Source organism: Budorcas taxicolor, chromosome 6 (genome assembly GCF_023091745.1).
Source record: "Budorcas taxicolor isolate Tak-1 chromosome 6, Takin1.1, whole genome shotgun sequence".
NCBI classification, from domain to species: domain Eukaryota; kingdom Metazoa; phylum Chordata; class Mammalia; order Artiodactyla; family Bovidae; genus Budorcas; species Budorcas taxicolor.
In genome coordinates, this window is record NC_068915.1 from 85,971,085 (window position 1) to 86,043,173 (window position 72,089).

Here is a 72,089-nt window from a genome sequence, read left to right on the forward strand (position 1 = left end):
TCATTTTGGGAAGGTCGTATACACACTGCTAGATTCAAAATGAATAACCAACAAGGACCTACTGTATAGCACATGGAACTCTATTCAATGTTATGTGCCAGCCTGGATGAGAGGAGGATTTGGAGGAGAATGAATACATGTATATGTATGGCTGAGTCTTAATGCAGTTCTTTCATAGCTTCTTTTTGCCTCCAAATTTTAAATTTTGTTTTGATGTATAGCAACAAATATTCCATTTCTTTTTAGGCATGAATTTCTGACATGGCTTCCTTACCCATAGGATCATTATTCTGATCATTGTTCTTTTTATCTCTATTAAAATTATTTTGAGTAGGTCCTGCCATAATTGTTTTTTATAACTAACTTTGGGGCAGGATAGACTCTCTTGTTCTATAAAGAAGAATGTAAAAAATTATTCATTTCCCATTGGTTCTAGGATTTCCCTGTCTAGTGTTATCATGAAATGTTAACAAATTATGGTCTTAAAATTTTTGAACTCTACTTTCTTTGCTCTCCTCCCCTCTTTTCATCAGAACATTCACTGCTTGTCTCCTTTCTGCTTAATTTTGGTACTACTCCCAACAATTTCTCTTAAGTGTAGGACTTCTTTGTTCTAGAAGAGAGCTTTGGTTGGTTAATTTACAGAATTCACAAGCCTAGACTTCTCTATTTAAAACAGTTGGAACTTTTCCTGATCCTCTTGGCCTCATCCAAAGATTGGAGACTTTTTATGTCATCAAGATGAAGAGGTCAATTATTTTGTTTTAGTTCCCTCCTTAAACTCTAAAAATGTTATTTTTTTATGAAACTGGATAACATTTATTAATATGTTAGTATAATATACTAGTGACAGCTTAACTAAAACACTAAAACATTAGCCCCTTGCAGATATGGAAAGCTGACTTCTCAGGTGGTTGTTTGGTAGAAAAAGAAAGCTTTCCAAAATCAAATGATACAAGATAACTTTATGAATTTATGACAACACCCACCACAAGGACTAGATGTTGAGATGCAAAGGACATGATGTCACTAACCCATTCAGTATTATAAATGGTGGAAACTTTTTTTAGATTCCATACAAATCAACACAAATTGTTCATGAATCTTTACAGAGAGGACTTTTCAGACTTGAAAACCAGAAAAAAAGCTTATATTCAAATTATTGAATCAAATACTTAAGCAAAGAGGGGCAAAGAAAATAAAAACTCCAGCCAAATTATTTTATTTCAAAGAAGATTCAGACTGTAGGTTAGCAGTTCTTTGCTAGAGGCACTTGGGCATAATATAAACATTTGAGAGAACTATGAACAACCTGACATTTTTGTCACACTGTATCATATAGAACTGGATGCAGTTTGATTCCAGTAAGACAGGAGACATGGCATAGTGTCAGACTGGGATCAAAGTAAGTTTTCTTGAACATTAATATCCTTGCTTATTGTAGAAAGAGAGTGGTCAGGTATATAGAAATTTTACCCAAACAACAACACTGAAGAGTGACAAATGAATGGTCCAATGTGTGGATATAATTCAATTTTGTTAAGTGTGCTACCAAAAATTCTAGCATTTGGAAAACTAAGAGAATATAAACAAGGTTCAGAATTATCACCATGGATTTGCAAAGATGGTCTGAATAAAATTAAATGGATGAAGATTTCAATTGATGGGACTTATCAAGAAGCTGGCAGTCAGCACCCAAAGCCCCAAAATCAGGGATAGTGTTTTCATCCTTTTCTGCTATACCCTGAAAATGGTCAGATGGTCCCCCTCTTAGCCACATTTATGGGTACATTGACTAGACTCAAGTTATTTAATTGAATTAATGTGTAGTTTACATTTTTATGTGTAATATTCAAGACACAAGGCCTTCTGAATAGTGATGATGAGGAAATGTTCAGGACTATTATATAGAGAAATGGAATATTTTTTTAAAAAGAAAGTAACAAAGCCACTGTACAAATAGTTACTGGCATCATTTCTTTGAAAAATATAAGAAGTTTAGTAAATTTGTGATTAGAAATTTTTATTTCTTAGATAATGCACTTAAATCACAGTCTTTCCTAGGAACTTATACATGAATAGAAGAAAATCATTACCCCCTTTTTAGGGTAATATAAGAACTTTTTAAAAAATTTGTTTAGGCTTTCTCAAAAATATTTTTCTTAGTCCAGAAGAACCTTACTAATTAAGAATGTTTAAAGCATTTTTATATTCTCCATACCTCCCATAACTCAGAGGAGAATATCCATGAAATCCCCTTATCGGCAAATCAAACTCCTCACACACTAATCTATTCCATTGCTTCTATATATTTTTTGTAAAATAATTAGATTGTTTTTTGAGGTTGATATAGGGAAAGAGAAAACTTGAAAAAGACACAGCTCATTAAAAATCATTTTTGAATTGTGATTTTCAAGTTTTTAAGCATATATTAAATCCATATGGGGTCTCTGCTAAGTACGATCACAGATGACTCTGTTTATATGATATAAACAAGAGAAAATGTATCATCATAAAAAATACAAAGTGGATAATTCTATGTTCACTTTGGTCACCATAAGTTTCTTTTATATGTCTGTGAATCTATTTCTGTCTTGTAAATAAATTCATTTGTATCATTTTTTTTAGATTCCACATGTAAGTGATATCATATGATATTTATCTCTCTCTGACTTACTTCACTTAATATGATAATCACTAGATTCATCCATGTTGCTGAAAATGGCATTATTTCATTCTTCTCATGGCTCAGTAACACTCAGTTGTGTACATATACCACATTTTCTTTATCTGTTCATCTGTTGATGAGCTTTAGGTTGCTTTCATGTCTTGGCTATTGTAGATAGTGCTACTAAGAACATTGGAATGCATGTATCTTTTCAAAATATAATTTTCTATGAAAACTCTATTTTTAGTTTTTTAAAGAACCACCATACTGTTTTCCATTGTGTCTGTACCAATTCACATTTCCACCAAGGTGTAGGAGGGCTCCTTTTTCTTCACACCCTTTCTAGCATTTACTATTTGTGGACTTTCTAATGCTGGTATTCTGATTGATGTGAAATGATACCTCATTGCAGATTTAATTGTCATTTCTCTAATAATTAACAATATTGATCATCTTTTCATGTGCCTCAGCCTACACAGTATTTTAAATTGGATTTTCAATTGGTAGTCAACATCTAAACAGTATAAATATCATTATATTTCATTCATAGTGAATATTTCATTCATAATAATATATAAACATTCAGATTTCTGGCCTCATGATAAGATCTGACATAATAATATATAAACATTCAGACCTCTGGCTTCGTGATAAGATCTGACAACACTGGAGCAACATTCCTACAGGACAGCCTTTACTTGGCTATCGATAGTATCTCATCTCCTTAAACAAACTGTACCCTCTCTCACCTGCCACAGTCACCACCTAGCTCACCATACTTACATACAATCCATATTCACCTATATCCATGCTCTTAACAATATCACCAACAGTAGAGAGGACCACAGACCCTCTCCTATATCTTTTGCTGATCCAATTACACTAACTCTCTTAGAACTGAACAGAGCTAATATTCACAGGTGAAAATTTCTTTACTATCTATTAATACAACGATTAAATCCAGTGATTTTGTTAAAACAAATTTTGGGGGGATCATTCAGCAAATTTCCTGATTCTCAGACAAAATTGGTAACTTTAAGGTTGCTTTCAGTAAAACACATACACATACACACAATTTTTGAAAGTACTTCTTAAAAAGATTAGGTGAAATGGAATGAGATAGAGGAAGTGAGGTATAATGAAAGGGAACCATAGGTCAAAACTATTGATACACTGAAGAGACTTGCCAACAGAGGAAGCCAAAATAAACAAAGGAGAGGGAACGGCTCTGGAAGTGACAGGTGCAACAGATTAAAACCCTGTAGTTATCATTGACTAATCATTGGAAGGGGCCTACAGAACTTGAGAAGAAGTATAAGCTGGAACAAGGAACCATCGGAAACTGAACTGACCCCATACTGCCCTCAATAGCTCCAGAGAAAATCCTAGATATATTTTTACCATTATCATTTTTTAATTTTTTTATTTTTAAGTTCTTTATTACTCCTTTAATTTTCATTTTTATAACCTACTATTACCCTGCAATAGTGAAATTAAAAGACACTTACTCCTTGGAAGAAAAGTTATGACCAACCTAGATAGCATATTCAAAAGCAGAGACATTACTTTGCCAACAAAGGTCCATCTAGCCAAGGCTATGGTTTTTCCAGTGGTCATGTCAGAGTTGGACTGTGAAGAAAGCTGAGCGCTGAAGAATTGATGCTTTTGACCTGTGGTGTTGGAGAAGACTCTTGAGAGTCCCTTGGACTGCAAGGAGATCCAACCAGTCCATTCTGAAGGAGATCAGCCCCGGGATTTCTTTGGAAGGAATGATGATGAAGCTGAAACTCCAGTACTTTGGCTTCCTCATGCAAAGAGTTGACTCATTGGAAAAGACTCTGATGCTGGGAGGTATTGGGGGCAGGAGGAGAAGGGGACGACAGAGGATGAGATGGCTGGATGGCATCACTGACTCGATGGACGTGAGTCTGAATGAACTCTGGGAGTTGGTGATGGACAGGGAGGCCTGGCGTGCTGCGATTCATGGGATTGCAAAGAGTCGGACACAACTGAGTGACTGAACTGAACTGAACTGAGGTGAAGAAAATAGAGCTTGGGATTAATAATTGTGCCTTCTGAGTACATTCTATACTTAGGATGCAAAGAGATTAAAATAGTAACCAAACAAGATCAAAAGTGAAGCAAAAGTCAGGAGAATCAAAGCACAAAACAAAGTTGAGAACAAGAGAAATATCAGAGGAAATGAGCAAATCTGAAGTCAAAATTAAAGATGGAGAGGAGGGAAAAAAGAAACCTACAACTTTGAGTTAACCAAATACATGGTAGTTCCCTGACTGATACAAGTGCTTACACATAGGAGAGTTTACAAAAATACTTTTAGTATTGACAGTATATCCAAAAGAAAATGTTCACAGGAAGTTGGAGAACTGAATTTGGGAAAAGAGTTAAGATTTTAGAAATGAAAATGGAGATTTGATGTGTGTAAAGTTCACCAAATCATGAGGATAAGTTAACTTCTTGAATATTATTTACAGAACAAAAAAGAAATTATTTCTTTTTTCAAGTACTATCTCATAGTACTTGTTATTTCTCTACCAGTATTTGTCATTATTATAAACTTTCTTAATAGAATACAAATGTAGTTTTAAATTTTCTTGTTATCTTTATTTGTTCATGTCTGTCTCCTCCACCTGTCTATGATTTCCAAGAGGACAGGAAACATGATTATTTTGCTCTTTAGAAATACCCACCCCCTCACCCCCCGCCAGTGACTATATGAAGAGCCTGAATCCGATCAGAATTTCAACAAATTTCTGTGGATGGATGGAAGGGTTGGTGGATGACTTGATACACTGATAGGTAAATGAGCAAAATGAATTCTGTGGGCAACCATTTCCAAAAAAAAAAAAAAAAACACAAATAAGGTTTAAATGTTGCAACGAAAAATCAGCTATCAAGCAAATAATACCTAATCCTACCATCCCTTCCTCTCATGAGAAAACACTGAAATAGGATGCCCTGGGCACCAACTAGGAAAAAATGATGTGCACAGTGACTCCTTTATTCCCCTACTCTCGGAGTCACCGTCCTCGTTGATTATTTCCCCAAATACTACATTTCCCTGCCGAAAGCCCAATCTCTCTCCTTCTTCAGCTGCTCTATCCTCTCCACAGTCCTATCCTCAACCCAGACACCTGGAACCCTCTCCGGTTTGGATACAGTTCCAAAGTAACAGGCCCACCAGAAATAAGTAAGACAAAAAGCCCAAAGCCTCATGTTAACAAACTTCCTATGTGACCTTAGATCAACGGATTTCATAGCATCACAGCATTCCAGGATAATAGAACATTAGCATACATATTTAAGATGACCCCGATTTGTTGTTGACTCTAATAACCTATGCGATATTCGAATCCACTTTACAATTAAGACACTGTTGTAAAAGCAAGAAGGAAATGATGCACTTAAAGGTTTAAATCAAGAGCACTTTGTCTTTGACCTTCACCACCTTATCCCAAAGAAATCTGCCATGGGCAAATAAAACTTCTGTCTCCTTCCTGACACTAAAGCAGACTAGTGTCAGTTGAAAGGTTAACAGACTGAAAAGATTGAAAATCATAAATGAGCCATTTAATATAAAGTATGGGGTGCTTGTCTAACCTTTTATTAACAATCTCACAAACTAAAAATGCTAGCATTGTTTAGTCACTCCACTAGCCCTGCTTTATTGAAGATAAGGATTGGTCTTGCTTTACACATCATGGAAACTAGTATCTGTATATATCGTTTTAGCTTTCAATTTCCATTACAATTTGGAAGGTTCTCTCTATTATATAGTTCAGATACACTAGTGAGTGAAGTCACTCAGTCATGTCTGACTCCTGCGATCCCACGGGCTATAGCCTACCAGGTTCCTCTGTCCATGGAATTGTACAGGCACTGGAGTGGGTTGCTATTTCCTTCTCCAGCAGATCTTCCCAACCCAGGGATCGAACCTGGGTCTCCTGCATAGTAGTCTGATGCTTTACCATCTGAGCCACAGGGAAGTCCAAGATACACTAAGGGGACATCAAATTACTTTGTCATCCTATCAGATTAGTCACCATAAATCTTTCTTGCGTAGGGATTGCCAGCACACCGTCTTAAACTTCTTAATTAAGCTATTTAAAATATGTCTTCAAGTAGAAAAGTTCAAAAATTCTTAAAGGAGCTGTTAAATTTAAAAACTCCTATATCTAGTGAGGAAGCTTTCCTTCAATTCCGAGCACTTTAGCTGGGTGGAAGAAGTGTGTTAGACATGAAATCCATTTAATGAACATGTATGGTGGACCCTGGCCTCAGCTGTGTACCTCTCCCCACTGATAGTCCACTTAAACCCTGGGGAGCAACATGATAGGGTTTCACAAAATAATAGACTCTCTAACAGAACTTTAAACAGCTTTGAGTAGATCATGACTATCATTAAGTGACTGTTAAAACAAACCACAATTAAAATAAGTTGCTTGCACTTTTGATGGTTACTTCTTTCTAGTACTTGTCTTTACATTTTAACCAGCCCAACATATTTCAAACCACTTTGAAATATGTAACAGTAAATTAAGGTCGTTTTGATCCTATAGGTTGAAATTGCCACTCGTTGTTTAATTGCTCTGGACAGATTACTTAATTTCTCTGATCTGGAATTTTTATGGTAGGAAAAGCAGATAAAATGAATACTTCTGTCCTTGAACTGGGGCTTCTCACATGGCTCCAGTGGTAAAGAACCCACCTGCCAGTTCAGGAGACCTAAGAGAGGTGGGTTCAATCTCTGGGTTGGAGAGATCCACTGGAGGAGGGCAAAGCAATGCACTCTAGTATTCTTGTCTGGAGAATCCCAACAACAGAGGAGCCTGGCAGGCTACAGCCAATAGGGTTGCAAATAGTCAGACACGACTGAAGCAACTTAGTGCGCACACACACACACACATCCTTGAACCACAATTCTAGAAGATCTAGGTTCTCTTATACTTTTTGTCTATCCTGTGCATGAAGCAATTTCTATGTGCTATGAATTGTCAGTATGTATATGGATGGTAATAAGGAAAATGGTGAGGAAAATGATGATGATTAAAATCAGGAAATAGCTATAAATATTACCATTTTTACCATTTCACTCTTTTGCTGGGTAAGCTCCTTATTCAATGGACTTTTTGTCTACAACTTCTGGGTACATCTGGAGATTAACCCTTGTTTTGGTTCAATAGCAAGCAACTTGAAATATATACTTGGACCAGGTTGTAGAGATCTGAGAAGGATGATGAATGAATGGATGAAAAGTTCCCTTATTACTGGGGATCTATGTATCATGTTTTAGCAGCCATATTGAGTACTATATAATGCAGAGTAAGATGGTCTGTACTTGGTCTGGGTAAGATGGACCCCAACACTTATCTATGCTGGCTACATGAAGGATGAGTTTAATATTATGAATATGGACATAAATCCAGATCTAGAGAGATAGGATTAAGCTTCCAAAGGTTGATATGATTCTCACTCACCAATATACAATCTTCTGCACATTTTGCTCCAGTTATGAGGCTCCAGATGGTATAAATACATGTAAAAGAGTTATGAGCTTAAAATTTTTTAAATGTGATTCATTAAAAATACGAGACTTTCAAGCTTTCAAAGCAAAGAGTAAGCAATAGTTGAAAATCTCTAAAACCAAGAATCCTAAGATGTGTCTGAGTAAGTGTTAGTTGCTCAGTCCTTTCCAACTCTTTGCAACCCCATGGATAGCAGCCCATCAGGCTTCTCTGTCCATGGAATTCCCCAAGCAAGAATACTGGAGTGGGTTGCCATTCGTTTTCCAGAGGATCTTCCTGACCCAGGGATCAAACCTAGGTCTCCTGCATTGCAGGCAGATTCTTCATAGTCGGGACCACCTGAGTAACCCATTCTCATAATTTTTAAATAAGTTGTCTAGTTTAGGCTTTTAGGGCTATGGTTGTCCACTACTGGGACTGAAAATAGTAGAATAATGCATTTAAAATAATAAAGTAAATTTCTAATCAAGAGATTCTAGGAATTTTAATTTGGAGGCAGAAATATTACAGAATATTGGTTTTTAAATGACCAAAGTATATCTTTAAAAGCTATTGCTCTTCAGCATCATTACTATTTATAAGTATGTTGTCCTTTCACTTTTTTAAATGAATTTTAATTCTGACTATTGACAAGAAGGGAACAGGTGTTTGTGTCTTTAGAAAAACTGTTCTCATAAATCTCACATCCTGGCCTTAACAGCTGCACTCTCTGGTAGCAGCTTTCCTCAAGTACAGGTTCTGGTGTCAGTGTTGGGTTTTGTTTGCTTGCTTGTTTGCTCACTGACTTTGTTTACTTGTTTCTGTAAGGGATGACTAGGCTTCTTTAAAAGGTACAGTCTAAAAATCTGGAAGTTAAAAAGTGACAGTAAACGGCATACTGCATCATGTTTTAAGTAACTGTAATGCAGGATGTTAGTCATGTATGGATCTGAGAGTTGGACTGTGAAGAAAGTTGAGCGCTGAAGAATTGATGCTTTTGAACTGTGGTGTTGGAGAAGACTCTTGAGAGTCCTTTGGACTGCAAGGAGATCCAGCCAGTCCATCCTAAAGGAAATCAGTCCTGGATGTTCATTAGAAGGACTGATGTTGAAGCTAAAATTCCAATACTTTGGCCACCTGATGCAAAGAACTGACTCATTTGAAAAGATCCCAATGCTGGGAAAGATTGAGGGCAGGAGGAGAAGGGGACAACAGAGGATGAGTTGGCTGGATGGCATCACCGACTCAATGGACATGAGTTTGGGTGAACTCCGGGAGTTGGTGATGGACAGGGAGGCCTGGCGTGCTGCGATTCACGGGGTCGCAAAGAGTCGGACAGGACTGAGCAACTGAACTGAACTGAACTGAATGCAGGATGTAATTCAATCTCAGTCTTTAATTTGTTAACTATATTACTTATACTCAGCAGCATATACAAAGAATATAAGCATGTGGATATACTTTTAAAAAGTGTGGAAATCGTCAGCAAGAGGTTTCAGCAAAGACACATTATCTGGACTTGGTATCTGAAGACCAACTACCTTAGAGGCAAGGTTCTCTTCTCTAAAGTGAAACCAGCGGGTTGCAGAACACTGACTTCCAAAACGAGCAGATCTGCCTAGAAGCCACCTAGAGGTATATGGTCCTTTACCTCACTGCTCTGAGCAAGGACAGCAAGAAGCATTCTCACGCAGTCAGAATAATTTGGAGCTCTGTCAGATAATTTCTAAAATAGTCCTCAAAGAACACTTGGATATTTTACTGGGTTCCTTCTTGTTTTCTCCACTCTATGTCAGTGTTGGGCATATTTTAGGAACAGTATTCATTAATGATCTATTAACTTTATTTCTCCACTGAGTTGCAAATGTAGAAGGGGAAAGATATGTTACTTTTAGAACCGGCTGCAGTTTGAGTCTTAGAGGAAGTAGCATTCCTTTTAGAGATAAAACTGTTCCTCCTTTTAACTGTCTTTTGAATTTGCAAAGATAGAATTAAGGGCTACAAGAGTGGAATGTGGGCTTTCCAGGTGGCTCAGTGGTAGAGAATCCGCCTGCAGAAGCCGCAGGACATGGGTTCGATCCCTGGGTCAGACAGATCCCCTGAAGGAGTAAATGGCAACCGATTCCAGTATTCTTGCTGGGATAATCCCATGGACAGAGGTGTCTAGTGGGCTATAGTTCATGAGGTCACAGAGTCAGACATGACTGAACACACACACAGATGGATGTAAGCAAAGAGAGGACAAAATAGCTCTGAATATTAATATGTCAGAAGCATGAGAATATTCTGCTAGTAGTCTGAAAGTGACAGAGGGTAAGATCTTAGAATCAGGTTATCTAAACTGCTCCCTGTAACTCTTCTAATCAGTGAATGTTCTCTAATGAACATCTGTGTGTGTGTTTGTTGCTGTGTTGTGTCTCACTCGTTGCGACCCCCATGAATTATAGCCACCAGACTCCTCTGTCCATGGGATTCTCCAGACAAGAATATGGGAGTGGGTTGCCATTTCCTTCTTCATAGGATCTTCCCAACCCAAGGATCAAACCCTGTCTTCTAGGTCTCCTGCACTGGCAAAGTTCTTTACTGCTAGTACCACCTAGGAAGTGAATATCTGAGCCTCAGGCAACAAAGAGCATCCTCAGAAAAATTGATCCCCAGTGATACTGACAGTCCATATCCCACATGTGCTTAGAAAACACACACGTCTTATCAAGAAGGGAACCAGCCGTGATGGTGGAGAGAGAGAAGCCCTTCACCTTTTATGAAGAGGTCATCTGTTATTGCTTAAAGCCAGAAGCAAAAGGACTCAACAACACATCCTTCCCACCATCACCAATCTGCTGTCAATTTAAATCTTGGCTCTCAGATTCCAAATGAAAATAAATATAAGTATCTACTACCCAGCATACTGCTAGATGTTCATAGCCACACAAACCTTCAATTCTATAAGGGGAGGACTAAAACTCCTATTTTATAAATGAAGGTTTAAAGATTAGCAGTATTATTTAATTTGCCTAAGGATACCTAGAGATCAAATTGCCAACATCCGCTGGATCATCGAAAAAGCAAGAGAGTTCCAGAAAAACATCTATTTCTGCTTTATTGACTATACCAAAGCCTCTGACTGTGTGGATCACAATAAACTGTGGAAAATTCTGAAAGAGATGGGAACATCAGACCACCTGATCTGCCTCTTGAGAAACCTATATGCAGGTCAGGAAACAACAGTTAGAACTGGACATGGAACAACAGACTGGTTCCAAATAAGAAAAGGAAGGGAGTACATCAAGGCTGTATATTGTCACCCTGCTTATTTAATTTATATGCAGAGTACATCATGAGAAACACTGGGCTGGAAGAAGCACAAGCTGGAATCAAGATTGCCGGGAGAAATATCAATAACCTCAGATATGCAGATGACACCACCCTTATGGCAGAAAGTGAAGAGGAGCTAAAAAGCCTCTTGATGAAAGTGAAAGAGGAGAGTGAAAAAGTTGGCTTAAAGCTCAACTTTCAGAAAACGAAGATCATGGCATCTGTTCCCATCATTTCATGGGAAATAGATGGGGAAACAGTGGAAACAGTGTCAGACTTTACTGTTTTGGGCTCCAAAATCACTGCGGATGGTGACTATAGCCATGAAATTAAAAGACACTTACTCCTTGGAAGAAAAGTTATGACCAATCTAGATAACATATTGTAAAGCAGAGATATTACTTTGCCAACAGAGGTCTGTCTAGGCAAGGCTATGGTTTTTCCAGTGGTCATGTATGGATGTGAGAGTTGGACGGTGAAGAAAGCTGAATGCCAAAGAATTGATGCTTTTGAACTGTGGTGTTGGAGAAGACTCTTGAGAGTCCCTTGGACTGCAAGGAGATCCAACCAGTCCATCCTGAAGGAGATCAGCCCTGGGATTTCTTTGGAAGGAATGATGCTGAAGCTGAAACTCCAGTACTTTGGCCACCTCCTGCAAAGAGTTGACTCATTGGAAAAGACTGTGATGCTGGGAGGGATTGGGGGCAGGAGGAGAAGGGGATGACCGAGGATGAGATGGCTGGATGGCATCACTGATGTGATGGATGTGAGTCTGAGTGAACTCCAGGAGTTGGTGATGGATAGGGAGGCCTGACGTGCTGCGATTCATGGGGTCGCAAAAAGCTGGACACAACTGAGCAACTGAACTGACTGACTGATGCACCCAACATAGGAGCACCTCAATACATAAGACAAACACTAACAGACATAAAGGAGAAATTACCAGTAACACAATAGTAGTGGGAGACTTTAACACCCCACTCACACCAATGGACAGATCATCAAAACAGAAAATGAATAAGGAAACACAAGTCTTAAATGATACATTAGATGAGATGGATCTCATTGATATCTTCAGGACATTCCAACCAGATGCAGAAGAATACACCTTCTTCCCAAGTGTACACGGAACATTCTCCAGGATAGACCACATCTTGGGTCACAAATCAAATCTCAGTAAATTTAAGAAAATTGAAAATTGTATCAAGCATCTTCTCCAAACACAACACTATGATACTAGATATCAATTACAAGAAAAAAACTGTAAGAAACACAAACACTTGGAGATTAAACAATACATTTCTAAGTAACCAACAGGTTACTGAAGAAATCAAAAGGAAAATCAAAAAATTTCTAGAAAAAAATGACAATGAAAACACAACAATGCAAAACCTATGGGATGCAGCAAAAGTAGTTCTAAGAGGGAAGTTTATAGCAATACAGCCCTACCTCAAGAAACAAAGACACTATTCAGACGCAAACAAGTCTGATTTTAACATGCCACTGCTCTTTCCACTATTACAAATTGGGTCATTCATTTGTTTAATAAATATTTATCAAGTGTTTATTATGTACCTGCTGCAAGATCTCTATAGAAAAGACAATGTCCTCACTTCCATGAAACATTTTCTAGACAGGAGAACATACAACGTGCAAGTAAATAGCACATAAACAAGGTCACTAATAGCACATAAATAAGGTGGCAGTTAGAACTGCAAGGAAAGTATGCCATGTGATGTGATGAAGTGATGGAAAGCACTTCCTTGGCACTAGAGTATTCCAGAAAAGTTCTCTCTGAAAATAAAACATTTAAGTCAAGTCTTAAAGATGAAAAAGAAACCACTGAGGCAAACATCTAGGGACCAAGGATTTCAGATGAATGGAAAAGCAAAAACAAAGCCTCTGACATGTTTGAGGAGAATAGGAAGGAATCCAAAGTGCAGGAACTGGTACCAGATGAGGTGAACAGAAACCAAATTATTTTAAGGTTTTTTCAAATTTAAAATGTAACAAGTTTTTAAAAAGATTTTGTAAACCATGGTAATAAGTTTGTATTTTACTCAAGATTCAGTGAAAAGCCAGTAAAGATGCTAAATAGAGGAGGACATCATCTGAATAACATAGAAAATGATCTAGAAAACGAGCTGAACGAGAATCAGCATGGAAGCAGGGGATTAATGAAAAAGCCATCACAGCCATCGATGTCATGGTACCCAGGACCAGGAACCAGAGGGTAAGAGGCAAGAGATTAGTTTGGAGTTTACTGCAGCAATTCATGCTAGAGATCATCCTGTCTTAGACTAGGTCAGTGGTTCTTCACTGGGTACAAAATTGGGTCTATCAGGAGACGTAGCAACATCTGGAGACTTTTTTTTTTTTTTTTTTTTTTTTTTTTCAAAACTGGAGAGACAATACTGACATCTAGTGGGCAGAGACCAAGGATGCTGCTAGACAGGCTACAATACAGAAGATTGTCTCACTGAAAAAAACAGACATCTGGTCCATAATGTCAATGGTACCAAGGCCAAAAGACCCACAAAATTGGGGGAAAATACCAAAACTGGAGAAAGAGAAGTTTGAGATATATTTTAGTAAGTACAGACAGGATGCACCAAAAAGTGTTAAATAAAGTATAAAGTCTCAATGTTTGATCTGTATAACTGGGAGGGCAAAGGTGCCAGTTACCAAGATAATGAAGACCAGAGGAAAAATGAGATTGAGAGGAGTTTAATCAAGTATTCAGTCTGAAGTACACTGTGTTCAAGATGACTATTATTCAGACTGAGACCCCAAGCAGTTTAATAAATATAGAGGTTGAACTCTATAGGAAAACTCTGGGCAAAAAATATAAATATGAGAGTTATAAGCATTTGAAATTTTACTTAAAGACATGGAATTGAATGAGATCATATAGGGAGATAGGTGGGAAAGGAGCTGAAAAGGGAAGGGAAGAGAATGAACGAGAAGGCAAGGGAAGAAAGCTAAGGTTTACACCTGAGGCACTCTCACTTTTCTAGACAGTTCAGAAAACTATAAGGAACAATCAGGGAGGTAACAGCAAAACCAGGAGAGTGGTATCATGGAATCTAGGAGGGGAAAGAAAAGTATTTCAAGAAGGAGGCAGTGGTTTATGGTACAAATGCCACCAAAAGGCTGAATAGAATGGAAACCAAATAGTATCCCTTAGCTCTGGCATCTTGGAGATCATTGCTGCTCAAGTTGCTAAGTCATGTCTGACTCTTTTGCAACCCCAAGGACTGTAGCCCTCTATCCATGGGATTTCCCAGACAAGAATACTGAAATGAGCTGCCATTTCCTCCTCCAGGGGATCTTCCTGACCCAGGGATCGAACTCAGGTCTCTTGCATTGGCAAGTGGATTCTTTACCACTGAGCCACCAGAGTGTTTTTAATGGAGTCGTGGGAAAGGAAGCTTCTGTGAAATGAGGGAGGTGAAAAAACAGAGAGAGAAAATGCAAACAATTCCTATTTTGGGATTTGGAGTCAAAAATAAGGCAGACTGTAGGGTTAAGAGAGTTTGGTTTTGTATTTCTTAATGTGGAGATTGCTGATAGAAATGATCCAAGGAAAATGAGATGGGAAGGGAACTGAAAAGGTGAAGTTCTTAAGAAAGTAGAAAAGAATGGGATCCAGAACAAAAGTAGAAAGTAAATGAAAGGGTTAGTCGCTGAGTTGTCTGACTCTTTGCAACCCCATGGACTGTAGCTCGTCAGGCTCCTCTGTCCATGGGATTCTCCAGGCAATTTCCTTATGGAAAAGTTGCCATTTCCTTCTCCAGGGGGTTCTTCCTGACCCAGGAATCAAACCCAGGTCTCCTGCATTGCAGGTGGATTCTTTGCCACCTGAGCAGAGGAGTTGTCCATCAGTAGGAGTAAGGATACTTCTGCCACTGTAGTAAGAAAGATAAGCCCACATGCAGGTAGGTTGAGAAGATAAGAGAGTTTCCCTATAAAGGCTTTTATTTTTTCCATGTTGTTTCAGTTAAAGAAGGAGAAGTGAACGGCTGGAAAGAGTAGGGAGGAGGAAGAGATTTGAAGAGGGATAATCCCAAGTGAGGATCCTTGGTTAGATCCATCCTTGACCTGAAGTTTTGACTATCCTCAGCACCATGGCTAAGTGTCCATAATAATAAAGACTTCTCACTGAAAACACAGCTATCTGAACCCACACCACTTAACCAAGTCGTTGAGGATTATTGGAAATGATCTCACAGCAGAACAACTGGAATTACTAGACAAGCTTGCCCCAGACCACCAGTCTCTAGTCAGGCATGCTCACTCACACTGCAAAGTGTTGTCAAACCCAAGTCATGTGCTGGATGGACAGTGAATCCAAACAAGCAAAAACATCAAAGTCTGGAGCAAAGAAAGGTGTAGTAGTCAAGGAGACACCAACCCAGAAGATGGGAGATGTCGACTGTCTCAAAAACACCCTGTTTCCTGGCCAGGTTGCAAGGTTTATAAAGCCAAAAATGATAGAGGTGGGTGGGCAGGATTCTTCATGATTTTAGCTTCCTGATAAGATACAGACGCAGACTTCCTGGAACTGCTTTTTTTTGCTTGATGTGTCACTGTGGTGATTGTGATTGAACTATGTATTTCTGTAAAGCAGACTATTAAATCATGGTCTTGTGATCCCTTAACCTCTTTCCAGGAGAGAGAAAAAGGTGATGGTTGTGGCATTTTACATTTACTTAGAGCCTTGGTGATGGTTCGGGAGTTTCAGTTCTTAATTGGCCCTCCCCGTGTCATCAATTTTAAGTCGGTTTGGGGCCAGCTGGTTGAAGCCACAGGACATTATCTCAACAGTGTCGGGTCATAAATCAAGGCATTGGTTTAAGCTAACAGTCATGGAAGAGATTATGTTGGGCTTGCTTTTCCCTTGTTTTGCATTCTCTCACTTTCCCAGGTAGTAACTTTGAATCTGCTCTTTGGAACTCAGGGAAGGTCTAGATTAAAGCCTATTTCTATAAACAAGAAATGGGAGACACAGAAAGACTTCTGACCCTGGGGGAACTCCACAGGGCCCAGTTGGGTTTTAAAAGGATTGTGTTATATATTCTTCAGCCTAAAATCTCAGTCTCTTTCCCTTCTCCCTCAGCTCTTAGTAAATGAACTTACCTAACATTTAATAATTCCCTCAATGTATTGCCACCACATCTACAAATCTGCTGCAATTGTTTCCATCTTACTTGTCTTTATTCCTGTTACAGTGGCTCAGCCCAAGATCAAACCCTCTATTTGTGCCCTAGATACAAAACACCCTGCCTTCCCAGCACCTTTATTCCTTTATTTCTTCACCAAGTTACAGCTAAAGTCTTCAAAAGGCCAAGTTGTCTACAGATATCCTATCATCCTGTGTTCACATCTTTACCTTTCACTCACCTCTCAATGTCCTCTGATTCAGCTTCCATTCCAGGATTTCAATTCCTCAGTTCACCAATGACTTCGTTGCTGTTGTTCAGTAGCTCAGTCGTGTCCGACTCTTTGTGAACCCCTGGGCTGTCGCCCACCAGGCTCCTCTGTTCATGGGATTTCCCAGGCAAGAATACTGGAGTGGGTTGCCACTGCCTCCTCTAGGGGGTCTTCCGCACCCAGGGACTGAACCCACATCTCCTGAATTGGCAGGTGGATTCTTTACCACTGAGCCACCAAAGAAGCCCTCACCAACGATTTCCTTGCTGCTAATTTAAATGGACTTATTTCAGTAGCTATTACACTTGATCTCTTATCAACTCCCCACACTTTGTCATTCTTCAAAAATTCTCAGACTTTGCCCTGTCTAAAACTGTCCCCTCCAAGTTTTACTCCTGTGGAGCTGCTCCTTTGCAATCTCTTGTACAGACTTCTCCACCTCCATCCAAACTTCAAGATGTTGGCCTTGGGCATGACTGTGTATTTGGTGTTGTCTATTCTTATTTTACATCAGAGATAACAAATTGGCAACCTTCCAGCTCATCACCACTGTATGAAAAATAGTAAATATCCAACAGCTATGTGTTTGAATTAGTTATAAGACCAGAACTCAGTTGGGTTTAGGGTAAGGGGAAGAGGACACAGTGTGAAACTAGACACTAAAGTGAGCCCCAAGACAAGAAATTCCTCCCCACCCCACATCAACAGTCTCTCGTAATAGTTAACATAAATTACCTAGACTAATTGATAACAATTGTCCAACAATAGACACTTAAGGATATCCTTGACATCTGGTGATTTTAAAATATGATCAGGAGGTTGTCTGGAGTATTTAGCCTGGGGTCTACAACCGAGAAAATCGTACAGCTTAACTATACAGCCAAATAAAAGCTATATTAGAACACCCAGTAAAATGAGTGTCAAATTAAGACACTACCACCAATTTACTCGCTTATTTCTCTTCTAAGATACAGTGATAGTTTTTTTGTTTACCTGTCTGATGCAAAGAGCTGACTCATTTGAAAAGACCCTGATGCTGGGAAAGATTGAGGGCAGGAGGAGAAGGGGACGACAGAGGATGAGATGGTTGGATGACATCACCAACTCAATGGACATGAGTTTGGATAAACTCTGGGAGTTGGTGATGGGCAGGGAGGCCTGGCGTGCTGCAGTTCATGGGGTCGCAGAGTTGGACATGACTGAGCGACTGAACTGAACTGAACTGATCAATCTGGTAAGTCAGCAAAGGAAAAGTAGAACCAAGAAAAGAGCACAGTCTCATTCTCCTGCTTTCAGGCCAGCTTCATCTCAATAAAACTCTGATCAAATTCAACTTATTCTAAAACCAGCTGATGAGTTTAAAAAAAAAAATAGTCCCAGTCTAAACTCATCCAGAAATAACCAGTCAGCCAAGAGTTGGCTCTAAACAAATTCACCAGAGATCAGCTAATCAACAAAGTTTACCGTTCACAAACTCATCCCCAAATGTTTATTCAAGTTTATATGAAATCAACTTATCAGAAAAGCACTTCCTCATCCAAAGCTCATCAAAAGGCAGCTGTTTAGCCAGGACCTGGTTGTACACAAATTTACCCAAGACAAGCTGATCTGCAGAGAATTCTTTTGTCCAAAGAAGCTGTTCAGCAAGAAGCTACCCCAAACAGACTCACCCAAAACAAATCAATACTCATCCAAAACAGCTGCCTCTAAACAAACTCTCCAAAAACTATAAAAAACATCAAAAAAGCATTTCCCTTTCCACAGCTGGTTGGAAAACAGTGATCAGCTAAGACCTGTATGTACAAAAAAACACTATTCAAGAATAACTAATAAGCAAAGAACCAACCCATCTAAAATGCACCCCAAAATGGCTGTTTAATTAGGTGTTGTCTTACCATAGAGTCATCCAAGAGTGGTTTATTAGGCAAAGAACTGTCCTGACCAAAGCGCTTCCTGAAAAAGCTGTTCAGTCAGGCACTGGCTCTCCAAAAATTCATATAAAACTCTATAGTCAGTCAAACTCTGACCTATCAAGGTATTTTCTAAAATCTGGTATTCATGAAACACTTTAAAACCTTAACCTTGCTGAAAGCCACCTCTAGACTGATTATACCAAAAAAAAAAAAAAAGCTGATCACACCAAATTTTATCCAAAATCAACAAAAAGACCTGGACAAACTCAATCTCATCAAAATGAAATATCTCTTCACCTGCTCCTCTACCAAAACCCACATCCAGATCTAACACTTTCATTTTCAAGCTCTCACCCTCAAACACAAACCTGTACTACCCACAGAAAATTAGGATATATGCTCAAATACCTTCTGTAGAGCCACTTTTCTATGGAGTGGTTTGATGAATGAATGCCGGAAGGACAGCCAATGAATTAAGTGTGTCTAAAATTCTACTTCCCAGGTAGCACTAGTGGTAAAGAACATCTCCTGCCATTGCAGGAGATGCAAGAGAAGTGAGTTTGATTCCTGGGTTGGGAAGATCCCCTGGAGTAAGAAAAGGCAACCCACTCCAGTATTCTTGCCTGGAAAATTCCATGGGCAGAGGAGCCTGATGGGCTACAATCCATGAGTGAGTGACTAAACACAAAAAATTCTATTAGATAGGAAAAAAAACCTATATAGGTTTATTACTAATCTCGTGAAGTTTTTTCAGATTGGGTATTGGGAAAATATGTCCAGAATTCTTGGCAGAATGATTTGGCCATTGGTCACAGGTGATAAAGTTGGCAAGAAAATCTTAACTTCTTTTTGGAAGTAAACTAGTTACCCACTTTGAACAGACATAATCTAAGGCATCTCTTTTTCTCTTAATTTCTGCCCTGTTGTTCTGCCAAAAATAATCGAAATTCTACCACGATAGAGTGGATGCTTCCCAGGTGGCTCAGTGGTGAAGAACCACCCCCCCTCCCCAACCCTGGTCAATATAGGAGATGCAGGTTTGATTCCTGGATCGGAAAGATCCCCTGGAGAAGGAAATGGCAACCCACTCCAGTTTTCTTGCCTAGGAAATCCCATGGACAGATGGGAGCTGGGTGGGCTACAGTCCATGAGGTTACAAAGAGCCGGACACAACTGAGCGACTAAACACAACAAAAGGGTGGTTGTGCACAGTGGGGCTCTCAGGAGATCCATGAAACCCCTGAAGTTGGTGGGTACACATTGTGTTCATGGGCATATGTGCATTTTTCCTGAGGAGACAGTGTCCATAAATCAAAGAAACTTAAACTAAAGCCAATAAGAAATACTAAGAAACGTCTAGACCTACAGGGCTAGCTGTTGCCTGTAGTTCACAAAATACTATAATGAATCCTGATAGCCTAAGTCATTTAAGAAAAATAAATTACCTCTCTGTTTTTGCTGATGTCTCTCGGTTTTCAAAAGATTTAGGGATTTTTCCCCTTTTATATTACCTATTTCTTGACTCCTACCTCCATAATTATATTATTGCAAGTTATCAGCTTTCTTTTTTTTTGAAATTTTTAAGATCAATTTATTAAGTTCAATGATGAAAGCCATCAGAAGAATATTCTCCTGAAAAAAAATTTTTTTTCTTAGAAAAAAGAAAGGAAAATCAACACCCTCTCAGCATAGCCACAGATGCTGTGGCAGTCAAGCCTCTCTGCAGACGGGAATAGTCCATCAGTCGGTCAAGTCCCTCTCCCGGTCAGCAGGATTGTAGTCTGGATCATCGTCATTGTCCTCCAGCTCCAAGTCATCCATTTCCTGAAACAAAGACTCATCTACCTCCACGTTGTTTCCAGCATCTTCCAAGAACTGGATATCAGATGTGTCGAGATTACGATCTGTTTCAAATAGTTATCTCCCACTTAATTTACTTTTTCCTGCTTGCTCTTCTTCCTTCATCCATTTCTTTTTAATTTCCAAGAGTTCTGCATCAAACTTGGCCTTCCAATTTAAGAAATTCTCAATTATAACAGGAGTACCATGGAATAATTGCTTTTCGGCTTCTTCTGCTTCTTTTTCTTTTTGTTTCTTTTCTTCTTCTCATCTAGTTTTTATTTGATCTACTATTTCATTTAATTTTTCTTGCACAGCTGTCACTAAGGTGAAGATCATCACCATACCAAGGTTTTCTTCTGCCTGTAATGCTAATAATTTTAAAATGTCTGCTACACTATTATCTTCTAGATTTAACTGGGTGAATATTTCATAAAGGGGAGCTTCATCTGGGTATTTTTCACTTGTATGTAAACTTGAGGGTTGTCTGGACAGTTTCATCATTTTCTCCAGCTCAGATGTCACAGTAATGGTGAAGTTGGGTGGATTTTCTGATAATACTGTGAAGGAGTCAGGGTAGATGGCCTCCAGGAGCCTCCAGCTCGTTGCGCTGCTCCTCACCGTAATCTGTCATCGCGGCCCTCGCTGCAGCCCATGGATCGCCCAGGTACCCAGGCAGGGTGGTGCAGCCTGGACTGCGGCCGCGCCGGGGAAGCAGACAGTGGACTGGCGAGCGCAGGCGCAGAGTCCCAGGCAGAGAGGCCTGGGGCCCACAGCCAGGCGGGCCTGCTGATCAAAAGCCCCGCGCCGGCCTCCGCCTCTGCAAGTTATCAGCTTTCAAAGTTAAAATTCCTTGTCTAAGAAAGTACTTTGCTTTCTTTATTTCCCACGTTTATTTTGGTCAAAACCTATGGACTGCTCGGTTTACCTCTGTTTTTGCTGATGTCTCTCAGTTTTCAAAAGATTAGTAATTTTCCCCTTTTATATTACATATTTCTTGACTCCCACCTCCATAATTATATTATTGCAAGTTATCAGCTTTCAAAGTTAAAATTCCTTGTCTAAGAAAGTACTCCACTTTCTTTATTTCCCACATTTATTTTGTCCAAAACCTATGTACTGCTCAGTTTCCGAGCTAGGGCATGTCCCATTATAGCTTGGGGTTGGAGACGTCCACATCAGGCATTTGATGCACTGTCAGTTCCCTGAATCACCTAATGTCCAGACAGTCACACAGTGATTCAACTGAATCAGCTAACCACTGGCACCAAACTCTAGGCTGGCAACAGAACCCAAGTCTCCTCACCTAATCCCAGGAACAACAGTGGCATAAAATTCAACTCTACTTCTTCCAAAAAGAAAAAACAATTAAGGAAGCCCCTCCCCCTACACATTCATTGAAAATAATGCTCAGGAAAGGGTGGATTCCACAGTGTCACAGTCTCCCTCCCACTCACTGAGGCTCAAATATTTAATGTCTCCCCACCTAGAAAATCCGATGGACGGAAGAGCCTGGTAGGCTGCAGTCCATGGGGTCGCTGAGGGTTGGACACAACTGAGCGACTTCACTTTCATTTTTCACTTTCACGCATTGGAGAAGGAAATGGCAACCCACTCCAGTGTTTTTGCCTGGAGAATCCCAGGGACGGGGGAGCCTGGTGGGCTGCCTTCTCTGGCGTCGCACAGAGTCGGACACGACTGAAGCGACGCAGCAACAGCAGCAGCAACAAAAGCTCCTTAAGGCAGGGATTTTTACCACTGTTTTATTCCCAGAAACTGAAACAATTTGAGCAGAACATAGAGTGAATACATGCTAGCTGATGAGTTAGAAGGACGAACTGACAGAATAAAAGAATGAATGAATGTGCCTATGAAAGCCTGTGAGAACACATAGTTGCTTCCCTTGTACATCCTTCAGCCCTTATGTGTCATTGCCCCTCTTAAGATCACCCCATTTACCATGCTCTTCACTGTCCCATCAATCATATCTATCCTTCAAATCCACTTAAAGCCCCATCTCTTCTCTGAACTCCACCTCCCTCCAGCGCCCTACAGTATATACCTCTGCAATTTATCTGTCAACATGCAGTGACCCATACGGTGCTCTGCAAAGACATTAACATAGAAGACACTGAAGAATCACAAGACATGGCTCTGGAACTTTCCATCTAGCTCAAGAGAAACATACGATCAGGAGATAATGAAGGAGCTCTGTCTGATTGAGATGAAGCAGACAGTGTCAATGGAGAGCCAAAAGAAATAATATTAAGAGAAACAGACAAACAAAAATACTACAGGTGATTAAAATTAGGTATCTCTCCAACCCTGTCTTTCACCGCTGCCCTCACCTCATTTTGTTCCTGTGATAAGGAGCAATAACATCTCGCCTCCCTCTGTAAAAACTTGTTCTGCCTGGATGCTCTTCTTGCATTCATAATGAATGAATCCTTTTTACTCTTCAAAACCAGCTCAGAGGTCACCTCCTCTAATAAGCCCTCTCTGCCCTCCTGGCCCCAACAAAATTAACCAAGCTCCCCTCCATACCTGTGAATACTCCTAGGATTACACTTACTGCTTCTCAGGTGGTGCAGTGGTAAAGAATCCATCTGCCAATGCCCAGAGACCCAAGAAATGCAAGTTCGATCCCTGGGTTGGGAAGATCCTTTGGAGTGAGAAATGACAACCCATTCTAGTATTCATATTTGAAAAATTCCATGGACAGAGAAACCTGGTGGGCTACAGTCCATGGGGTCACAAAGAGTTTCAGACACAAGTGAGCACACACACATACATTATTACACTTACCAAGGGTGTACTGGTTAACCTTTGTGCGTCCCCTATTCTTACCTGACTGTAATGAAAGTTGACTGTGCAATGGATAGTTATAGAAAAGCTTTGGGGAACAAGTCATTGTCTCAGACATTCTATAGTTTGTGAGCATGTGTGCTAAGTTGCTTCAGTCATATCCAACTCTGCGACCCGATGGTCTGAGGCCTGCCAGGCTCCTCTGTCCATGGGATTCTGCAGGCAAGAATATTGGAATCGGTCGCCATACCCTCCTCCAAGGTATCTTCCCAACCCAGGGATCGAACCCACATCTCTTATGTCTCCTGCATTGGCAAGCACTTTACCAATGTGCTTTACCACTTTACCACTAGTGCCATCTGGGAAGCCCATTCTATACCCTAAAACTAGCCAACTCTAAGATGGCCTTCCAAGTGAAATCCTAGCATGACACAGATTTACCTTTGATTTGGACTGAGAATTTGCATACCTCCCTCCTTATACATAAGGCTAAAGAAAACTCCCAGTAAAGCCCAGGGCCCTGAAAGCCTGTGGTGAGCACTTCATTGTTCTGTTTGTGAAAGAAACCTCAGTGGACCCCTGCATTTTGCTTAGATTACTGTAGCTTTTCCCCCATTTAAAATAAAGTGCACCATTCAACACTTCTGGAGGCAATCTGGCCATTTCCCCCATTATTGAAATTTTAAACATACATATCCTTTAGTACAGTACTTTTAAGAAAAATATTTACAAAAATACTCCCACTTGTGTGAAAAAAAATGTATAAGGATGTTCACTGTGCCACTTTTATAATTACAAACTAAAATGAAAATGGATTAACTAACTGTCCACCAAAAGGAAATGAAATATAATGCAGCCGTTAAATAAATGAAATAAATCTATACCTACTGACAAATAGGTTGCTAATTATTTATAAAGTAAAACAAAGTAAATTGCAGAGAAATATATATAATAGTTCTCATTTTTTAACATAGGCAGCTATATTTTGATGTTTGATTTATGCGCCCATGTATGTATGATAAAACAGGTACTCTGGGAAGTCATTTGGGAAGGAGATGGAGGTGAAGAAAGATTGTAACTTTTTATTGTCTGCACTTTTAATTATACAAGACATGTCTTCCTGAAATACCCTCTATTCAAATGGTAGACATTGGGTAATATGATGTCTGCAGCTAATAACGCAGCTAATGAAGTGTTGGGAAATGAAAGAAACCAAATGACTTCACAGACAGCTAAGTCCTGATTGGCCCCTCAGTTGCCAGCCTCCTGGAGTCAAATTTAAATTCCTTCTACCCACTCAGCTCACCTAAGGGTAAAACTTTGCAGCATACAGACTAGAGAAATCACCTCACCTGTACATTTTGCCTAGTGAAGAGAAAGGTAACAGAACTGATCCCGTTTCCAAGAGACCACTCATTTTTTTCACGTACCACTTTGTCTCAAAAAACAGAGTGAAAGAATAACATTGCTTTGTTGTTCCAGGTAGCAATTTGAACATGAAGGCTGCGATTCTACTGTTTTGTCTTCTAGGATCAACTCTGTCATTACCGGTAAGTGCAGCATGTTTATTTTATGTAACCCAGCCTTAACTGCATCTCTTAACGGTAGACCTCTCTCTCCCTCTCTGCCAAAACTTCTCTGTTTGTGACCCATTCCCTTAGTTTCCCGTTTTTATTTCCCAAGCTGAAAGATGATAAGTTAATGAAGTATTAGTGGATATTCCAACGTACTTACATTGTATCCACTTTATCATGGTAGAATTTTGATTATTTTTGACAGAGCAATAGGGCAGAAATTAAGAGAAAAAGGGATGCTGTGCATTATGTCTGCTCAAAGTGGATAATTATTTTACTTCCAAAAAGAAGTTAAGATTTTCTTGCCAACTAATTATTTTTTCATTATTAAAGATGTAAACTACATTTTCTGAGTTTTCTAATTGGAAACACAAACATCTAAATGATAAAAACTCTAAAAAGTCTAAAAAAAAAAAATAAAATAAAATAAAAATAAAAAGTCTACCAAATGGTGCAATAACAAGAGGATATTAGAAGCAAATAATATTTTTTACTTAGAATATTTCATCACAAAATAAGTTCACATATAACAGGTTTAACAAAAAAAGAGCCTAGTATTCAAACATGTATTCCAACTATCCTCCAATATTTTATGGACATGAGTGGTTTGTATCTCTAAGTAAATTTCCCTGTGTTTGAGATGCTTCAGTGAGGACAATGAGAAAAAAAATAAAGATATTTACTATGAATTAGCAGAACAAAAATAACATTCTCAATTAGGCTTCAAGCTCACTTAACACTTGCTTATTCATCCATACAATCAACAAATATTTATTGAAAACTCTCTATATACCAAATAATATGCTAGTTGTTAAAGATAGAATGGTGAGAGAAAAAAAAGACATAATCCTTCATGGTGTTTATGAGGACTATTTTTAATGATAAATTATACATTGTAACCATGATTAGTTCTATGAAGGAGATGAACAGGGTGATCTTCGTGGAGGGGATGAAACAAACATGAAAAACCAACCTCCTTCTTATTTCATTCCAAACACACATTCGTCATTCTTTAAAGAAGTCTCCTGTAAAAATTTAATCTTTAAACAAGGTAAATTAGGAAGTTAATTTTTTAATGTGGATTTTTGCACTTCACTGAATAAATTTGCCAAAAGGTTGTTCTAAGTTGGGTATCTCTTGTGAATTTAAATTACCATATAGTTTGTGAAAACTCAAGACAAAACTTTCTAGAAGCATAGCTATTATTCAAGGTGGACCAAGGAGTAGTGTACAGATTCATGCAGACTGGGAGAGCAGCAAGAATCAGTGGTGTAGGAAGTGTGAGAAGCATCATTAAAATATCTATTAGGTATCAGAGTAGGATTTATCAAATAAAAACTCAGGACACATGGGCAAGGTTTTCTTTAATTACTTGTAAATGAATTTGTTGAATTATCACAAAGGTATATGAAATGAATAGATTTGCAAATGTGAACACTTAATGTAGCCTAGCAATTGTTTCAGTAGATCAAAAGTTTGGGAATATGGGTGTACATTGGAGCTGGGACACTTGGATGTTTGCGAGAGTGGTCAAGGTAAGCCTCAAAAAGAAGGTGAACTCAAGCAGGTGAGGGAGTGAGCCAACGTCTGGGAAAAGAGCATTCCCTCTGCAGGTGGCGGTGAGGTTCTGAGGTAAGAATGGGCCTCCGCTGTCCCAGAGACAGCAAGGAGCCTAAATAGCAGTAATGGAGTGAATGAGAAGAAATGAGTAGAGTGGGAGTTCGGAGAGGTGCTGAGGGGCCAGGGTTTGAGGACCTTTTGGGCCATTGTAGTGTCCCTAACTTTTACTCTGAATGAAAACAGAGGTTAAGGCTTGGGTTGAACAAAGACATGAACAGACCAGACTGCAGTTTTCAAAGGATCCCTCTGATTACCATACTGACAATGAATCACAGGAGATGAAAACACCTTTGCAGGATTTGTACTTACATAATCTTAAGGCTTAAAGGGACCCCTAAGGGCAGATAGTGCCAATTTTCTCTCTTATGACTGAGAGAAAAGACCAAAGTGAAGTCAAGAGGCATTGTCAGCTCCAGCATATATCCAAGTGACCCAAGAGTCAGTGCAGTGCTGGGGGAGCCACAGGACACTATCCTTGGGGACACAGCCAGGAGCAAAGGCCAACTAGAGTCGACCTGGACAGGAAGCTTCCACCTCAATGCAGCTGGAAGGCTAAGAGAAACAAATAGAAGGACTCATTTCTTCAAGGACTAAAAGTCCTTGCAGGAATTCCTAGTACAGGCTCTACAACTCATAAAATCACCGTGGGCAGGTCACAGTGCTTCTCAGTTTCACTGATAAACTAGAATAATACAACTAGGTCATATGGACTCAAAAAGACTTTTACCCCTAAAATTCAGTTATTCCTAATACACTAAGAAAATACTCTGACCAAGCAGGGGACTGAATTTCTATTACAGGAGTGACTTGTCAGGCTCAAGGCTGACAGCTTCATGAAAATGCAGTAGAAATCATGGCAATTTATCTCCAAGCATTAGGAAAAAGCAAATGTGTACAGAGCTGAGGTGTGGACTATATATTTTATATCCAGAGGAGGAAAATAAATGACTACCACCAGAAAACCACGTGCCCTATTCACCCTCTTTCCCTCCCCACAGCACCCTTCCTGGTCTGGCACTTTCCCTTTCTACAGTTGCATCTCCTGTCATGCACAAAATATTCCAGGGAGTTAAAACCTCCAAAACACACAGGGGCTAAAGGCAGACATTTTTGCATTTTGGCTAAACTTATTACCTCCTGGAAATAAATGGATACAAGACCTCAAACCATTTTTAAGTTTGAAATTATACCTCTACAATATTCATTAAATGTGCTTTTTCCTTGCTCCTACCCCTAGGTGGGGGTGAAATATTCTATAAGAGGTTTAAATTTAGTTTTAAGATTCAACATTGGCATGACTTTCCGTCAGGAATGGGTAAAGCTGGAAGTTATATTGTTTCTGTCTTAAAACAGGTCATCCAGGAGAAGAGAATTTTATTTTTTTTTATTTTTTTTTATTTTTTGAGAAGAGAATTTTAAAAGTCTCCTTGTTTATTCTCTTTCTAAACCTTAGTCTTCTTTCTGTTTTTACAGATCACCTGACATAAGTTAGGGGGCTTCCCTGGTGGCTCACAGGTTAAAGTGTCTGCCTGCAATGCAGGAGACCTGGGTTTGATCCCTGGGTCGGGAAGATCCCCTGGAGAAGGAAATGGCAACCCACTCCAGTATTCTTGCCTGGAGAATCCCATGGACAGAGGAGTCTGGCGGGCTACAGTCCACGGGGTCGCAGAGTTGGACAGGACTGAGCAACTTCACTTTCCTTTCACTTTGACATAAGTTTCTTTACTCTGAGGTCTGGTGTCTCAAGCCTGAGCTGGAGGAATGCTCCCTACTGGATAACTTCATCCTGCCAAATAGCTTAATAATTCTTTGTCTTGTTCCCAGTCAATGTGGGGGAGGGAGAGCTGGTCATGACAGCTCCAGTGTGTGTATATAAGGTCCCTTCACTTGGTATTCTGCTAGCTTTCTTTAAGTTCAGACTCAAGGCCAACTCAAACAGGCTTGCGAACACACATGAGAAATGGTAGATGCTGCTTCTTCAAATATTTGTTATCACAGATGCAGCTCAACCCTGCCCTGGTGCTTCCTCCTACTAAGCTTGTTCCAGATCAGGCAACACTGCTAAATCCACAGCAGCCAAGTCAGGTAAGAGTCCTACAATGCTGAAAATCTGGAGACCATCAAAGCGAACATGCTAAAGCTGGTGGATTTAAAGTCAAGATTCACCCAAAGTTTCCTGACTGAGCAAGAGACAGAAAAGCCTTATTTGGGGGGGAAATAAAAACAAGAAACATAGTTTTTTAAATTCATATTTCTTATTTCATTCTTATTATTTCAACACATATTCATTCCTATTCCTTTTGTCTGAGTAATAATTTGGTTCAGCAACCAAATCTAGTCAACTCTGAAAAGCAATAGTTACACCTATTGAAAAAGTTTGATCATCTATGCTTTTGAAAAACTGTGACTTAAGCAAATACAGTAATTGCTAGAACCTACAGGGATTAAGAGGTAATCCATAAAAATAGTTGCAGATTTCCTAGTGATTTTAACTTTTATTGTTGATGAACTGATGTGTTACTGTAAAATCTGTCATTGAAGCATATTTAAATACTTTTGAAAGCTGAATGGTCTCCTAGCTACTCTCCCCCTTCTTCCCATCCTCCCTCTGTTCAAAAAGACCTCTCCTTACCTACCTCTAGACTTTGTGAAAATGGTACAGTAACACCAGAATAAAGTTTTCATTTTGATCTATGGACATTACACAATACTCAAGACACTAGCCAACCTTCTGCCTTAAGGAACTTGAAGCTTAGAGGACTTTCCTTAAAAAATAATACAAAATTAGATACGCAAAATTTTACTAAAGTGAAAATTTCATGGTGAGATAAGAAATGAGTAAATTACACACTTTTAAGCTGATAAATACCTTAAACTTGACACATTGCTTGGGTACCTCCAAGGGCCATGGAAGGGGCAATGCTAGTGAGAGGCCCTGAAGCTTTAGCTTCATGGTAAATCCACCTGTGATAGAAGTATATGTTACTTGAGGATATAAACCACTGAATTGTAAAACCAGACAACTTTTTGTCTCACATATTAATTTCAATGCCCTGCAGGTCTTCTCTTCTTTAAGTCTAATTCCTTTGACACATATGCTCACACTGGGGTCAGACTTGCAACTGGTAAGTACCTTTTATATCATTTTAATGTTCATTGTTAAATAAAAATAACACCTCATGTTGAGTGTATATATGGGGTGGGTATCCACAGATGTACACATACACACATTTCACTATAGATAAACGGAAAGAGAGGTGACAGAGAAAAGTCAAAGAGAGCTGAATACTATTCAATACATTAAAAATTTTCTTATCTTTAAGATTATCTCTAAAGGAATTAATCTAATTCTCAAGTCGTTACTTCTTTAGTTCTTACCTCCTCTCTGAGCTCCCCTTCTCATTCCTCCAACATATCTTCCTCACGGGGCTTTCCTGGTGGCTCAGACAGAATCTGCCTGCAATGCAGGAGACCTGGGTTTGATTCCTGAGGAAGATCCTCTGGAGAAAGGAATGGCTACCCACTGCAGTATTCTTGTCTAGAGAATCCCATGGACAGAGGTGCCTGGCAGGCCACAGTCCATGGGATGGCAAACAGTCAGACACAACTGAGCGACTGACACTTTCACTTTTTCACATCTTCCTCACAACCTATACGACATACAAACACTATGACTGCTATTATCACCCCAACAACAAGAGCAAATGAGAACGGATAGGAAAATCGACATTCTTCTCATAGAATGTCTGCATAGTTTAATCTGTCTGGGGGATAAAATAATTAATAAATTTCTTCCCTGCTTAAAGTGGGTTTTTCCCCCAGTGGTCAGATTTAAATGTAGTACTAGATCATATTCAAGCTACTTTATCTGGACCCTCACAATTTTCATGGGGATACCTATGAAGGAACTCGTTTTCTTCATAAGAAAGTATCAGGAAAATTCCTGGAACCATTGCTGTCATAGCCAAAAGGGGAAGGCAAGTATGAGATCACCTAAGTAATCCTCAGGAGAATGGGTTAAATGCCAAAGGAAAATTGAGTGTGAAAGTTAGTCCTGGACTTCATGGTTGTACCAGCAGACTAAACAGGTCTCTAAGCTTCATTTGTATACCTAATTCCAAATGCAATGTCATCTACTATAGATTTGCAAAGCAAATCCTCCCTTTTACATCTAGTAAATACAGTTTCATAATCCTGGATGTTCAAATTGAAACAACACAATCTTCCTCATTGCCCTACAGCTAAATCCTGCTGCAGGGATGCCGTCTGGTACACAGACCCTCCCACTGGCCCTGGGGGGACTGAAGGTACAGCAGCAGCTGCAACCACCAGTAAGTTCAAAGCCCTACTCAGTTTAACACTGGCGTTTTCCCTCAGGTGAAAGCCTAAGGAGAGGAAAAAATATTTTCAAGGTTCTTAAAAGTTTTACCCAGACACTTTGCAGAGGGATGTCCTATTAAACTTATGACCATCTTTGGCAATTTGGTTCTTGCTGAAACTCCATGAAAACACACCCAGAAAACTGAGCATGCTGCCCCATTGCCTCTCAAGAGTACACTTGTAACAGGTAACAGGAAACGTGAAGAGCTAGAGAAAATTGAGAAGTAAAGAATAAAGCTGGGAATTGAGGGGCATCAGGATTCTTCTCTGGCTTGCTCTGTTTCTATGAAAGACTTTCTGAGTGACCAGAATCATTCCAAAGAAAAGATAAGGGATGGACAAAGCTTATTTCCAGCAAATCTAATCTCCTTTTTGTGCCTTTTCCATGCCTCCTTTCAAGTTCCCGAGAATCCTCTAATTCCTTTTCTCCTCCCATAATTACTTGCTTTTAGGAAAAAAAAAAACCCAAAACTTTCTCACACAAAGATATAATGACATACTTAGGACACCACCTCTTTTTAGAAATGCTTGCATTTTAACTGCAAAGCCCAAACTTTTCTTCTTGGAATTTCTCTAAATTGTTAAATGACTCTGGAGAAAAATACAGGGATCCTTTATGACTAATTGGTTATCGTTAACTTATTCTCCCTAACACATAACCTCAGTCCCTATCATTCCCACATAATCTGATTTTTTGTAGAAGCTTTCTTGATTATTACATATATGCTATATGTTAATTATAGAGAATTTAGAAAAAAGATAGTTCAGTTCAGTTCAGTCGCTCAGTCGTGTCTGACCCTTTGCGACCCCATGAATCGCAGCACGCCAGGCCTCCCTCTCCATCACCACCTCCCGGAGTTCACCCAAATTCATGTCCATCGAGTCAGTGATGCCATCCAGCCATCTCATCCTCTATCGTTCCCTTTTCCTCCTGCCCCCAATCCCTCCCAGCATCAGGGTCTTTTCCAATGAGTCAACTCTTCACATGAGGTGGCCAAAGTATTGGAGTTTCAGCTTTAGCATCAGTCCTTCCAAAGAACACCCAGGGCTGATCTCCTTTAGAATGGACTGGTTGGATCTCCTTGCAGTCCAAGGGACTCTCAAGAGCAAAGGAAAAACTAAAATTCACTCATAAGCCTATCAGTCAGAATTAAACACTGTCAGCATTCTAGAGTATGACCTTTTAGTCTTTTTTCTATGCATATAAGTATGGTTTTTAAAGAAAATATGTTCTTACTCTATCTAATGTTCTATAATCTAACTTTTTCACATAATACATTTTGAAAATACTTTCCTATAGTTTGAATATTCACTTATAATATTGTGAATAGCATAATATTGTTTTCAATGATTGCTTAGTATTCCACCATACTGAAAAAGTTTGTGTTTTTTCCAAAATTTTTACTTCCATAAATAATACCACAGTGAACTGAAGTGACTTGGCAGCAATAGCAGGAGCAGCAGAACATCCTTTAACTAAGACTTTGACCATATTGGTGATTATTTCCTTAGGACCCGGAATAGAATTTGTGAGTCCAAAGACATTAAAAAATGTAAGACTTTTAATACACATTCCCAAAAAATGAAGCATAACTATATCCTATCTTCCTACCACTATGGACACCCAACTTATAGTAGCAAGCTTGCATTAATTAGTGATTACAATCAAAGCTGAGTTTAATTGACAAAATTATTTTAAGCTGCTCAATTTAAATTCTACATCGTATTCAACCAATACTTTTCCCTGTACCTTCTTTTGTCCAAGATAACAACACAAAAGACTATACTGCTTCATTTACTCATATTTGTAAAATTCTGTAATGTAACTAACTTTTACATTTCTTTTTTAATACTGATGTATATATTCATCCATCAGTCAGTACTTATTTCTTACAGATATATTAGAGCCTTCACTCCAAGTGTTTTCTGTTATTGGGGGTGATCCTCTGAAAAAGACTGGAGAGAGTTGTTTATTGCATGAGCTTGGTAGAGTCCACCTGCCAACTGCCCCCAGGTTCAGTTTCAATTGCTGCCCTGTTCTAACCTCAAAGTCAGACTTAGTGCATCTTCATATTCCCCAAAGAGTAGATCCACTGGAGTCCGAGGCAGTAGATGGCATTGAAGATTCGGTAGAGACGTTTGTCATGCGTGGCCCCATCAACCAATAATATAACTCAATCCTCATTCTCTGGGGCTTCTTCAGTGTCTCTAGGCTATACCACCACCAAGGGTCCTCATACATGCCTTCTGCTGTGCAGGCGCAGTTGCTCTGACCTTGTCTCTCCCTACGCAGAGTACCTTATATCTCCTGCCGGAAACCCGGGCACATGTCCACAGTTCTCATTAGCGAAGCAAGTCCAGTGCGGCTAAGAATGAACTCTAGAACCACACAACTTCCGGCCAAATCCTGGCTCTCCACTTACTACCTATGTGGTTAAGTTACTTAACTCTCTGTGACTCACTTTCTTCATCATTTAAAATAGGAATTAATTAGAACCTTACCACTAGAGTTGTTAGAAGGATTAAGGGAGTAAATCTACATAAAACACTTAGAACAGTACCTATCACATGGTAATCATTCAATACATTTAGCTATTATTTCAAACAAATTCTCTATGAAAAACTAACAACTTCTCTCCTTACTGTTACATCGGTGTTACATTAGTTAAGTATCTTTCATTATAGTTTTTACTTAGACATCTGTGGTTTCCTCTTTGTATCTTTTTGTTCTTTCTAATTTGCCTTTAAAGAAGAACTTTCCATTTTGTTTTCTCAAAAATCCTTTGTCCCTTTCCTTTGATCCATTTCTTCATTGCCACCCTGAAGACTATTTGTTTTATGGTCAGTAGCCAAGGATCTAACTGAGAGTAAGGCTTTTCCTAAATGTGTGTATTTTTAATCTTTGGGCATTATGGGTATTGCTGTACAAACTTATTGAGAAATAATAAAGGTCTTTTTATAAGACCTTCAAATCTTTTAGGTTGGGTTATATTAAAAGTCCCATTTTGATAACTTTTATGACACTGGATTTCTACAGAAATGAAAATAAACCTTAAAACCCTAATTCTTTCTAACAAATCCTAAAGTTAGTTCTTAGAGTGCTAGAGCACACCAACACCTCACCCAGATCTTTCCAACTACAAATTCATTCCATTCACATAGTCATCAGTGACCAGTAGAGTGTTTCTCACTTAGCGCTAAGAACTCTGTTAGGACCAGGGATGTTGAACAACATCATCCATAATTTCCTACTTGTGCTTCTCTTAATAGCAAAATATCCAGGCAACCATTGTGAGACTATTTTAAAATATCCACTACATGGTTTCATGTATCTTCTGACATCCCATGGAAAAGAAACATGCATTTTATCATCATGATTACTTGGAATAATTTTAAGTTTGCAGATACAGTCCATTCTAAGGGAGTTCAGTCCTGGGTGTTCTTTGGAAAGAATGATGCTAAAGCTGAAACTACAATACTTTGGCCACCTCATGCAAAGAGTTGACTCATTGGAAAAGACTCTGATGCTGGGAGGGATTGTGGGCAGGAGGAGAAGGGGACGACAGAGGATGAGATGGCTGGATGGCATCACCGACTCGATGGACATGAGTTTGGGTGAACTCCAGGAGATGGTGATGACAGGGAGGCCAGGCGTGCTGCGATTCATGGGGTTGCAAAGAGTCGGACACGACTGAGCAACTGAACTGAACTGAACTGAGAACAAAATTATTTTCATCCAATTTACTAACTTCTGCCTTTTAAATGTACTGCCTTAAGCTGGTTTCTAAATCTCTCTGGGCCTAATCTTCTTTTCACAAACTGAATCAGTTCCAGTTGCCATCCTTCTCATGAGTCAATATCTATGATTTTAGATGATACATTAAATGGAATATCTATCTAATAAATATTGTGTACTTATTTTGAAAGTCTCAATATTTACATCATTTGCCAGAATTTAACTTTTAGTATATTTTTACTAAACTTTTCACTCTTTTTTCAGATGTTACCAGTTATTGTAGCACACTTTGGAGCCCAGGTAAGATTATTTTACAATATGATTTTATTTTAGATCATCTTAGTGTGAAAAATTTAATTCTGTATCAATTCACCAGATAGTTGCCAAGCTTCCTATTTACTTTGCACTGTATGAACACTACAAATAGGATAATAACAAGAACATTTACTGGGCACTCACTATGTGCCAGGCACTGTCCTAAACACTTTTTGTTTATTATGTACTATTTCATCTAAGCTTCAAATAATCTTCTGTAGTCAATGTTTTTATTTCCAATTTGAAGACGAGTAACTAGCGACACTTACAGTTAGTTGTTCAGTTATATCACACGGTAAACATCACAGATGAAGCAACCAGTCAATCCTTTAAACCACACTGTCAAGCAAAAAAATGAATTAATTAATTAATTAGGTGATCTAAAAATTGATGATGTGGGGGATTTTTTTTAATCTCAAATGTATTTATTAACTATATGTCTTTTCCCTAAAAATGATAAACTTTCCTCCCTATTTTTCCTTTATGAAAGGTAATTCTTGAGATCACTCATACAATTACCAAAAGCCAAGATCAAATATGAGCATCAGATGGCAGGTTTTACTTCTTCCTTTTTTTTAATTGGAGGATAATTGCTTTACAATGCTATGTTGGTTTCTGCTGTACAACAGCATGAATCAGCTATAAGTTTACATACATCCCCTCCCTCTTGAGTTTTTACTTCTAAAAGCAGAATCAAATATAAAATTCACACTAACTCTTAATTCCACATCAAGGAACACATTTCAAGGGACAACAAAGGTTTACTTACAAATATATTCATCAAAATATTTTTATAGTAAAGACGAATATTGTGTGTGTGGTCCGTCACTCAGTTGCTTCCAACTCTTCGCAACCCCATGGATTGTAGCCCGCCAGGCTCCTCTATCCATGGAATTTTCCAGGCAAGAATACTGGAGTGGGTTGCCGTTTCTTACTCCAGGTGGTCTTCCTGACCCAGGGAAAGAACCTGCATCTCTAGGGTCTCCTGCTTTGGCAGGCAGACTTTTTACCATTACACATTTGGGAAGCCCCCAGAGAAGTATATTAGGTGCAACTTAAATTTAAACAGAAGGATAATTATTATGTAAACTGTACAGCATAAAAGCAAATACTTGTGACCATTCAAAAGTACATTTATTAAAATTTGTTGGCAACATGGTTAAAGAATTGCTGTGTAGTATTAAAAGAAAAGGTAAGACACAAATTGTGTAAATGAGGTGACTTCTAGTATGTAAAAAAGAAATGTTTGAAAAACATCTGGAAGAAAATACATCAACTCTGCATGATGGGGTTATATTTTTTTTCTTTATGGCTGTCTGCATTTTCCAAGTTTCCTCTAATGTGTATATATTACCTAATAATAGAAAATAGGTAATTTTTGAAATGCATAAAACCTCCCATCACTCAGATAAAAAATGTTAGCAGTCCAATACCATGTGCTGACTTGAGTTTTGTAATAAAAGTCTCAAAGCCAGTTTAAATTATTGCTGAAAATTAAAAAATATATATCTTTTTAAAACCATTTTAAGCTTTTAAATTATGATATATATATACTGCCTCAACTATATTAAAATCTGTCTAATAATATGTGTTATTATTTTCCTTTTAGGGTACTATCCTAAGCTCAGAGGAACTGGTAAACAAAAAAAATTAATTCCTAGTATTTCAAGTTCTTTTCACTGCTCCCACAATGCTGTTTTCTGTCCTCATATAACTTTTGACCTCAGCCCCTAAACCTGGTACATGCTATCATACACTGAACACTTTTGTAGGCCTTCTCATTAGGTTATCTATTCTCCAGCTAGGGATTCCATCATCCTTCTCCAGCTATTTCTCCACTGATTTGACTTAGCTTTTGTTTTCCACATATTGATCTCAGATTCAGGTCTATCCAGAAAGACATTGCATATTTTTAAATTTTATTTACAGATGATTAAAATCTAGTGTTATAAGTTATTGAAATACATGTAGATTTAGAATCATATACATATTGATCTCTATTGCAGGAAAGATTCTTTTTTTACTTAAATGTTTAATGCTTGTAGAAAAATATATTTTTATTCTAGCATCTTATGACGATAAATGAAATCTGCTCTAGACATATGAATAACTAAAGGGCTGGACCCCAAAACTCATAGTACTATGCCTAGGCACTTCTACGCATTTCTCCAGTCATTTTCAGAGAAAAATAATTTGAATTAACGGTATCTAAACTTGACACTAAAGTGAAGAGTTGAGGAAATATCTGGGAAGATAGTTTTTAAATTTTTATATTATAAGGAAGGTAGAGATTTGCTTAATTTTTCATAAATAAAATCAAATAATGGGGCTGTTTTGCCAACACTGATACATGAACACCCATTTCTACCAGTTATGGACCTGATCCTATAAAACAAGCACCTCGGTGTATTTTTCTTTTTACATATATTGACTTTAATACTCACCAGATTACAAATTAGAGATTTTTAACACAATTTAACAGAAAAAGACACAGAGGCTAGAAAAACTTAAGCAACATAGGTGCCAAGGTCAATAAAACAGTACATCTAGATTAAAAAGCATTTTTCTATCCACTATTCCAATGGTTTTCAAGTTGTTTTAGTGAATGCACAGTAACAGTTACATTTTTCATGTTGCTAAAATATACACATCTTATGAAACAATATTTACCCTTATTATAGAGAGTACACTGGTAATTTATAGCTTATTATTTTTGCCTTGTTTTTTAATGATGCACCATCTTCTTTATTTCAAATGCATGGATGCCACAACCCCCAGTTTGAAAACTTCTGTACGCTACTCCTGTCTCTCATCCAGCATAAGCCTAATTCTGGTTTCAGTACCTCATAAATCTAAGACAGTGTTTTCCAAATGTCAGTCCCGGACCATCAAACCACGACAATTTGGAGTGCTGGTTAAAAATGCATATTTCTGCCTTCCAGGTGGTATTTATGTATACTAACAATTGAGAACCATGCTCAAAGAAACAGACCTGTATCTTAATTATTAGTTTTCAACCCTTTTTATTCTATGCAAATCCTATCAGAACTGGGAGGTCCCAGAGAACTGGTTTCTGCCTGAACTCTCTCCAAAACCAGCTGATTTCCAGGTATTTTGTCTTAGGAAGAATTTTTCATGGTAATTTTTTCCCAGGGGAAAAACAAGTCTAAGTACCAACAACATTCAGTACCAGTGTGCAAATCACTGACAGTCCAATAAAAAGGAGATCCATTAAGTAACCTCAAAGAATACACCAGTGGCTGAGTTGCCAAAAGAAATGTTCTTGACTGAATATTCCAATGCCCTTGAAAAATATATATCAAAAGAAAGCATAAAAGTCATGAGATAATTGATTAATCTACTTGACTTCATTTTTCCATTAATTTTTATTCTCTTACTATTTTAAAACTCTGAGCAAAGGAGAGACTGTGGTTTAGGTCAATAACAGAAATCTAGCCTGCTGCAATTGTATGGAGTTTCTGTCTTAGTTCTACTTCCAGATACAACTGATACGAACAAGTGATGCATTGTTCCTTTTCCTGTGACTGACTGGATTCTTGCTTTCCCTTTCTGAGAAAAATGGAGCACAGCAAGGATCCTTAGTAATGAAACCAGCATCAGGCTTGGCTCAGGCTAGGGGGCCATTTTCTCTAAGGAATGCCCAATCTTTACTGTTTTTGCTGACTCTACCCTCTTCATCTGCGAATCCTACTCAAACTTGCTGCTCTCAAAGAAGAAAAGGCTAGTTGACCAGCCTTAAAATGTGTTCTTTTGACTTTTTTTTCTATTTCCTTCTCTCATTCCAGCAAGGGACCTCTCAAATCTTAACAGGTCTTATCTTCCATCCCTTGTTCCCTGGAGCCATCCTGCCCACCAGTCAGGCTAATCCAGATGCCCAGAATGGAATCCTTCCTGCAGGACAAGCAGGAGCAAATCCTGCCACCCAGGGAACCCCGGAGGATCCCTTCTCAACCCCTAGTGGCACAGATGATGACTTTGCAGCAACCACACCTGCTGGCATCCAGAGGGGCAGGCAAACCACGGAGGAAACCCCCACAGGGTCACCCAAAGGTAGGTTCTCCAAGCCAGGAAGACACCCCAGGGCCATGAGAGTCATCTGTGGAGTGAGAGAGAAGGGTTCTTTGTCTTGCCTTGACAAATACAGATCCTAATAATATCAGGGAGCCCCTTTATTCACTCGCATTTGATTCCAGCAATAAGGGATTATTTTTCCAGGATTACTATCCCTATTGGGCCTTCCCTGATAGCTCAGTTGATAAAGAATCCACCTGCAATGCAGGAGACCCCAGTTCGATTCCTGGGTTGGGAAGATACACTGGAGAAGGGATAGACTACCCACTCCATTATTCTTGGGCTTCCTATTGAATCTACCCCAAAAGAAAACATTTAATTGCTGACATAATATACTTTCCATGTCAGGTCAGGGCTGAAAATATTTGAAACCAGATGGTGCGCTCCCTTTCCCATCCCCCATACACCCCCTCAAACACACACAGGACATAGTTAATCAATCAAGATACTCTTTCCCACACACTCATCACGGATGAGATTCAGGACCTTCCTAACGTAAGGTGGCAAGCTGCTCTTAGCACAATAGATGAACTCATGTGCCATTCCCCTCAGACGAAACTTAAGAAATAAGCTCTCCTAGCATTAACAAACAGATAATCATTTAATCTGTGAGGATGTCCAGACCCAAATGTTCCAAATAGCCAAAGAGAAAAAAAGAATGATTTGTTACTGATACTCTCACCCCAAGAAATTTTCATCTCAAGTAAAAATATTTAAGTGTAACATGCTTATAACTACATTTAAAAAGAGGTTTTTTTTCTTCCAGGAATTCAGTAAGCTGTCTCAATTTTTTTTCAACTGAACCACCTCAGATGTGGTGACACATGAGAATCTTTTTCATTGGTCATATTATTGAATAGATTAAGACATACTGGACAGTATCAGAAGAAATTAATTCTTAGCTTATTTAAAAATTTTTCTTGAAATTTCAGAAAATATATGCTTCCTGGAGAATACTGACTTCTGAAAAAAAATACTAATGAAATGCATAAATTTGTCTTTCAAATATAATATTATGCCACCTTGGACCCGGAAGATATGTATATTAAAAATATACTTTTAAACTGACTCTTTGTCTTCTTTGTGGGAGTGAAACAAAGTCAGACTATTTCAGAAACAGTACTACCTCAGGACACTTAGATGATATTCTTGGTATAGACTGTCTTTGGAAGCAGGAAATGCAGCAGTCACGGGAGTGGACACCAAGCCATGTAAGGACAAGTTCTAATCTTCTTAAAATCACCTTATGACCCACTCTTTCCCATAGGAGCCACAGATTTAATTTTCAATAAGCAAGTTAATTGCAAAGCAAAGCAAACTACATGCGCATCTAAAATACGCAGTAGAAGCCAAGAATTATAAGTCATATTGTCAGTCCTCAAGTTGCTTAGGATACAGAGCTAGTGATTATGGCATTTAATGTTTAATTTGTTATGTCTGATATTGAGGAATGACACTGATAACATATCTGCTAAAGAGCTGGAGGAATCATGCTTCCTGACTTCAGATGATACTACAAAGCTACAGTAATAGAAGCAGTATGACATTGGCACAAAAACAGATACATAGATCAATAGAATGGATAGAAAGGCCAGAAATAACCCATACACTTATGGTCAATTAATCTAAAACAAAGGAGGCAGGAATATACAATGAAGAAACATCTCTTCAACAAGCGGTACTGGAAAAACTGGACAGCTACATGTAGAAGAATGAAATTAGAACATTCTCTAACACCATATACAAATATAAACTCAAAATGAATTAAAGACCTATGTGTAAAACCAAATACTATAAAACCTTTAGAGGAAAACATAGGCAGAACACTCTTTGACATAAATTGCAGCATATCTTTTTTTATCCACCTCCTAGAGTAATGAAAATAAAAACAAAAATAAACAAATGGAACCTAATTAAATTAAAAAGTTTTACAAAGCAAAAGAACTCATAAAAAAATGAAAAGACATTCCACAAAAAGAGAGAAAATATTGCAAACAAAGCAACCAAAAAGAGATTAATCTCCAAAATACACAAACAGCTCAGTATCAAAAAACAAGCTACCCAATCAAAAAACGGGTAGAAGATCTAAGTAGACATTTCTCCAAAGACATACAGATGTTCAAACAGCATGTGAAAAGATTCTCAGCATTGCTAACCATTAGATAAATGCAAATCAAAATTACAATGAGGTATCACCTCACACCAGTCAGAATTGCCATCATCAAAAAGTCTACAAATAATAAAGTGCTGGAAAGGATGTGGAGAAAAGGGAACCCTCCTACATTGTTGGTGGGAATGTAAATTGGTACAGCCACTATGGAGAACAGTATGGAGGTTGCTTAAAAACTAAAACTAGAACTACCATATCATCTGGCAATCCTATTCCTGGGCATATATCTGGAAAAGACCATAATCCTAAAAGATGCATGCACCCAGTATTCACTGCAGCACTATTTACAATAGCAAGACATGGAAGCAATTCAAATGTCCATAAACAGATAAAAGAGAGGTGGTCTATATAAACAATGGAATGCTACTCAGCCATAAAAAGAATGAAATAATGCCATTTGCAACAACATGGACAGACCTAGAAATTATCATATTAAGTGAAGTCAGACAGAAAGACAAATATATGATATCACTTACATGTGGAACCTTTTTAAAAAATGATACAAATGTTTGACAGAAAACAAGAAAATTCCATAAAACAATTGCCCTTCAATTAAAAAATAAATTAAAAAAATTTTAAAGATACAAATGAACTTATTTACTAGACAGAAATAGACTCACATAAAAAAAAAAACTTATGGTTACTAAAGGGGATAATGAGGGGGAACAAATTAGGAGTTTTGGATTAACGTATATACACTACTATATATAAAATAGATAAACAACAAGGACCTACTGTATAGCACAAGGAACTATACTCAAAAGCTTGTAATAACTTATAATGGAAAAGAATCTGAAAAAGAATGTATGTATCTATAGATAAAAATATATGGATATATATAAACAGCTGAATCACTTTGCTGTACACATGAAACTAATACAACACAGTAAATTAACTATACTTCAATTTTTTTAATTAATAAAATAAAAAGCTTTAAAGTACCCACTCTAAACTTTTGCTCCACACACCTAAAAGGCAAAATTTAATCAGATTTAAATTTATAACCCAGATTACTGAAGTTCATTTAGAGTGGGATAGAGCAGGAAGGATTAATATGAACCACAGTAGAGTGCCCACATAGGAATGCTATGAATAGGTTCAACAAAAGTTTTCCTTATATTTGCATCAGCCCCATTAGTATGAAAAAAAAACCTAAATATACAACCACAAAATATATTCCATGTTATGTTTTCCAAGTGGTTAAAATTTTATGGTGGCTAAAGATTTATTAGCCACAACATTTCAGATTTGCAGAGCCGACTAATATACTATGAATTGTCATGGTTTTCATAGCCAAATGAAAGTAAATTAGGATTCAACTTTCCAAAAGTGAATATTTTGTCATTAGTCTCATATGGTACTAATTAAAAACGTGTATCAAAGATTTCCTAGATAATTCTCTGTCAAGAAAAATTCTCTCTGAGCCTCATTTTTGCTATCAGTAAAATATGTTAATATGATGATTAAAGTACATAAAAGTGCTCTGTGAACTCCAAACTACTGCAGAAATTAATTTTGTTTACATTCAGTATGCTTCAAACCCATTAGATTACCTGTCCTTTCAGCCCCACATCTTCTCCCTATTCTTCTTCAGTGTACTTTAATTATTAGTGTAGGTATATGATTGCCAGCTAAACCATCAAGATCAGATGTCCTTCTGGGCATGCTACTCTTGGGGAAACCTGAAAACTTCCCAAGGCTATAGGTAAACAGATGAACTTAAGGGCTCAGTTTCCACTTTGACCTCCCACGTGTGGACTTGACTAAAACAGATCTGCCTGAAAACGTGTTCTTTTCTTCCTCTCCTTTCATTGTCACTCTTTTTCCACATTGCAGAAGAAAACCCATGTCTCATCTATCACTGATCTCACTGTGGAAAACTGCTTTGTTATAGAAAACCTCCAAGACACAAAACAAAGAATTTCGAATACTGGAGCTGGTGCTGAGAATGACAGTGGCCTTTTACAATTCAGGTAGTTTCCTATTCTTAGCTTTCAATAAAATTAAATAAGGACCTATTGGGACATGACTTTGATCATGAAAATGTTTTTGATGGTAGAAATTAAAACTACAATAGTTTAAGTGCTTAGTTATTAATTCATTTTAAAATATCATTAACATGTAAATTATGTGTTAATACAAATAACATCCTTTTTAAATTAAAAATAACTTTTTAATTTGATGAGAATGCTCAATTTAATTAACAACATTTAGTGAGGAGAATGGTTTTATCTTTGAACTCTCTTTCATGTCTGACTTAATAAGATATTAGGATTCTCTTATCAGCTTCTTTTTTTTCTTTATTTATTTTAATTGGAGGCTAATTACTTTACAATATTGTAGTGGTTTTGCCATACGTTGACATGAATCAGCCATGGGTGTACATGTGTTCCCCATCGTGAGCCCCCCTCCCACCTCCCTCCCCATCCCATCCCTTGGGTCATCCCAGTGCACCAGCCCTGAGCACCTGTCTCATGCACTGAACCTGGACTGGAAATCTGTTTCACATATGATATTTTACATGTTTCAATGCTATTCTCTCAAATCATCCCACCCTCACTTTCTCCCACAGAGTCCAAAAGACTGTTCTATACATCTGTGTCTCTTTTGCTGTCTCGCATACAGGGTTATCGTTACCATCTTTCTAAATTCCACATATATGCATTAGTATACTGTATTGGTGTTTTTCTTTCTGATTTATTTCACTCTGTTAAATAGGCTCCAGTTTCATCCACCTCATTAAAACTGATTCAAATGTATTCTTTCTAATACATCTGAGTACTATTCCATTGTGTATATGCACCACAGCTTTCTTATCCATTTGTCTGCTGATGGACATCTAGGTTGCTTCCACGTCCTGGCTATTATAAACAGTGCTGCGATGAACACTGGGGTACACGTGTCTCTTTCAATTTTGGTTTCCTCGGTGCATATGCCCAGCAGTGGGATTGCTGGGTCATAAGGCAGTTCTATTTCCAGTTTTTTAAGGAATCTCCGCACTGTTCTCCATAGTGGCTGTACTAGCTTGCATTCCCACCAACAGTGTAAGAGGGTTCCCTTTTCTCCACGCCCTCTGAGAAGAATGGCTTTATCTTTGAACTCTCTTTCATGTCTGACTTAATAAGAGATATTAAGATTCTCTTACCTGCTTCTGCATTCACTCTTCACCTGTCACAATATTACATATATAGCTGCTGGAAAATTCTACTACATACTCTTCACAGGATGAGAATGAAAAAGGAAAATAAAATCTTTATATTATTATAAAAATAATTTTACCTCACTGACCTGTCAGAACCATCTCAGGAACCCCCAAGAATCCTCACCAAATTTTGAGAATAACTGTGGATGATGTTGCATTCATAGTTTTAATCCTCTCCCTAGTTACGTATTGAAAATGGTGCCACGTGTGGATGACTTTACACACACATTCTCATTGCTTATTTTACTGATAGTTTGTGCCCTACAAAAATAATAACTCTGCTAAAAAAATCAATTTTGTTCAATTTCCACCAAAAAAGAAAAAAGCTATGATACATGTATAGTTTTATGTGCTATAATATCAAATATATTCCTAGCAGAAAAGAGCTTCCCTTTTTAAAGGAGGCATTGGTGAAAACTGAAACCTCTGCTTCTGATTTTACTATCTGGTTGGTAGAATTTTACACAGACTAGCTTCTGGCTTCAAACATTACAGATCTTTTTTCCTCTTTCATCACTCCTACTTCTGCTGCCAAGCACAAGACACGTTCATATAGCAATGCCAACTTTCACCTCTCACTTTGGTGTCCCTACACTTGGTACATTGAGACAGTGGTGGGCAGGAGTTTCCTGAAGACATTTTTCAAATGAAACAACCGAAGCAACTTTTTCACAAGCTACATACATGTACCCTACTGAATCCATACCCTACTGAATCCAAATTCAGTGTCTCCACATTTAAACCTTTCTGAAGCAGACCTCAAAAATGCGTGTGATTATCCCAACATCACTGACACAACATATGTATGGTGAAAGAAAAGTCAACGTGGAGAGAAACAGATGTCTTCACTGGTTATGGCTTAAATATGTTACATTTGCAAGAGCTACAAACATAAGGCCCTGTGAACACACTGCTAGCATCCTCTTAGGCCCCTGAAAGGAGCCTGTAAGTAAAAGGCACTGTAGCTTAAACTTAAATTTTATTAACTTCATAATTAATCTGTCTTTGTCTCACTACTTTTCTCAGTTGTGTTTGCCCTTCCTTCCCCTATATTGTGTATCATTTTTTGCAATAACCCTATTTATGTCCTTACTAGAAAGCAAAAAGTCCATAATATCACCTCCCTTGTTCTAGGTGACAAGTTCTGCTTGGAGTACAAAGCAAAGGGAAACATTATATACTGAGCATTCTATGTAAGAAGTGCAAAATATTTTTGGAAAATTGAACTCTAATTTACTCATGGTAAGGTAAATGGATACCAAAATCCAGAGAGAAGGGCCCTCCAATAGAAATACAACATGAATCACATATGTAATTTAAAATTTTCTGGTAGCTGCATGAAAAAGATTAAAATAAGAAGGTGAAGTTAATTTTAATAATATATTTTATTTAACCTAATATGTATGTATTATAGCCTGACATACATACAATCAAAAAATTAATGATGTATCTTGCTTTTTCTTTGGTTACTAAATCTTTGGGATTAGATATGTATTTCCATTTGTATCTCAATTTTAACTAGCCACTTTTCAAGTGCTTAAAAACCACATTTGGCTAGTGGCTACCATATTGAACAGTTCAGGTCTAAATATAATGGAAGAAGAAGCACAGAGTTAAAAGTAACACAGCTGTTGAAAAACAGAGAATCTAAAGCTTGGTATAAGTAACATTTCCAATGTCACCTAGGAGCTACCATTTGGTGGAGATAAGATTGGAACATGGGTTTGCATTACAAGTGATAAAGTTAAAAGAAACCCTTCTAAATTATCAAAAATAAAAATCAAATTTAATCAAAAGTGTTACAGAAAAGACAAGATCATAAAATAATAATATAAAATCATGGTCATATGAAGAGAGAGAAAAGAATCTAGACACTGACTTTTCACAAAAGTTAAATCAAAATGGCTCATAGACCTAAATGTAAAATGCAAAAGTAAAGATTCCTAGAATATACAAAAGAATACCACCTAGATGACTTTAGATTTGGTGATAACTAAATATAATATCAAAAGTACTCTCCTTGAAAGAAAAAGCAGTAAGATAGACTTTCATTAAAATTAAATTTTTCTGCTCTATCAAAGCTAGAGTTAAGAAAGTAAAATGACAAGACACAGACTGGGAGAAAATCTCAGCAAAATGTATATCTGATAAAGGACTGGTTTCCAAAATGTACAAAGAATTCATAAAATTCAACAATAAGAAAATAACCCATTTTTTTGATAAGTCAGAAGATCTAAACTGACATCCTCCCCCCACCAAAAAAAAAGGCATAAAGATGGCAGTTATTTGGAATATGGGCAAAAATACTCAACCCCTTATGCCAGCATGAAATTGCAAACCCAGAAACAGTGAAATGCTGAACACCTATTAGAAAGGTTAAAACCTGCTCATTGGTAAAAGTAATTGCTGCTAAGAATGTGGAGCAACAGGAATTCTCACCCATTGCTGGTAGAAGTGCAAAATGCCATATCCACTTTGGAAGACAGTTTGACAGTTTCTTACAAAACTTAAAATACTTCAGCCATGTGATCTGGCAGTTGCACTCCGTAGTATTTACCCAAATGAGTTGAAAACGTATACATTCACATAAGAATCTGCATACAAGTGTCTACAGCAGTTTTACTCGTAATTACCAAAGTTGGAAACAAACAAGATGTTCTTCAGTACATGAATGGATAACCAAACTGTGGTACAACATACAACAAAATAATTAATATTCTGCTATCAAGTCATAGAAAGTCAGGAAGTAGTCTTAAACACATACTGCTAAGCAAAAGGAGCCAGTCTGCAGAGGATATGCACTGTATGGTTCCAGCTGGACGACATTTCTGAAAAGGCAAAACTGTGGCGACAATAACATGATCAGTGACTGCCACATTTTTGGAAGGAGGGAGGAACAGATGAAGCAGGGGAGGTTTTTAGGGCAATGAAACTATTGTATATGAAACTGAGGGTGGATACACATCATCATTTGTCAAGACCGATATTATACACAACATAAAGGATAAACCCTAATGTAACTATGAGATTTAGTTAACAAAAATGTTTCATTATTGGATCATCAATTGTAACAAATAAACCACGCTAGTACAAGCTGTTAACAATAAAATTAACTGTGGGGGAGAGAAAAGGGAATAAAAGGGAACTTTCTGTACTTTTATGCTCAATTTTTCTGTAAACCTAAACCTTATATTTTAAGTCTATTAATTTTTAAATATATCTCCAAAATTACTGGCTAGTATTTTAAAATATTAGCCCACAATATTTGCAAATTGGCAGTTTGCTAGAAATGACTGAGATAGAAAATATCGCCCTCTAGTGGCTCTGAGAAAGAAAAACTACAACTGTAATGAACCAGCTAGTACTCTTGCCTGGAAAATCCCATGGATGGAGGAGCCTGGTAGGCTGCAGTCCATGGGGTCGCACGACTCAGCGACTTCACTTTCACTTTTTACTTTCATGCATTGGAGAAGGAAATGGCAACCCACGCCAGTGTTCTTGCCTGGAGAATCCCAGGGACGGGGGAGCCTGGTCGGCTGCCGTCTTTGGGGTCGCACAGAGTCGGACACGACTGCAGCGACTTAGCAGCAGCAGCAGAGCCAAGGAAAAGTCAGCAACAGCCCCTTTCGTGGGAGAAGGTAGTTCTAAAAACAAATTAAGTCTCAAATATGATGGCCATCCATAAATCCAAGTAATAGCTCAAGTAGTCAGGAAGAAGGGTGACTAAGGACAATTTAAGAAAAATCAGACAGTGAGTAAATATATAAGGGATTGATGCCTTGTAATACCACTGGAGTGACTCGGAAGGAAGGAAACCAAATTCTATAAATCCTTCAACTGGCTAAGTATCCCTAGGGTAGGAAAACCTCTGCAGACCGGGAAGAATGTCATACTAAAAGGGCCATAAAAATGCATGCCTGCGAAACAACTAAGCCCTTGTGCCACAACTTTTGAGCCACTGCTCTAGAGCCCTGAAGCCGCAATCACTGAAGAACGCATGCCCTGGAGCCTGTGCTCCACAAGAGAAGCGGCGGCAACGAGAGGCATGCGCGGAACTAGAGGGTAGCCCCTACTCACTACAACTAGCCCTTGCAGCAACAAAAACCAAGCACAGCCGAAAAATTAACTAATTTAAAAAATAAAATTATTTTTTTAATGCAGCCCTATCCTCCTAGTAAAATACTGCCTGCTGCTGCTGCTGCTAAGTCGCTTGTGTCTGACTCTGTGTGACCCCATAGATGGCAGCCCACCAGGCTCCCCCGTCCCTGGGATTCTCCAGGCAAGAACACTGGAGTGGGTTGCCATTTCCTTCAATGCATCAAAGTGAAAAGTGAAAGTGAAGTCGCTCAGTCGTGTCCGACTCTTAGAGACCCCATGGACTGCAGCCTACCAGGCTCCTCCGCCCATGAGATTTTCCAAGCAAGAGTACTGGAGTGGGGTGCCATTGCCTTCACCGAAAATATTGGCAGACCAGACCAAAAGACATCTAATCAAAGAGGTAAGAAGCCACATTCAGGAAACTCAAGGAGACTAAGCAAAAACAAACAGAATTTTTAATTATTAATATAATTAAAACTTCACATTTGTTAAACTAAAACAGGTAACTATATACCCAACATGAAATAGGTTCCAATAGATTATAGATGAATACATAGACCAAATAATTGCAACAATTTTTCACTTTAGAGTAAAATTTAAAAGAACAACTAATTTGAATTAAACTTCCTTTACCTTTAAACTGCAAGAAGACATTACATATAAGAACATCTCAACAAGTAGTATACTTATATCCCTTATACTTACTAAATATTTTTAGAATCCAAAGATCCTACCATTTTATTTCAGTGTCCCTATGTAACTGAAAATAGAACAATTTGAGAAGTCATAGACTAGAAGTCCTGGAAAGAAAATAGCACATATATGACCACTTTTGAGCAGATAAACACATTGCCCTCCTACTACCACCCAGGTAGAGTCCACTGGCGTTGTGGACATACTTATGTTGTAAATTGCATCTTCAGTGTTTGACTGCAACTTCCTGGATGCCAATACATATTGCTAAGGATGTTTACAGTCATCTTACACTCTAAACTTTGGACCTATGAGTTCATGAGTTCTTTCTCCAGCTGTATCTAACCTGCTGCTATACTGATCCATTGGTTCTCTTAATTTTATTTACAGTATCAGTTCCAGAATTTCTATTTGGCTCTTTTTGAAATCTGCCACATTATATTATTTAGTTTCCTGTTCCCTGTCAAAGTTTTCAAGCTTTGCTTTTATCTCTTTGCATATAGTCTTAGTTTTTTCAAAGCAATGTATAATTCAATCCCTGGTTGGGGAACTAAAATCCTGCAAGTGCACAGCAGGATTAATTAATTTTTAAAAAATAAAAAGCAAAGCACATTATCATACCTGGTCTACAAAAAAATACCCACTATTCTTTGGAGCTGGTGGAGTCTGTCAGCCAGTCACCAGGTGATTATCCTGACTGTTTTTTAAAGTAGAAGCAAATGAAAAAAAATGTTTAACTTTTTATAAGTATAAGAAAATTTATAAGAAAGAAAATTAGTCACTCAAACTCCATCATCCATATTTTGTGAACATTAACACTTTGATAAATACTTTCTAGTCACTTTTTTCTGTGAATATTTTGTGTATTTTTTGACAAAGTTCAGTTTATTCTGCAGCAGTATATACTGTTATGTAACATATTTTTTCCACTTAATTATTATATATACCATAAGTATTTTCTGCTGTAATTTTGCTAAAACAATTTCAGTCTCTAAGTTATCTTCTATTTTATCAATTAATCATAACTTATACAACCAATTTCCTAATATTTGAAAGGGAGTTTATACAGTAAGAAATCTTTAATGATCTCTGTTGATCTGTCTGTGTGATAAGTGAGGCTGCAACTTCATGGCAAATAGATGGGGAAAAAATGGAAACAGTGACATTCTTTATTTTATTGGGCTCCAAAATCACTGAGGACAGTGACTGCAGCCATGAAACTAACAGACGCTTGCTCCTTGGAAGAAAAGCTACGACAAACCTACACAGCATATTAAAAAGCAGAGACATCACTTTGCCAACAAAGGTCCATATGGTCAAAGCTATGGTTTCTCTAGTAGTCATGTATGGATGTGAGAGTTCGACCATAAAGAAGGTTGAGTGCCAAAAAAACTGATGCTTTCAAACTGTGGTACTAGAGAAGACTCTTGAGAATCCTTGGACAGCAAGGAAATCAAATCAATCAATCCTAAAGGAAATCAATCCTGAATATTCACTGGAAGGACTAATGCTGAAGTGCCTGTACTTTGGCCACCTGATGCAAAGAGCCAACTCATTGGAAAAAACACTGATGCTGGGAAAGATTGAAAGCAGGAGGAGAAGGGGATGACAGAGGATGAGATGGTTGGATGGCTTCGCCAATTCAATGGATATGAGTTTCAGCAAACTTCGGGAGATAGTGAAGGACAGGGAAGCCTGGCGTGCTGCAGGCCATGGGGTTGCAGAGTCGGACACAACTGAGCAACTGAACAACAACAAATCATGGGGAGATTCTTTTTTTCCTTCTCCCTACCTGAAAATGAGCGTCAGTGAGATGATTTGGTATGTTTTCTTTCATCCCTCCCATCATAGTGACATGGCTACCAAGGGTAAGAGAACAGGGGAAGCATTCAGTAGAGAAGAAAAAGTAAGTATAGGAAGGGAAGAGAGATTTTCTTGGGATAATACCAAATGTAAACCAGTTAAAAGGTGGTGCATCTTGGCAGTGTCGAAGATATGATCTTGCTGGTAGACGCTCCACCCATGAAATGAGACCCCCCTCAATGAACCGCATCCAGTGGAGAATGAACTGGCTTTTGAAATCTTGTACAAGAAAGAGTGGGGCCTCTTAGAAAAAGGAACCTAGAGGCCATGGAAAAGATTTAAGTCCCAAGAGAAGGGCTTGGGTTTTTTTTCCTACAGAATATAAAGTAATATGAAGTATAAGCTGTTACTTCCATGAGAGATGAAGGGTCTGTCATCTGTGAATAACTAATGAGGATAACTGAATCCTTGGTACCTGTGGAGTTGTGTGGGTTGAAGGACTTGTCTCTGCCCTGAAAAACTGTTCTGTACATTCTATGGGCACTGTGTATGCTTGATCAGCTGACGTATGATTGCTTAATAATGCAGTGCTTTCCTCATCCTCCTCCACTCCAAGGGATATAGTTGTGGGGTTACAATGAGGGGAAAATCCATGTACTATAATAACTGTAGACATATTTATTTAATCACTGTTCAAATCAGACTTTGTGTCAGCAAGCTTCTCACGGTTAATTGTCAATCATTTAACTACTCCACACCCCGTCTGTCCCACACACTGTAATTGTAGTCTGATTTGCTTTTCAAAGTATGTCTCACCAGGCTAATTGAAGCTAGCTGCAGTAACACAATCTCCAGAAACTTGCTTAGAAAAGCTTTCCCTCATGCCAAGCAAGTGGCTACTAGATGAGTCTGCTGAGAGTTCCGAGCTTGCATTCTCATATCTGATTAAATCTTGGTCTCTGAACCACTATAATAAAATGCACATTTAATTTTTGCTTAATGTTCACAAGTTATTCTAAGTGCTTTAAAGAAGCCAAACTGGGGACATACTGTAGGGTCGATAGTACACACAACATACTCAATATGAAATCATCTTCCTTTGTGTTCCTCTTCTTGCATCCTCTATTTTTGTCAGTAGACCCACGATATTCCACACACCAAAGTTCATAATCATCATAACACTTTACGTTACCTCTTCTCCTGCCCATTACATCCAGTCAGATGCCAATCCTCTCCATGGCTGCTTTTCAATCCCCTTGTAAAATTGTAAAAAAGATTTAATGAAAGTATATATTTAGAAAATAATTGGCAAATTCTTTAGCATATTTTAAGAATGCAATAAAGGCTGGGTGTTATTATTATTATCATAAGCATTACCCTGAGTATGACCCTGTTTTCTGACCTGTAAAGATAAGATAAGACTCTTGAGAGTCCCTTGGACAGTAGGGAGATCAAACAAGTCAATCCTAAAGGAAATCAACCATGAATATTCACTGGGGGACTGATGCTGAAGCTGAAGCTCCAATACTTTGGCCACCTAATGGGAAGAGCCAACTCATTCGAAAAGACCCCAGTGCTGGTAAAGATTGAGATCAGGAGAAGGGGGTTACAGAGGATGAGATGGTTGGATGGCATGATCGACTCAATGAACATGAGTTTGAGCAAACTTCAGGAGATAGTGAAGGACAGGGAAGCCTGGCGTGCTGTAGTCCAAGGGGTTGCAAAGAGTTGGACCAGACTGAGTGAGTGAACAACAGCAACAAGGACAAGAGAATTTGAAATTTCACTTTTAGAGAGTGTAAGAAAGTTTCAGGAAGGTAGAGAAGAGTACCAGCCAATAACTGGCTCTGTATCCTTAGAACTTAATGAATATTCCAGAGTCTATATTTTGAAATCCCAATACAAGGCTGCTGATAATAAGTAGCCTATCTCATAAGGTTGGTGAGCTTGAGATGAAATATAAATTTAAAACTCCTTTGCAAGATATAAAGTAATATACAAACACATACTGTTATTTCCATCCTCTTTTTTAATTACAAAGTGAAAATAAGCAGGCTGGGAAACATGATGACCGAGATTTTAAAACTCTACTGATTGTGAAGAGAAGGTTCAGAACTGTCTATGATTCTGTATAATATGTAATTTTCATCTCACATGGGCAATGCTTTGCAGAAAGACCTTCTGACAGTGAAGGAGTGGCTCTGTAGAGCCAATACTTTTATATTCTGGAATGAAATGGTCACTCTTTATGAAAGGAAAACCTAACTTCATTTATTTTTTTTATTTCTTATTTTTCATGAAGCTGGTTAGGATTGCAGTCCTATGCTGAGGACTGAATCAAGATAAAGAGGCATAGTTAAACTTTTTCCTTTAGTATAAAAAGGTTGTTTCAGCCTTTTTATAAAATTATGTTTTCTCATAATTGGATTGAAGTTATAAATTTTGAGGAAGAATACCATAGAGGTGAACATGCTCATCCTGAGGAAGTAAATGGTGTCAATATGTTTTATGTGGTACTTAAGTGGTACCTGCTAGATTTTTCCACTATAAAATTTACTGTTTCTCTTTGGACAATATAAGCATTTGGGGGGGAGATAATTTTTGGCTATGCAAATATTTTGTTTCTCCTTAAAGTTCTGACCAAAATTTTAACATTAATCTTTGGATCTTGCCTGCAAAAATGATTCCTACCCCATTCTGATGGTACTTTTCTATTTCCCTCATTCCTTCTACATTTATTAATTGGAATTCTTATGTAAGGAAAAGTTGTCCCCCTCTCCCCAAAATAAACTTTATTTGCTTTGTCACCAAAAACAATCACTGTTCAACTCTGCATGATTTATGATCCAAATGTCCTGACTTCCTTACAGAGTTATCAAGGGAACTGAATAAGATAGAACACGTACAGGGTAAGCATTCAATGAATGTACATCCCATTCCTTCCACTACCCACTGTCTAATATCCAGATGGGTCCAATGTCTGAGCCCTATAGTTGGCACTCAATCAACCATAATCGATGAAACTTTTTATCATTAGTTAATTCTGCATACATGTGGCTACACCAAATAGACTGTAATGCCCCCAAGATGAGCAAACAGACTTCCTATGGTTACATGGATTCACAGCACTGGTACACTGTACTATACAGAGACAGTCAGAAAATGTACTGAGTGAATGAATGGATATTTGATAAATGCTAAGAAAAGAGATATATATGCTAAGAGTCCTAATTAAGGATCAGTTTAAATGTTTTCCTTTGTTCAAACCATTCTCCCCTATTGCCCTTTCATGTCACTTGCTTCTAGATAGATTTAAACTTCAACGTCAATAGATCCCTTTTTCATAGTTCATTCATGTTCCTTTTTAAATCCATCAGGTTTTTTGAATCTTCAAAACAACTCAGAAAATAGCCCTAATTTTAAAACAGGCAAAGGATGGAAACGGACAATTCAAAAAGAGCCAAAAATGCACAATAAACATTTGGAAGAGAAAGTTTAAATTTAAAAGTTGAACCTCTGCAAGTTCAAACTTTGAGGAATGTTCAAAACACCGGAGGATCTTATTAAAATTTAGATCCTGATTCAATGAGGCAAAGAAAGGATCAGGCAGAGTCTGCATTTCTCATAATCTCCAAGCGATGATCATGTTGCTGAGCTTGAGGGCCACACTTTGAGCACTCACACAAACTGTAACCATAATGATGAGGGCTGAAAACAGCCGTATGCTGTATGTAACTCATTCTGCTGCAGATCAGTAGAACCTTTTGGAAAGTAGTTTGTCTTTTTAAGGTAGATTTTATTGAATAGATAAAATTGTGATTTTAAGAGTAATTAATGAAACATTATGTGTTAAAAATATAACAGGAAAATGCTTACAATATAATGCCAATTGTTTTAGCTTTATTAAAGTATAGTTGACATATAAAATTGCAAGATAATTAAAATGTATGTTGTGGTGATTTGGTAGACATATATATTATGAAAAGACTTCTCCATCTAGTTAATTAACACATCCTTCTTTTTCTAAGAAAACTTAAGTTCTACTCTTAGCAAATTTCAGTACAGTCTTACCACCTACAGTTATCATCCTATATTTTAGATCCTCAGACTTTATTCATCTTATAATTAAAAGTCTGTACTCTTTTTCTAGCCTCTCCCCCTGTACCCTAACAGCCCCCAACCCCTGACAATGACTTCTCTACCCTATAAGTCTGACTTATTTTCAAGATTCCACATATAAGTGACACCATGCAGTATTTCTTTCTCTGTCTTAGTTATTTTACTTAGCATAAATAATGCTCTCGAATTCCATCTATGTTAACACAAATGGCAAAATTTCCTCCTTTCTAGTGATTTAATAGCATTTTACCACACATTATATATACAATAATATGTATGTGTGTGTGTGTATATATATATATATATACATATATATAGCATGTATACACATGTATCTTCTTTATCTATCTTTCTGTTAATGGATAACATAATGTTAAATTTAAAAATAATGCAAATTATACAAAGTATAAGTTTAATTATTGATCAAATCAAAAGTTTAATTATTTAGTGTCTATATGTGCCAAGCACCATTCTAGTAAGTGCTTGGAATAATTTAGTAAATAATGCCAAAATCCCTTTCCTTGAGTTACTTACATCCTATATATCATGCATTTAAAAACAAAAATAGATACAGTCAAATGTGAGTCAAAGTTAGTTCTGAGCAGTCTTTATTTTCTTCTTTAAACGTTTTTGTTGATCCATGTTTCAAAGTCATATAAATATAATAGATATTTTCTTCATAAATATTATCAACATAGTATCAAAATTAGTTAACATTCTGCAAGTAGTCTTTTCTAGAAAGACTTAAGCTGTCTTGGCAATTTCAAATATATCTGTTTCTTTTTGTCTAGAAATATCTTTCTGATGCTGGAAAGATTGAAAGTAAAAGTGAAGTCGCTCAGTCGTGTCCGACTCTTTGCGACCCCGTGGACTGTAGCCCACCAGGCTCCTCTGTAGCCCACCAGGCTCCCTTGTCCATGGGATTCTCCAGGCAAGAATGCTGGAGTGGGTTGCCATTTTCTTCTCCAGGGGATCTTCCCGATCCAGGAATCGAACCCACGTCTCCCGCATTGCGGACAGACACTTTAACCCGGATGACAGAGGATGAGACGGTCGGATGGCATCAAACTGAATGGACATGCGTTTGAGCAAGCTCCAGCAGATGGTGAAGGACAGGGACGACTGGCATGCTGCTGTCCATGGGGTCACAAAGAGTCGGACACGAGACTGAGCAACTGAACCGATCCTCCTTTCCCTACTGCTGCTGCTGCTGCTGCTGCTGCTGCTAAGTCGCTGCAGTCATGTCCGACTCTGTGCGACCCCATAGATGGCAGCCCACCAGGCTCCCCCGTCCCTGGGATTCTCCAGGCAAGAACACTGGAGTGGGTTGCCATTTCCTTCTCCAATGCATGAAAGTGAAAAGGGAAAGTGAAGTCGCTCAGTTGTGTCCGACTCTTAGTGACCCCATGGACTGCAGCTTGCCAGGCTTCTCAGCGCATGGGATTTTCCAGGCAGGAGTACTGGGGTGGGGTGCCATTGCCTTCGTAAATTGCTCTCTAATCCTGTGGTGGATCTTGGACTCCCTCTGCTGGCCAGGCAGCATCAACAGAAGACTGTGGTGGTGGTCTAGTCGCTAAATCCTGTTGGACTCTTACAACTCCATGGACTGTAGTCCACCAGGTTCCTCTGTCCATGGATTTCTCCAGGCAAGAATACTGGAGTGGGTTGCCATTCCTTTCTCCAGGGGATCTTCCCAACCCAAGAATCAAACCCAGGTTTCCTGCACTGCAGGCAGATTCTTTACCAACTGAGTTAAGAGGGAAGATATAAGAGAAGACTGAATTGAGAATAAATCTGGAAAATCACAGAACACAACTACCCTCCACAGCCTTCCCTCATTCATTCAATCAAAAGACACTTACTGAACACCTGCTTGTATTAGATATGATCCTTGGTGCTAGAAATAAAAATAAATAAGATACAATCTCAGTCCTTGAAATTGTCCTATACTTTTCACCAGGAAATTATCAAGCCCCAGAAGATTTAATGAGCCTGGGACTCAAGAAAAAAGTCTGCTCTGGCTAGACAGGATGACTGGTATGCATTATGCTGGGCTATGAAAATAACGTGCTTCTGTGAAAATCAGGGACACCTTTCTACAATACCCTCTGAAGTGAAGTACTGTCACTTCAGTCGTGTCCGAATCTGCGACCCCATAGATGGCAGCCCACCAGGCTCCCCCATCCCTGGGACTCTCCAGGCAAGAACACTGGAGTGGGTTGCCATTTCCTTAGTCGCTCAGTGGTGTCCAGCTCTTCGAGAAAACATGGACTGTAGTCTACCAGATTCCTCCGTCCATGGGATTTTCTAGGCAAGAATACTAGAGTGAGCTGCCATTTCCTTCTCCAGGGGTTCTTCCCAATCCAGGGACTGAACCCAGGTCTCCAGCATTATAGGCAAATTCTTTACCAACTGAGCACCAGGGAAGCTATGGAAGATACTAAAATATTTAAGCTTCAAATTGCCCGAAACTAAGACAGTCGGCATAAAAGAAGAGATCTAGACATTAAAAGATAAAAGTAACCCAAAACCATGAGAAGTTTGGGATAAAAATGTGGTCAGCTGCCCTGAGAAAAAATCAGATATGTGCTTGATTCTTTCCTAACTTTGGACATGATTTAAAGATTTACATTGCTGCAAGGCTGTGAAACTTTACAAAACAAAAATTCCAGAGATGCTCCATTCTTACCCTCTTCATTACATGCCCAGTAGCTACCTGTTTGATGTGGAAAGCAGGCATGATATTACAGAGGAGCCTGGAGGGCTATAGTCCATGGGGTCACAAAGAGTTGGACACTACTGAGCAACTAACACTTTTACTTTCACAATAAATTGATACAACTTGCAAACTCACTGTCTTTATCAAGAATTCTGATCCTTTTGAGCTGCTGCTGCTGCTGCTAAGTTGCTTCAGTTGTGTCCGATTCCGTGCGACCCCATAGACGGCAGCCCATCAGGCTCCCCCGTCCCTGGGATTCTCCAGGCAAGAACACTGGAGTGGGTCCTTTTGAGCTGTGATAGTATAAAAATTACAGAAACATGAAAAACACAGAGGCATGAATTTTAGAGTAAGTTAAGACATTAGAACATTGCAATAACTTCTCAAGACTTTCTGAATAAAATATGTAGCCTTTGGTTTAAAAGTCTCTACTAATTGGCTCTATCCAACAGAAGGCCTCCGCACTCTCCTTCAAATCACTATAATGCATTAGTTTCGCAGTAACTTAATTTAGCCTAAGCCTTTTTTATTTTGTAGAATAATGCTCTTTGCAACCCTAAGGACTGTACCCGCCACACTCTCTGTCCATGGGATTTTCCAGGCAAGAATACTGGAGCAGCTTGCCAGTCCCTTCTCCAGGGGATCTTCCCAACTCAGGGATCGAAAGTGCATCTCCTGCATTGCAGGTGAAGTCTTTACCATCTGAATCACCAGGGAAGCCCTTGTATGTTAATACATTCAGAATATGTAACTTCCTCTTCATTACAGAAAGAGTATACTGTGCTTTTGCTCAAACTTTTCCAAGAGTTGTTAACCACTGGGAAAAATCAAGTTTCTAAGGGCAAGCACCATTCCTGGCCTTTGAGCTAATGGCCCACACTTGTACCATCTGCATTTGTAGTTGATACTTGCCAGTATTTTTAAGTGAAGATTTGAGATACCATTAATGTTAATCGAGATACATGAAATGCACAGATACCACCACATTTTATTAATAACTGTATTATTCAAATGGGCATAACAGATTCTTATTATCTATATTATGAAAATTAAAACTTGACATTTCCTTAAGTTGCTAATCTATGCCTCAACATGTGGTTTTAAGACAGAATTTGTGTATTGAACTATTCTATCTTGTCTTTGTCCCACGCAATGCAGGGAATTATTTTGACACACACTTGTAAATAAGGAAAGTGAAAGTGTTAGTCACTCAGTCGTGTCCAGCTCTTTGTTACCCCATGGAATGTAGCCTGCCAGGTTCCTCTGTCCATGGGTTTCTCCAGGCAAGAATACTGGAGTGGGTTGTCATACCTTTCTCCAGGGAATCTTCCCAACCCAGGGATGGAACCTGGGTCTCCTGCATTGCAGGCAGATTCTTAACCTTATTCCCCAGAGATCTGCCACAAAACTCTGCTATTCTCCCCTGAATTGCTCTTTCTTTTTTCAATAGTTCTCCAATTTCCTGTTGACTGTCAAAGCATATGGTCTCTGCGGTTCCTTAGTAAATTCAAGACCGAATGTATGCCTCCATATGCGGTTTTAAGACAGAATTTGTTTATTGAACTATTTTGTCTCACCTCTGTCCTATGCAACGCAGGGAATTATTTGACACACACTTGTAAATAAGGTACAGCTCATTTGCAAGAAAATCATACTTCCTCATTTTCTCACTTCAACAGTCTGTAATTTGTCTTGACTTGTTTTCCCTACGGCAATTAAGGTTACTTCCCTCTTTCTCTTATCATATATAGACAGGTCCAGTCTGTCATCACTTACCCTAAAACTAGTTTTTATTCTAGTGTCTACTGTACCTCTGCTCTTTCATTTTCCTCTACATCTTGCTCAACATGGCTTTTAATTTTGTTTCTTCTAAATTCATCATCATGACAAGTAGGTACAAACATCTGACTTCTTCATTTTGGCTTATTCTGTAGTCATGCTCAAGCATTACATATTGAAATGCACACTGCTTATTATATTTTTTCCTTCTCCTTTAAATTACAGTAAGGATATTATATGTATGAATACTTAATGTAATTTAGTTTTTAAATTGTGTTCATGCAAGTTACAGAAAGAATTTAATTTCAGGAAATGAAACATTTATTTAAGAAGAGGGCTTCAGGTCTGAGGAGGATAAAAAATGGACACTATTTGCCACCTCCACCCTCAGACACCTTGTTCCTCCTCTCTGCCCTGTGGCTCTATGTTTTACAAGGCTCATTCAGGGAGTTTTGCAATTAGATTTTTTTTTTTTTATGTGTTTGTTTGGCTGCACAGGGTTAGTTGCAGCACTCGAGATCTTTGATCTTCATTGCAGCATGCGGAATATTTGGTTCAGTCATGTGGGACCCAGTTCCCTGATCAGGAATCGAACCCAGGCCCTTTGCACTGAGAGCTTGGATTCTTAGCCACTGGACCAACAGGGAAGTCCCATAATTAGATTTTTGAAACTACTCCTGCCTCTAAAGGCCTCTACTGTGTCAGATGGCTCTTATTTATTTACTATAAGTAGTTGAAATTTAATCTCCTACTGCCTTGAACTACCATTGCTAATCTTAAATGTGTGTGCATTATTGCCTCACCAAATGGAATGCAAGCTTCTAGAAAACAAAATCATTTACCAGACTATATCCTCTAACACTAAACTTTGCACAAAGTTAGAATTCAGTAAATTCTGGCTGAGTCAATAAACCAACTTCTAAACGTTATTTGATAGCATAGTTCTCAGCACATCTTACTTGTCAGACCAAACTTTAATTAGTTCTTTATATATCTGACTCTCTCACAATTGTTGGAGAGGAAGGGGACTATGATTATTCACCCTTGTAACCTCAGCATCAGAATCCACTTACTAGTTCATAGAAGTTGCCCTGTGAGTGTTTATGAATGACCAGATGGATGCATTTAATTAAATCCATGAGGAGGATTCTGATGTAACTATAGATTAACTAGAAGCAATATAATAGGAATGAGTGTAATTAAAGTCACTGCAACAGAGAAAATCCTGGAATGGAGGTCCCAAAATTCTATCTTCACATTGACATTACCATTTTGTTGTGACTTCAGGTGTCATTTTCAGTTCTTTTTCCTGCAGAAGTTTTCTCACAAGGTAATTATTAAAAGAGATCTGAAAGAAAATACAGGTTAAAAAAAAGATGAGCCCATCTCAATGTTAGAAAGCCTTTATACCCCTTGAAAAGTAGGAGGAATTACATTTTGTAGACTTCTTGTAAGACTAAATTTCATAGACTTGGAAATAATTCTAAATGTCTAACCAAGTTTATTTTAGTTCATTTTACCACATATCCATTACCACAAAGTCAGCATGCCCTATACTTTAAATGTATGGAATGTATCATTCTGTTTTAATAATAAAAGAATTCACATTGGTTGTAGAAATTTTGAAAAGACAGATATTTTCAAAATTTAAATCATCCATTTTCCTAACAAAAATGATCAGTGTTTCTGTGTATTTCCTTTCAGTCTTTTTCCTATGTATCTATGTGTCTATGGTTCTACAGAATTAGGATCATATAATGTAATCATGTGCTTTTTCCAATGTTAAATTACAGAAATGGTAAAAAAAAAAAAAAAAAAAAAAAAAAAGAAACCTATACAGGGGTCCTTTCAGTGTCAGGACTCTTTACCCTCTTAAAAATTCTTGAAGACCCCAAAGGGGTTTGTAGGTTAAAATTAGAAATTTTTTCAACATTTAATTTATTAACTATTTTGAAATAACAATAACAAACCAAAAGTACATGTTAATAGAAATTAAAATATTATATAAAAAATCACTATATTTCTCAAAACAAAAATTTTAGTAAGAAATAAGGACATTGTTTTTACATATTTGTAAGTATCTTTTAAAGTCTGACTTCACAAAAGAAAGGTGGAGTCTTTGATCTATTTTTGTATTCACTCTGTTATATCATACATACATGTAGCCTCTGGAAAACTCTACCATGCACTTAGGAGAGAAGAGAATGAGAGTGAACAGAGCAAATATAACATGTTAGTACTATTATAAAAAATAGTTTTGAACTCAGGATCCCTAAAATGATCCTGGGACCCCTGGGTATCCCCAGACCACACTTCGAGAATATGTAGTCCTGTGGACTGGATGTGGATAAGAAAATGTGAACGGGCCTCTCCCTCCAGCACAGATTCTACTCCAGGAACTCCACATTGGCCATACTATTCCTGGAAGACCCTAGAATGCCAGTCTTGGCTTGGTCACATCACAGTCTCGGGGGATAATAATTTGCACATGTACCACTGTATTTCTGGTCCCCTCACCACCACCACGATGGCTCAGGGAATGATCATAGTCTCAGGTGGGCTAGAGCTTGGGACCGGAAATACCAAAGAAAGTAATATATTATTTTGTACAATAGAAATTTAAAATAAAATATTCTCTTGAAAAATATTATCAATAGCAATCCTTCAGCTAAAAATAAAAAGTTAAGTACCATCCTTAGAAAAAGGCAAATCACAAATACCAACAGTATCTAGCCCACCATCACCCACTGAACAAGCTCTTTCCAGTGAATTTTCCAAATTCTGAGTCCATCTCTGATGTGGGAGAGATGCAGAAGGTGGTGACTAAACAACTCCATGCATCCCAGGTCCAGTGATAAATCCACTCTTTCATTAGCTATGAGCCAGACTAACTTAGTCTTTTGCCACCTAACATCTATGCTAACAAAGAATTATATGATTATGATTTTGTTTTTGACATAGATATTCTATGGGGTAATAGTAGAATCCTTATGAATAATCTGACCAGACAGAGCTCTGTTGCTTGTTATAATTAATTTTTGAAAGTCTGGTTTTAACTTTAATATTGCCATTGAGTCAAGAAACTTATACTAAATAGGCCAAGAAAGGTATCTGACAGTCATAAACCCTTCTCGGAGTTTCAAAATGCCTGCTAAACCCACATCTCCTTCTAGAAATTTCCTTAATCATGCTTTACAACTTTTACGCTACTTTCCTGGATTCAACTGATTAGGTAAAGGACGGATACTTTTTCTGGCCAACAGTCTTTCAGATGCCCTGACTCAAAGTTCCGCCCAGTTCAGATCTCCTATATGAAACGATGACTAGTTAAATCAGTCAGGAAATTTAAACTGGAGACATAGGAAGAAGCGATTAGTGAATCTAGTTAGGGGAATCGTACAAAGCAGCACAGAGAACAGCTGTGTCTCTGTAAGAAGTCACAGCTAACAGAAGAGAAAGCTGCAGTGCCTGCTGAGTTGTGAAGCTGCTGGCAGACACCAGAGGAATTACAGTATGTTGGATGACATCCCATCTCCAAGAGGCCTGAAAGTGCATCTGTTCCTATTTTGCTTCCATGTATTAAGAAGCATAATTTGTTCTTACAACTTAGAGCTAGCCACATTACATTGTAAGCTTAACAAGAGAGTGGAAAGTAAATTTAGCCAAAGTCACCCTGCATGTGGTGAAAAGTACTTAAGGTTTAGCGCAGGCATCAATAGCCAAAATGCTTTCCCAAGCAAGACAGGTAACATACATGAGTGAAACCAGACAGATGTAAGAAAAGTAAGGAGGGATGCTTGCCCTGTTAAAGGAAACCACTGCACTTTAACAACTGGTCATGGTTACCATTCAGAAAGACAGTTTGCTAGAACTTAAGTTTTAAATGGCATAATGTATATTAAGTGTTTACTATATGCACAGAATATGACAAGAACTCATTAATATTCATTATTGTTGTTGTATCATTTATAATAATTGTTAGCAGTTATTTATAAGATACATATATATGACATATATTTATAGAATATATATATATATATATATATATAGGCTGTATATTGTCACCCTGCTTATTTAACTTATATACAAAGTATACCACATGAAATGCCAGGCTGAATGAATCACAAGTGGGAATAAAGACTGCTGGAAGAAATATTAACAAGCTTAGATATACATGATACCACTCTAATAGCAGAAAGCAAAGAAGAACTAAAAAGCCTCTTGAAAGGGTGAAAGAGGAGAGTAAAAAAGCTGGCTTGAAACTCGACATTCCAAAAACCAAGATTGTGGCATCTGGTCCCATCATTTCATGGCAAATAGATGGGGAAAAAATGGAAATAGTGACAGATTCTATTTTCTTGGGCTTCAACATCACTGTGGATGGTGACAGTGGCCATGAAATTAAAAGATGCTTGCTCCTTGGAAAGAAAGCTATGACAAACCTAGACAGCATTTTAAAAAGCAGAGATATCAGTTTGCTGACAAAGGTCCATATGGTCAAAGCTATGGCTGCTACAGTAGTCATGTATGGATGTGAGAATTAAACTATAAGGAAGACTAAGGGCCAAAGAATTGTTGCTTTTGAGCTGTGGTGTTGGAGAAGACTCTTGAGAGTTGCTTGAACAGCAAGGAGACCAAACCAGTCAATCCTAAAGGAAATCAATCCTGAATATTCATTGGAAGGACTGATACTGAAGCTGAAACTCCAATACTTTGACCACCTGATGGGAAGAGTTGACTCATTGGAAAAGACCTTGATGCTAGGAAAGATTGAGAGCAGAAGGAAAAAGTGGTTGCAGAGGATGAGATGATTGGATAGCATCACAACTTATTGGACATGAGTTTGAGCAAACTCCAGGAGACAGTGAAGGACAGGAAAGCCCGGCGTGATGCAGTCCATGGAGTTGCAGAGTCAGACACGACTTAGCAACTGAACAACAATCTATATGGGTCATCTGAAGAAATGAAACTGCTTGGCAAATTTACATTTTCTAATTATTTAATATATAGTTGTCTTTAAATTTTTTATCATATTCTTTAAAATGCTTCTCCAATTTTAATTGGTCTCTTAAATGAATCATGAAAACCCTAAAATTTTGCTGACTCTACTGGTTTACTTTCTGTTGATTCATTTCTTTGGTTTTTGGAAGAAATACAGTCTACCATTTCTTGTTTTTTCTAGCCTATATTTTCCCTGGTAATTACCTCCATAGACACCTTTCAGACACTACCTATCAGGCAGAAATGTGGATTGAAAATAATGTGATTTTTTTCCCAATAGCTTTAGGCCTTCAATCAGAGACTGCCAGTTCTGTCCAGCTCTTCCAAAATAAATCAGTAAATTTTTCTTGCCTTTGGGTACAAGTGATGAAATTTAGCCTAGAAATGAGCTAGGCTCATAGTATCTCAAAAGGAGATACTATCTAAAAAAGCAGCAAGGTGACACAACATAGACATTTTGCAGAGCACTTACACCATAACTTACAACTCTAGGCTTTAGGGAGGAATTTCTTTGTCTTGGAATTTTTTTTAGTGTGCAATATTCCATAACTAAAATTAAAGTAATTGAGTCAAATGTGTCTGGGCTTCCTTCTGTTTTAACAACTAATATGAATTAATATTATGAAATAATATTATGAATTAATAGACAACATAGTCAAAGCACTTAGAAGTCTCAAAGTAAATAATGCTGATTAATATAATCCATCCAGATTTAGTTTCCTACTGAAGGACAGTGTGATGTAAACAGCATGTATGTAAATAGCTCATATAATTCAGTTCAGTTCAGTTTAGTTCAGTCACTCAGTCGTGTCTGACTCTTTGCGACCCCATGAATCACAGCATGCCAGGCCTCCCTGTCCATCACCAACTCCAGGAGTTCACTCAAACTCATGTCCATCGAGTGGGTGATGCCATCCAGCCATCTCATCCTCTGTCATCCCCTTCTCCTCCTGCCCTCAATCCCTCCCAGCATCAGAGTCTTTTCCAATGAGTCAGCTCTTCACATGAGGTGGCCAAAGTTTTGGAGTTTCAGCTTCAGTATCAGTCCTTCCAATGAACACCCAGGACTGGTCTCCTTTAGGATGGACTGGTTGGATCTCCTTGCAGTCCAAGGGACTCACAAGAATCTTCTCCAGCACCACAATTCAAAAGCATCAATTCTTTGGTGCTCAGCTTTCTTCACAGTCCCACTCTCACATCCATACATGACCACTGGATAGCTCATACAACTGAGTATCAAAATAATAAATAACTCAATCAAAAAAGAGCCAGAAGACCTGGAATAAGAAGACACACAAATGTCTAACAGGCACATATAAATATGCTCAACATCTCTAATTATCAGAGAAATGCAAATCAAAACAACAATAAGATATCACCTAACACCTGTCAGAATGGCCGTCATCAAAAAGCCTATAAATAACAAATGTTGGAGAGGATCTGAAAAAAGGGTAACCCTTATACACTTTTGGTAAAGATATAAATTAGTACAACCACTATGTAAAACAGTATGGAAGTTCTTCAAAAAACTAAAAAAAGAGCTATTATATGATCCAACAATTCCATTGCTGGATATATTTCTGGAAAAAAATCAAAAACACTAATTTGAAAAGATACATGCACCCCAATGTTCATAGACGTACTATTTACAACAAAGAGATAAATAAGATATAGTGCCTGTGTGTGTATGTGTGTGTGTGTGTGTGTGTGTGTGTAGTGGAATGAGTTTCTCAGGTGGTGCTAGTGATAAAGAACCCACCTGCCAATGCAGCAGACATAAGAGACATGGGTTCAATCCCTGGGTGGGGAAGATCCCCTGGAGGAAGGCATAGAAACCCACTCCAGTCTTCTTACCTAGAGAATTCCCTGGACAGAGGAGCTTGGTGTGCTGCAGTCCACGGAGTCGCAAAATGTCAGACGTGACTGAAGTGACTTAGCACACATGCATGCATATAGTAGAATATTTCTCAGCCATAAGAAAATAAAATTCTGCCATTTACAGCAATGTGGATGGACCTAGAGAATGTTGTGATTAGTGAAATTAGTCAGAGAAAGACAAATACTGTAGGATATCACTTTTATGTAGAATCTAAAAAACAATACAAGTGAATGTATACACAAAACAGAAACAGACTCACAGACATAGAAACCAAACTAGTGGTTACCAAAGGGGGAAGGGAAAGGCAGGGCAAATTAAGAGACACAAACTACTACATATAAAATAGATAAACAAGAATATAGTGTACCAAACAAAGTATAATCACTAGCTTGTAAAAACTTTTAATGGAGCATAATCTATAAAAATACTGAATAACAATACTGAACAAATAAAATTAATATAATATCATAAATCAAACATACAAACTAAAAAAAAAAACAGAAAAAACAGCATATACAGATTCTAGAATCATACTGATATGTATTCAAATTCTAATATGCTTATCAGATATATATCTTTGACAAGTTCCTTAACCTCTCAAAGTCTGTGTCATCATCTCTAAAGATGGGGACAATAAGCTTACTTCATAAAGCTGATATGAGGATTCCATGAAATGACATAGAAAAGAGTCTGTCATTATTTAGAAAGTATTTAATAAATGTTACTTTCTTATCTCTATGCTATCTTAATCCAGCACAAAGTGAGGATCAATCCAGTTTCACTTATATCAGAAAATATGAGAGATGACTTGAATGTCCTTAGACAAGATACAGGAGGTGAAGGATCTTGCCCTACACCTTGAGTAAGGACAGATCTGTGCTGCCCCTTCATCACAGATATATCTGCCTGGAATGGCAACAGCGAGATATACAGTATTCATTTATTTATTCAATATGTCATTTGTTCAATAAATATTGAACCCTGTTAGCTTGGGCTACAAGACTTCTACAATTTGCCTGTATGGTGTTGAGCAAGTTGCAAAAGCTCCTTCATGCTTATTTTCATATCTTAACCGTTAACTGTTTAGTCGCTAAGTCGCATCCAACTCTTTTACAGTCCCATAGACTGTAGCCCACCAGGTGCCTCTGTCCATGGGATTTTCCAGGCAAGAATACTGGAGTGGGTTGCCATTTTCCTTCTCCAGAGGATCTTCCTGACCCAGGGATCAAACTCGCATCTCCTGCATTGTAGGTGGATTCTTTACTAGCTGAGCCCCCTCGGAAGCCCATCTTAAAAGTGCGGATCATAATAAAGCCTGCCTCCTGGGGTTCTTATGAGAAATAAAGGCAATAATAAGGGGCAAGAACCATGAATGGAATAAAAGTAGACCCTAAGAGATATCATTCCCTTTCCCTCCATTCTGTGATAGATTTTATTATATTCTGAAAAGCACAGCACAACCAGTCAAGAGTTAAACACATCTTGCTGGTTTAAAGAGCAAATAGATAGGCTTCATGATGTGTACTTCCTCTGTTATTTTTGCTTAGTTCTGTACCTCTCTGCACTTCTGTGTTTCAACCAGAAGTGCTGAGACAGCAGAAAGAAAGTGATAGGATCTCTCTCTTGTCTGAATGAGAAATCCTGGCTGCTTTCTTACATTTGCAGTCCAGTTGGTTTAGAGTCCTGCATTTTTACATAAAACCAAATATTACCTTGCTCTATCTAAAATGCAGTAATATCCTCCAAACCCTTCATCCCTGAGACTGTCATGGTCAGGGAATTATTTATTTTTTTTAATGATGTGTCATTAAATGTGACACTGTGAAATGCAGTGTCTCAGAGTCACAGTACAATCCATGTCTGTCTAGAAATAGTTGAAATTTACTTCTCAATGATAAAATTATATTTGAAAGAAGTAATCATGAGAAACATAAGTCTTCATATATATTATGTAACAGATAGTGCCCCTTTTGTAAGGGTTATCAGAGAATGATCTATCGCACATATGTGAATTTCAGATAAATGAAGTTTACAGGGACCCACTTCATATTCCACTCACCCCAGCTCACTTAAAATGAGTTCTAGAAAGCCGAGAAGAAAATGCAGAAGGGGCCAAAGTCTGCATTATGAATTCAGAGCAGTTTAAATAGCCTGACTAGAGAAGATTGGGAAAAAGAAGCCACATCCGGGCCCAAGGAAGAAAGTGCTGCCAGATCCCCTCCCCTCTTCCCCATCCTGCCTGGGGCAGACATTGCAGGACTATGGGGTACAGTCTCTGGCAGGAGGGGTAGAGCTATGGATGTCAAGCTGCTGAGGTGCGGACAGAGAAGCTTTGAAATTAGAAGTATCCTGAGAAACCTATATGCAGGTCAGGAAGCAACAGTTAGAACTGGACATGGAACAACAGACTGGTTCCAAATAGGAAAAGGAGTACGTCAAGGCTGTATATTGTCACCCTGCTTATTTAACTTATATGCAGAGTACATCATGAGAAACACTGGGCTGGAAGAAGCACAAGCTGGAATCAAGATTGCCGGGAGAAATATCAATAACCTCAGATATGCAGATGACACCACCCTTATGGCAGAAAGTGAAGAGGAGCTAAAAAGCCTCTTGATGAAAGTGAAAGAGGAGAGTGAAAAAGTTGGCTTAAAGCTCAACATTTAGAAAACGAAGATCATGGCATCCGGTCCCATCACTTCATGGCAAATAGATGGGGAACAGTGGAAACAGGGTCAGACTTTATATTTGGGGCTCCAAAATCACTGCAGATGGGGATTGCAGCCATGAAATTAAAAGACGCTTACTCCGTGGAAGGAAAGTTATGACCAACCTAGATAGCATATTCAAAAGCAGAGACATTACTTTGCCAACAAAGGTCCGTCTAGTCAAGGCTATGGTTTTTCCTGTGGTCATGTATGGATGTGAGAGTTGGACTGTGAAGAAAGCTGAGCGCCAAAGAATTGATGCTTTTGAACTGTGGTGTTGGAGAAGACTCTTGAGAATCCCTTGGACTGCAAGAAGATCCAACCAGTCCATTCTAAACGAGATCAGTCCTGGATGTTCTTTGGAAGGAATGATGCTGAAGCTGAAACTCCAATACTTTGGCCACCTCATGAGAAGAGGTGACTTATTTGTAAAGACTCTGATGCTGGGAGAGATTGGGGGCAGGAGAAGGGGACGACAGAGGATGAGATGGCTGGATGGCATCACCAACTTGATGGATGTGAGTCTGAGTGAACTCCGGGAGTTGGTGATGGACAGGGAGGCCTGCGTGCTACGATTCATGGGGTTGCAAAGAGTCGGACACGACTGAGCAATTGAACTGAACTGAAGGCAATGAGACACAGATTCTGTATCAAGCATCCTCAGCCTGTTTTTATGTTTTTGCTTTTTTTATTTTTATCTTTGTTCTTAGTCTCAGCTTTTATTTCTGGTGATTAAATATTTCTACATTTAGAAATTTCTCCTTCCCTTTTTATTTTCTTATGATCTGAAAATAATAAACTAACGACATTTATTTGAACTGTAACTCACACGAGAGCAAAAAGAAACTAAGAAAAAAATTTCTTATAAGCACATAGGCTTTAGGGCTATGTGCTCTCTATTTTGATGGGCTTTGAGACTTTTTTGCGTACTTCTAAGTGCTTGAATGTTCCAGATAGCTGCATCTAAAGATAAGTAACCCTTGAATTAAATGCACTAGATAAATATTACCCCACCCTTGCTTGATTCCTTCTCAACCCTACATTTACTCTAGCAATAAATCCTATTAGATTTACCTTGAACATGATTTAGAGTCCAGCCATGTTTCACCACTTCCACTGCTACTATTGCAGCCTAAACCATCATCTTCTCTCACCTGGATTATTACAATCTCTCCTAACCTATACTATGCTTCTGCCTTTGGTTCCCTTTAGGCTGTGGAACCCAGCCAGTATGTGTGTGTGTGTTAGTTGCTCAGTTGTGTCTGACTCTTTGTGACCCCATGAACCGTAGCCCACCAGGCTCTACTGTCTATGGAATTCTCCAAGCCAGAATACTGGAGTGGGTAACCATACCCTTCTCCCAGGGATCTTCCAGATCCAGGGATTGAACCTGGGTCTCCCACATTGCAGGCAGATTCTTTACAGTCTGAATCACCAGGTCCAGCCAGAATTGCCCCATAAAAATGCCATGTATGGTTTCTTCAACTATTTTGTAACATTTTTTTAAGAATAGGAGCTTGCCGTTTCCTCTGAAATCAGGAACAAGACGAGGGTGCCCACTCTCACCACTACTGTTTAACATAGCTATGGAAGTCCTAGCCACAGCAATCAGAGAAGAAAAATAAATAAAAAGGATCCAGACTGGAAAAGAAAAAGTAAAACTCTCACTGCAGATGACATAATCCTCTACATAGAAAACCCTAACGACACCACCAGAAAATTACTAGTGCTAATCAATGAATATAGTAAAATCACAGGATATAAAATTAACACACAGAAATCCCTTGCATTCCTATACACTAACAATGAAACAGAAAGAGAAATTAAGGAAACAATCCCATTCATCATTGCAATGAAAAGAATAAAATACTTAGGAATAAATTTACCTAAAGAAACAAAAGACTTATATATAGAAAACTATAAAACACTGATGAAAGAAATCAAAGATGATACAAATAGATGGAGAAATATACCATGTTCATGGATTGAAAGAATCAGTATAGTGAGTATACTACCCAAAGCAATCTATAGATTCAATGCAATCCCTATCAAGTTAGCAATGGTATTTTTCACAGAACTAGAACAAATAATTTCATAATTTGTATGGAAACACAAAAACCTTGACTAGCCAAAGCAATCTTGAGAAAGAAGAATAGAATAGGAGGAATCAAACCTTCCTGACTTCAGAATATCCACAAAGCTACAATCATCAAGACAGTATGGCAGTGGCACAAAGACAGAAATATAGATCAATGGAACAAAATAGAAAGTCCAGAGATAAATCACACACCTATGGACAACTTATCTTTGACAAAGGAGGCAGAAATATACAATAGAGTAAAAACAGTCTCTTTAACAAGTGGTGCTGGGAAAACAGGTCAACCACATGTGAAAAAATGAAACTAGAACACTTTCTAACACCATGCAAAAAAAGTAAACTCAAACTGGATTAAACATTTAAATGTAAGACCAGAAACTATAAAACTTTTAGAGGAAAGCACAGGCAGAACGCTCTCTGACATAAATCACAGCAGGATCCTCTATGACCCACCTGCCAAAGTAATGGAAATAAAATAAATAAATAAACAAATGGGACCTAATTAAAAGCTTTTGTACAACAAAGGAATCTATAAGCAAGGTAAAAAGGCAGCCTTCAGAATGGGAGAAAATAATAGCAAACAATTTACAAAGAATTAATCTCCA

General features: G+C 38.1%; 1 protein-coding gene and 1 pseudogene across 1 annotated transcript; one reads left to right on the forward strand and one right to left on the reverse strand.

Annotated features, from left to right (window-relative positions):
- Nucleotides 1-20,594: 20,594 nt before the first annotated feature.
- LOC128049867 (RWD domain-containing protein 1-like) lies at nucleotides 20,595-21,327 on the reverse strand (annotated as a pseudogene).
- Nucleotides 21,328-24,994: 3,667 nt separating this feature from the next.
- Nucleotides 24,995-48,717, forward strand: AMTN (amelotin). The gene is made up of 8 exons (XM_052641777.1): nucleotides 24,995-25,048; nucleotides 28,691-28,777; nucleotides 29,752-29,817; nucleotides 30,934-31,023; nucleotides 35,073-35,108; nucleotides 36,733-36,759; nucleotides 38,930-39,194; nucleotides 48,521-48,717. Exons 1-8 carry the CDS (start codon nucleotides 24,995-24,997, stop codon nucleotides 48,715-48,717), a joined length of 822 nt encoding a protein of 273 aa, XP_052497737.1.
- The last annotated feature ends 23,372 nt before the right edge of the window (nucleotides 48,718-72,089 follow it).

Excerpts from the sequence above, each read along its gene's own strand:
- AMTN (XM_052641777.1), top strand. The coding sequence starts at position 24,995 with ATGAAGGCTGCGATTCTACTGTTTTGTCTTCTAGGATCAACTCTGTCA. Across the intron at positions 25,049-28,690 it reads GATCAACTCTGTCATTACCG|ATGCAGCTCAACCCTGCCCT; the intron begins GTAAGTGCAGCA and ends TTGTTATCACAG. Across the intron at positions 35,109-36,732 it reads TAGCACACTTTGGAGCCCAG|GGTACTATCCTAAGCTCAGA; the intron begins GTAAGATTATTT and ends TTTTCCTTTTAG.